The sequence below is a fragment of the Meriones unguiculatus genome, chromosome 16 (genome assembly GCF_030254825.1).
Source record: "Meriones unguiculatus strain TT.TT164.6M chromosome 16, Bangor_MerUng_6.1, whole genome shotgun sequence".
Classification (NCBI taxonomy): domain Eukaryota; kingdom Metazoa; phylum Chordata; class Mammalia; order Rodentia; family Muridae; genus Meriones; species Meriones unguiculatus.
The window spans coordinates 37,311,384-37,382,270 of NC_083363.1; the positions used below are offsets into that span (position 1 = coordinate 37,311,384).

The following is a 70,887-nucleotide window of genomic DNA, read 5'->3' on the forward strand; positions in this document are numbered from 1 at the left end:
GCTTTATCTGATGTTGGGGTTTTGGGTATTATATATGTTCATATTTTGTTTCCTTGTGGTTGGTTTGTTGTTAGTGTGGATGTTGCAGTTATAAATTGCTTGTTAACATCAACTGACACAGGGAGATAAATATGAGCCAATTATAATAATATATGTATAAAAATACCATGATGAAACTCATTATTTTGTGTGTTAACTTTTTTTAATGGATGAAGGGGCTGGAGAGATGGCCCAGTGGTTTAGAGCACCGGCTGCTCCCACAGAGGGCCTGGGTTTGGTTCCCAGCCCCCACATGGTGACCTACAAGCATTTGTAACTCCAGTTCCAGCAGATTCTGTGCCCTCTCCTGGCCTTTTGGGGGGGACCAGGCACATATATGGAACACATACATACATGTAGGCAAAACATTCATATACATAAAAGTTAAAACTTTTATGAAAAAAATTACCACACAAAACAGTTAAAACTTTTATTACGAACTTATTAATTTTGTTGGGCATAGTAACACACACGTGAAATCCTTGCCCTACAGAGGCAAAGACAGAGGAGGGTCATGAACTCCTGGACCACGTGGTGAGTCTCAGGCAAGCCAGGGTTGCATACTGAGATTTTGTCTTGTAATAAAAAAAGAAAAAAAAAAAAAGAAATGTATTGTTGATCATTTAAATGCATTATCTTTTTTTGACAAATAAATTTTGAAAAGAAATAACTTTTGAAAAGAAATGTGGTGAGTACACATATTTGTGAATAAAATAATATGATATACAGAATATGTCAAAATTAGCTAGCTGAGGTACTCAACAAGAAACAAGAGGGTAGCTGGAAAACAGGTGAGACAAGACTGGCAGAAAGCTGATAATTATTGGAGTCAAGGTGGGAGGATTTGGGATGCAAAATACTTTGCATAGTAAAAAAGCATTTTAAGGTTTATTTTTATTATTGCCAATTGTGCATGTGTGTGTGAGAGAGAGAGGGAGAAAGAGAGAAAGAGAATACCTGCTGAGTTCAAAAGAGATGTTTTTCCTGAGAGGATTTACCAAAGCCAAGGGCATCTGCAGAGAATGGCACATTAATACAGCCAAAGGGGAAAGAAATATTTGCATGCCCTGAGCCACCGATGGGCATGGGTGCTGGGAACTGAACCCAGGTCCTCTGGAGAAGCAGGCAGTTCTCTAACCACTGAGCCATCTCTCCAGCTGCAATAATGGTGTTTTACTTTCTAAAAAGCCGTTTCAGGGCTGAGAATGTAGCTCAGTAGCAGAGTGCTTGCTTAGTGTGTGCAAGGTCCTGAGGCATTCCCAGCATGGAAAAATAAATAAATAAGAACTTCAGTGTAGTTGTTTTTGTTTTTAGATTGTTTTAGTTTTATCTTATTGGTGTTTGACTGCATGTATGTCTATGTGAGGATGTCGGATCCCCTGGAGCAGGAGTTACAGACAGTTGTGAGCCACCATGTGGGTGCTGGGAATTGAACTCGGGTCCTCTTAACCATCTCTCCAGCCCCCAAGAACTTAAAAGATGTTTTACTCATTTGAAAGCCTATAGCTTCGGTTGGATGTGGCCACACACACCTGTAAACTCGGGACTTGAAAGGCAGAGGCAAGAAAATTACGGTAACTTCCAGGTTAGGCAGGCGTACTCAGTACGAGCCTTGTCCTACCCTCACCACCATCCCTGTGTTTATAAAACACAGGTTAATGTCCTATGGGCCAGCATAGCAGCTTATCTTTCGGAGTTTAAAAAAGAAAAAAAAAGTTCAAGATTTATATAACTTATTAGCTTTAATAGCAAACAGGATCTATCAAGATAATGATGATAATGTGAGCACAGTTAAAGGATGAGCAGGCTTTGTGTTTTTAAGATAAAATTAGATTCTGTGTTCATTGCGAGAGAACCATGACCCGGGAGGTTTGGCAGAACTGATGGTGGAAAGGGAAGCAGAAGTCACCCAGGATGCTGGGCAGGAGACAGGGCGAGTGTGTCTGGGGAGGCAAGACCACCTTCACCTAAGGTCCTGGATGGAGTCTAGAAGGGAGGAATCTGAAGCCAGAGGCAGGACTCCAGCCAGAGAAGTTGGCCTGCCAGCTGCTGTGTTGGCTCGAACTGGAACCAGGAGACACGGTCAATGTGGGTGAAGCGTTCAGGGAGAGAAGGAAGGAAGGACATTAAAACAGCATCATCCTGAGAGGACGGGATGGCCCAACAGTCTCTGGCACTTGGTCCTGAAGGTCCTAGCAAAAGGCTTTCGCAAAGCCTTGGTTGGGGGCAGTGAGATGGCCCAGCAGGTGAATGTGCGACCTGAATTTGATCCCCTGGACACACAAGGGGGAAAGAGAGAACCAATTCCCTCACGCTAACCTCTGACCTATGAACACACCACACGCATCCACAAACATACAAATAACTCATACGATAAATCAGTGTTTAAAAAGTCAATAACTTGGTTGGCCATGGAAGCAATTTCTTTCCAAGAGGCTGAGGCTGCGAGGCAGGTGGGGTGGGACCTCTGCTGGCCTGAAGAGAGGCCTTTCCACTGCACCAGGAACCCTGAGGTGCTGAGGGCTGAAGAAGCAAGTGGGAGACCAGGAAGCAGTGGCAGAGGCCGAGGCTTCTTTTTTAGGATGTGTGGGACTCTGAAGGAACGGATTGGTGGATGATTCAGGGTAGGGTCTGTAGGGATGACGAGAGGAAGTCTGTGGGCAGAAGGACCTAGAACAGAGAGAAGGACTGAAGAATCCCTAGGGAGAGAGGAAACCGAAGGAGCCGGTGCTTGCTTCTGTGAGGCTTGGAGCACTGAATGCCGCCAACAGCTCTCATCAACAGCCCTTCCCCCGGTGGGAGAGATAGGCCCTGCCCTCCTGACCACTTGAGACTCAATGGGTGGGGAGAGCGGCCAGGCCTGCCAAGATGCAAAGCCCACCTCTCAACTTCCGGCACGCCCCCTATCCCTTTCATGGTTTCAGGAGATTCCATGTGCATGACCACTCCGGTCACCACCACAGTGTTTCCGTCATTACACCCACCATGACCACCATCGCTGTGACCACCTCCGTCACCGTCCACCCCACCACAATAATTACTCTCACCAACACAGTTCCTGTCCTTAGTGGGGTCTCCTATTCTGAGGACATGCACACATCCAAATAAAGCAGCAGAGGTAGGACCGGTGCCTTTAGACTGTGCAGCTTGCCAGGAGCTGCCAGGCCTCGCGTTTCTGGCTTCCTTCTGGAGGACATGTCAAACCCTAGGTTTTCCTTTGCCTCATCTTTCCCATGGCCAGCTATACGGCCTTCCTTAATTCCTACCCCTACCCCACCCCAAATCCTCCATTCGATGTCTCTGAAATGGAAAAAAAAAAAATCCTTAGGGAAGGGAGTGTATGCAGAGGGATTAAGGGCTGGCTGGCGCCCAGTCCTCCTTGGTCCTCCGAGACTCGCTCAATGTAGGGACACGTTCCCCCATTCACCAAGAACCCCCTCTTTCCCCACCAACTATCTATCTCCTCGGTACAGCCTGGTTCCGATACACCCAGAGCCCTGCCCGTAAGCCCTCTCCCCAGGCCTGGAGAGACGGAGGCCTGGGGAGGCCTGGAAGAACAGCCTCAGAGAAAAGTTTCTGTGTTGAACAACTTGTTCTGAGCAGCAGTTGCCAGTTCCCCCTCCTCACTAATCCCCAGGATTAGAATAAGTGGGGCTGGGGAATACAGGAAGCTGCTTCTGGAATGGCTTTGGCATGTGCAGTGAGGGGAAGCAGACAGGTTGGTTGTGGGGGCCTGCTCAGCCCCTCACATGTCCACTGCTGGGCAGCCCCGGCCTGCTATCAACCTCTCTGAACTCTACCGCCTCCCATGGCAAGGGAGGACTTGCCCTCTGTCATGCGAGCTGAGAATGGCTCGTCCTTCATCGCTATTGAGTGCATGCACAGTGCCACCATCTGTGCCCAGGAGGTCCAGACCCCACTTCCATTCCTCCTTGGCAAGTAGGAGGCTTAAGTGACCTGGTTTGTTGCTTTTGAGACAGGGTCTTCTTGCAAAGCCCAGGCTATCTTTAAACTTACCATCCTCTTGCCTCTGCCTCCAAAGTGTCGAAATGGCAGGCACACACCATCACACCCAGATGTATCTCCCCTAGGCCATGCCTCTCTGCTGTCTTCTTGAAAACCATTTTCACCTGTCACTTTTCTTATCCAGGGCTCCCCACAGCTCCCCATTACCAGACTGGCATTCAAGGTCCTCCTCCCCCATTCCCAGGCCCTGCATGCCCCTCCATTCCCCCAGGAACCCCACACCCAAGCTCTGACTTGGACCTGACTGACCCACAGCTCCGACCTCCTGCTGCCTCCTGAATCCTTCCATGACTTCTGAGTTGGGACTAATTCATCCATCACTGCCCTCCGGGCAAACTTAATAAGCCATCAACAAACCAAATCTCAAGCAGCACGGAGGGGAGGCCTCTCAATAACAAGTTATAACCCACTTACAAGGCGGATTTGCTTTGGGAAAGAATCAGGTAATTGAATCTTTCCCTCCGGGCACCATCTGTCTCCATTGCTGGGGCCTCACCCACCGATGCCCACCTGTATCCGGCAGTCTGAAGCCAGTCAGTACTGGGGCAGTAATACAATTACTACATTATTTTATTGAAAGAAGCATGGGTGTTGGGGGGGAGGGACTTGGGGAAGGTTCTCAGAAGATGAGAAGAAATGAAGACCAGGGTCAGAAGAGAACAAGGCAGGAACACTGTCACCCCAAGATTTACCTGGGATGAGGTGCACACAGAGAATGAACTCTGGTCCTCAGTACTCCTGTTTCCTTTGAAGTCTCAGCCACACTCCCATCCCTGCGAGTTTCTGGATTGGCTGCTCTGTGGAAAGTTTCCCAGTCAGTGGAAGAAGCTTGGATGTTTTAGCTCCCACACAGCAGGACGAGGGGTTCCACCCCAGACTGGCGACAGCTTTCTGAGGGAAACCCCACCCTGTCCCTGACCTAGCTAACGCAGAGCAGGGCGGGGGAGAGGGGGCGAGTACCTCATCCTAGCCTAGCAGAACCTCTGCAACACAGGGAGTGTGGTAACAATCTCCATTCGTGATGGTTGGGGTCTACAGACAGCAGTTGCAACCCTCAAGAGGGCCATAGGGTCCTAGCCTGCGGTATGTCCCACCTTACATTAGCCCTCCATTACCCTGTAGACAAGGCTTGCCCTCAGGGGTCGTATCTGCAGTGAACCAGGACTGGGAATGATAGCCTGACAGCTAGGCAGTAACCAAGATCTACTTTTTGAGAGGTAACTGAGCCATGCTCCTTGCTTTGAGCCATGCTCACTGCGCTCACAGCTCCTGGAGAGGCCAGCAAACAGGTGGCCCCAGTCCCCAAAGCCAACCTTCCTCCAGGGTCCCATTACAGGGTAAGATGAGGCCCCAGACCCAATTCAAGATTACAAGTCAAGGCTGCCTAGCAGCAAGGATAGGCAGCACGATGGTTGCTGGGCATGTCTGGGAGCCGAGCCAGGACAATCGGCAGGATCTGAAGCCACAGGGTAGCTGACCACGGAGGGCACTGGGCAGGGAACAAAGACAGAATGACGAACTGTGCTGGTAAAGAAAGTGAAGGGTACAGACACTTAGTGAGCATGTAATATTGTCTTTTTAAGTGTTAGTTTTGTGCCCCTGGCTGGCCTGGAACTCACAGAGATCTGCCTGCCTCTACCTCCTGAACACTGGGATCAAAGGTGTGTACCACCATGGCCAGAATATTTTATTTTCCAGATAAGGTCTTTGTGTGTAGTACAGGCTGGTCTTAAGCTCTCAGCAATCCTCCTGCCTCAGCCTTGTGCATAACAGAATTGCAGGAATGTTCCACTACATCCCAGCTGTGTCTATCATCTTGATCCCGTATCGTGACAGACAGTTTGAGTGTCCATAGTCTCCACCCCAGACATGGAAGGAGGAGGCAGTGAGCCTTCCAGGCCTGGAGATGTTCAAACAGAGACCATCTGCTGACTTGGTTGGAATGTTGGGAGGATACAGATAAACAGCAAGAGGCTGCACTGCTCTTTTTGCTTTAGGGAAGAGTCCCACGGTCTTATTTAGGTCATTGTATGAGTTTGACTTAACAGAACCAGCTGTGTAAATCACGAGTCCTGAGTTCAACCTTCACCCTGCCTCTTGCTATGTAACCTGAGGACACAATCCTAAATTTTCCAAGCTTTAGATCCCTCTACTACAAAGTGAGAATAATAAAATAGCTTACAATCATTTAATGATTAATACATGCCAGAGGCTTCACAATTATTTGCATGAATTGGTTCACTTAATTCTAACAACAACCCTATGGAATGGTTATTATTATTTCCCTCATTTCACATATTAGAAACAAAACAAAACAAAAAACAGAGCCAGGAGATAGTGCTGCATGCTTTAATCCCAGAACTCAGAAGGCAGAGGCAGGCGGATCTCTGTTTTCTAGGCCAGCCTGGTCTATAGAGGGAGTTCCAGGCCAGCCAGGACTACTAGGTAAGACCTTGTCTAAAATAAGAAAGAAAGAAAAGAAAGGAAGGAAGGAAGGAAGGAAAGAAAAGAAAAGAAAAGAAATGAAAAGAAAAGAAAAGAAAAGAAAAGAAAAGAAAAGAAAAGAAAAGAAAAGAAAAGAAAAGAAAAGAAAGAAAATCATCTATGTTGGAATCTTCTGCACCAGTACAAGGCTCAGCAAATGTCTGAGTTCATTTCTACACTCAAGAAACACGTAGCCAGTGGCTATTGCTCCCCAGTATTCTCCCAGTGGACACATCAGAAGATGGGAAGATGGAAAAGAGACACTGCTTTCTGAAGATAGATGGTGGGAGGTACTATGGGGTGAACCAGAAATGGGACACAAAGGTTATGTAGACACCTACCATGTTAGACGGGAGGGTCAGAGAAGTCCCTGCTCAAGGGGGGCAGCTGGTTCGTCGGGGGCTCTCACCTGGAAAATCTGAGAAATAAGAAAGTTCAAGGAACAAGGTGGATCAAGAGACCAAGGAGTGGGGAGAAAAGTTCAGAGAGCAATGGGGATGGGGGTGGAGTTAGGATTTTATGGACAGCCATCATGATGTTGACTTTTCTTTCTTTCTCTTTTTTTTTTTTTTTTTTTTGAGGGAGATGAGAACCTCTCTCTGAGCAAAGCATGACATGATCTGGCTCATGGTTTAGCAAGATCTCTTGCTACAGTGGAGAATCTGAGCACGGGAGAATAGTTCCAAGCCACCATCAGAATTCAACTGAGACAGGATGCAGGCCTGACCAGGTGGTGACATCAGGCCCTCACAAGCAGTCAAATATGGATGCATTCTAAAGACAGAAGGAGTCGGATTCGCTCACCGTTTGCTCTGTGCTGAAGAAATGGAGAAATCCAGGTTAGCTAGGGATGTGGCTCTGAAGCAGAGCACCTGACTGAGAAGTACAAAACTGAGTTCTATGCCTGGCCTGGGGAGGGGAGGGAGGAGAGAGAAGAAGGGGAGGAGAAAGAAGCCACTGAGATGCGGAATGGAAGGGTTGGAAGGAAAAGTAGAGAATCATGTCCTACAGGCCAAAAGAAGAAAACACAGAAGACGTCTCTGGAAATAGGCATGAATGCTTTCAAAGAGTGAATGTCTTTCAACTAAAACATTGCATTTCAAGAATGTGTTCTGAGTAAATACATCTGACTGTGCACTCAGATTCATTGCCAAGCAGGGCCTTGTGGGAGGTTGGTTCTTGACTGTGCGGACATAGCATCAAAACCAGGCAACAACCTAATTATTTGGTAGCAGGTGGTCACCAGAATTTGAATACTCAATGACCCTTGGACAGATTGGTCTGCGTGTTCTTATTAAGTACAAGCAAGCAGGCTATCAGTTGTGATTGTCAACGAGGCCCCATTCCACTCAAGGCAATTCACCCAGAGAGTGCTTCAGATACAGGGAATTCCATCTTTACAAAGCCGGGAAGGGCCGGCTAGGCTTTCTTGTTAGGTTTTAGGAAGTCAGGAAGTGGCTGAAACCACAAGACACCTGAGCTTCCAGGATCAAAGTGGAGAAAGAGCTTAAATCCAGTACCTGCCAGAACCCACGCCTCTGCCCTCAGCGGATGAGCAACGCTGCTGCCGAAGCGTCTCTTCCGCCCACCAAACCTTGTGGCGGGCGTTTCTCTCTGGCACGCAGGGGCTTCTGAGGGCTGCAGTTCTCAGGCTTCTGGCTCCTTCTGTGCAGAAGACCAGGGGCTATGGGAGGGAGACATCGTGAGCTGCCAGCAGACAACACTGCACACGTTCCTAAGTATGGCTTTACAAAGATAACACGCTGAAGACGCGGCTGACAGAATAAACACTGGGGTGAGCCAGATGCGCTCCCTCCTCGTCCACACCCCCCCCCCATGCCTGGAACTTGTGACTGTCGAGTTACCAAGCAGAGGGGACTTCACAGACATGATTAAGTCTACTGATCATGAAACGTAGGGAAGTCTCAGGAGTCCTTCAAAGCAGAGAACAGCCCCTCTGGCTTCCCCTTTGCCACGTCGCCTGTCTTCTCCTGCAACATTGCTCCCCTGCTTTTCATAAGGTTTGGGAAGGGGTTCTCTAGCCCAAGGGCCCCCCGGCTCCAGGACAGAAGCTGCCGTTTTCCCGAAGTAACTAACACCAAGTTGTTGGTCCAAAGGGGAAATTGCATTGTTTCTCCAAAAAGTAGTCATCTTGCTCTCTTTGGCTCTGTCTCCCTCAGCACATCTGGAATGTGTTTTCTATAAGCTTCCCCGGAGGCCTGGGCCTGCTACAGAAATTGAAGAGACTGGAAATGAGTAAGACTCATGCCAAGGCACTTAATAGGATGCACCAACGGCACCTACTTTTCCACAGGAAGCCACATCAGTGGAGATTCCGCCATGATTGTGCAAGATCGTTCCAGGGAAAGCCCTCTTGGGTTCTGGCTGATGAAGGCAACTCAGACGTCCCCGGCTCCTCACGCTACCATGCACCCCGACTTTGCGCCAACCTTTGGAGCCTATCTTGCCTCTCTTTCCAAGTCCCGACCCTGAGTACCCAACCCAGGATGCCGACTCCTTCAAGCTGGGCCACCTTGGCTTCTCTGCGTTGGGTCTCATTTAATAAGGGGGATCCTCCCCACATGACCACCTCCCCTCTATGTTCCCGGGTTCCTGTGGTGGGAAAACAGTCAGGCCAAGTGCCCTTCCTGAGACGTACCAAAAAGTAGCTTGGAAGGCTCATAAAAAGTCTTCAATGCTCCCAGCATGGCAGCCGTCTAGTTTCCTGTCTCTGGATCGGGCACTCTGGCCTTTCTTGCTAGACCCAGTCAACCATGCTCTTCCTCACTCTGCTGGAGTCCAAGAACTGTACTTGCATCTCTGTGTGTGTGTGTGCCATAGATCTGAACTTGGTCCTCTTGCTTGCACAGCCAAGCACTTTGTCCGTTGAGCTAGCTCCCCAGTTCCCATTTTTATATTCTTACTCTTCCCTCACGAGAAGAGAAGGAAGCTGTCTCATCCCTACCAGCCATAGAAACAGCTATTGAGTCACCTCCCTTTCTCCTAAAAGACTGTGTGATCTGCCAGGCGGTGGTGGCTCACGCCTGTGATCCCAGCACTCAGGAGGCAGAGGCATGTAGATCTCTGAGTTTGAGACCAGCCTGGGCTACAAAGGCTACACAGAGAAACCCTGTCTCGAAAAACAAAACAAAGACTGTGTGAACTGAGGGTTTCAACTGGGAGGGTTTGCTTCTCCGCTGCTCCTGATGGTGTGATGAGGGGGGATGGCTGTCCAGCCATCTCAAGACTCTCCTCTCCTGGCCACCTGATCACATCCCATCACCCACGCAGGGGCCCACAGCTCCTCCTTCTCGGCATGAAATCTGTGTTGGAAAATCCCCCAACCTTTTCCCCACCCCAACAAGCTCTAGGCACAGAAATAGTACCCCAAGGGTGATGCTGGCATCAGCCAAGTTCCTAAGAAAGAACCTTCTCCAGGGGATTCCATAAAGGCTTTAGGAAATGGTGGGAAGGTGGGATGGATTTGGAGGAAAGAATAGGTCTGAGGAGCCTGGAGGCAGGCGAGCACTCAACTTTCAGAAGCACCAGTGTGGAGGAGTAGCTGAAGCAGGCAGGCACAGTTTGTCCTGCCTCGGCCTCAGAGCACTGAATTCTCCCATCCCCCACCCACTGTGTGGCATCCACCTCACCTGTGTCCTTCTCCAGACTGGGGAGAGGTCCTGCCCTGGCTCCTGTGTCTCTCCTTAGACACAGGTGCTCGAGAGCCCTGAGGTGAAAGACAGGCTCTTCAGGTCACAAGCGGCAGAATCTCAGTTTTCTCCCTCTGAGAGGTGTCTCTCTTCCTTGACACCCCAGCCTTCCTCCCGACCCTGGGTCCTCATCTCCCTGCTTACCTCTTTCTTCTCCATCTTGGGGAGGATCTTGTGTTTATTTCCCTGGGAACAATAGACTGAGAGCTCACATCCTGACCCGTGCCATGTCACCTCAGACCTCCTTCCTTGTCTGGGTGTCTCTTGTGGGAGAGTGGAGTTTTACTCAGAGGAAGTGCTGTGGTTTGGGTAAGTGTCCCCCATGGGCTGACAATGGGGGACTCACTGACAATGGAGGAAACTTTAAGGTAGGCCTGGCTTTGCATCCCAGCCCACATGACATAACCAGGCTTCCTCCCCTTCATATTTGTCTACTGAGCTCCCACAGGCCCAAAGCAACCCTTTCAAAGCTGAAAGCTTAGAAACTCTGAGCCAAAGTAATTTTTTGTTTTGTTTGCTTCTGGGGATAGTTGTTTTGTTTTGTTTTGTCTTGGGGTATTGGTTAGTTGTTGGAGATTTTTTTTTTCTTTAAGACAGTGTTTCTGTGTAGCCCTGGCTGTCCAGGAACTCACTCTGTAGACCAGGCTGGCCTCGGGAATTTACAGAGATCCACTTGTCTCTGTCTCATGAGCCATAGGATTAAAGGAGTGTGCCACCACATCTGGCTAACCCACCTGGTAAGAATGTAAACTGAAGAGATCAGTTTTGTTCGTACATTTAATGGACACATTCAGGAGCAGTCCTATTAAAGAGATGTCACTGTCATTGCAAATGATATAAAAGGCATCTAACATTGTTCTGGAGTGATTTGACAATGCAGCTAGATGAAATGATTGGAGAAGAGATGCACAAGTTTTGGAAGAAAGAATTATTACCACTAGATAATATTACTCTGTACTTGAATATTTCAAAAGAGTCAGCCAGGGCTGAAGAGACGGCTCAGTGGTTAAGGGCACATGGTGGCTCTCAGGCATTTGTAACTCCAGGTCCAGGGAATCCAGCGCTTTCCTCTGGCCTCTGCCAGCACCAGGCATACATGTGGAGCACAGGCAAAGATGCACACAGAACAGCCACGCACATAAAATACATTTTTTTTTCTTAAAAGACATCAGCAACCATTTTTTTTTCTTTTTCTATTTTTTATTTCCTTTAACATTCATTACTTTTATTTTTCTAATTTCCTTTGATAAAAATCTTCTTTTTCTTTTTACTTTTTTCTTTCTTTTTTTTGCGGGGGGAGGTGATTTTTGGTGTTTTGAGACTGGGTTTCCCTGTGTAGCCCTGTTGGAACTTGCTCTATAAACCAGCCTGGCCTCAAACGCAGAGATTTTGGTGCCTCTGCCTCCTGAGTGCTGGGATCAAAGGCCTGCCACACCACCACTGCCCAGCTCTTTTGTTTGTTTGTTTGTTGAGACAGGGTTTCAACAAACCTTGTAGCCTTGGCTGTCCTGGACTTGCTTTGTAGACCAGGCTGGTCTTGAACTCACAGAGATCTGCCTGCCTCTGCCTCCCCTAGTGCTGGGATTGCAGGAATGTGCCACCGTGTCTGGGTGGCTCTCTTCTTTTTTAAATAACATATTTCATTCTTTGAAAGTTTCATATATTGATCATGTCCAACCACTACCTCCTCTGACTCACTCCAGCACCCCCACCCCATTTCCCCCAACTTCGAGCTCTCTTTTCTGTTGTCATTAATAATCCTTTGAGCCCCATCTACGCTGCCCATCCACCAGCAGCCATGTCCTCAAGGGAGAGGGATGCTTCCTTTCTCAACATCGACCACAGCCAATAGTTGGGTGCGCTTTGGGGAGCCCTCCTCCTTGCTTTTGCTTTGAGACAAGGTCCCACTAATTTCCAGGCCGACCTTAAATGTATAATCCTCCTGCCTCACCCTGCCCAGTAGCAGTGATTACTGGCAGGTACTACAAAGTGGGTTAATCTTCATCAAAGAACTTAGCAGTGTTTGAGAAACAAAATGTTCTAAATGCAGAAGGTCACGAACAAAATGATGGGGGAGGGGGAATTCCCCTATGAAAACAACAACAACAACAAATCACATAAAACACATTTTAAAATGTGCAGGCGTAAGTGCAAAGAGCTATAAAACCCAAACGGGGAATACAACTACAGACCTGAATAAATGGAGGGAGACCTTGATCACTGATAAAGAATGGTGACGTGACCATGTCATCACTGTAAATGAGCTATCGGTTCAGTGGACTATGTACGGGCATAAAGGATCAGCTGCTGTGGGGGCCGCAGAGATAATGACAATTTTAACTGGGAAAAAAATATGTATATAAGAAAAGGCGGACAATTCCTGGAGGAGAACAAAGTATGCTAGCCAGGGAAGAGAGGCTCTGTAAGGCAGTCTGCACAGCAACAGTAATTAAAATGGCTGGAGACCAGAGTCCACGCAGAGATCAGCTGCGAAGAATAAAAGGAAATTTAGAGACCCAAATAAACAGGAGAATTCAATAAACTGAGTCACTTCACCAGATAATTTAGGTCGTAAATAAATAAACCTGGATTCCTTACCTCACCCCTAACATGGAAATAAATTCCAGCAGGATCAAAGAATTAAAGAAAACACTGAAAAAATAAAGCTATAAAAGCACCAGAAAAAAAAAAAAATGTGTCAGAGGATTCGGCTCAGTGTTTAAGAGCTCCAGCTGCTCTTACAGAGGATCTAGGTTCAGTTTTCAGCACCCACATGGAAGCTCTTGATTCCGTAACTCCAGTTCCAGATAATTCAACACTCTCTTTGGGCCTCCAGCGGCATTGCTTGCACATGGTGTACACACAGACAGGCAAGCGCGCGCACACACACACACACACACACACACACACATGCACGTGCACACACACATTTTTAAAAGAAACTGTGTGAGCCAGGTACAGGTGGCGCACATCTGTAAACCTAGCACTTGGGGAGACAGAGGCAGCCGATCTCTGTGAGTTTGAGGCCAGCCTGGTCTACAAAGGGAGTCCACAACAGCCTGAGAAACCCTGTCTCAGAAAAAGAAGAGGAGGAGGAGGAGGAGGAGGAGGAGGAGGAGGAGGAGGAGGAGGAGGAGGAGGAGGAGGAGGAGGAGGAGAAGGAGAAGGAGAAGGAGAAGGAGAAGGAGAAGGAGAAGGAGAAGGAGAAGGAGAAGGAGAAGGAGAAGGAGAAGGAGAAGGAGAAGGAGAAGGAGAAGGAGAAGAAGAAGAAGAAGAAGAAGAAGAAGAAGAAGAAGAAGAAGAAGAAGAAGAAGAAGAAGAAGAAGAAGAGAAAGAAATTGTGTAGATTTTATGATTATGATCCTGGGGTATCAAGTTTCCCAGTCACAGAATAAAGCAGAAGTCATAAAAGAAGTGATTAATAAATGTACCCACAAAGAAATTAGAAGGGAAAACTTTATAAATAAATTACAAGATAAAAATTAGAGATCAGAAAAAGACACCTGCAAGGTGCCTGACAGTGGACTGACTTTCATAAGTTAACAACATTCATTTTGGTTGGTTTGATTATGTGTGTGTACGTGTGTGGATGTGGATGAACATATATGTGTGAGTGTGCACACACGGGGAGGCTAGAAGTCAGCCTCAGGTGTTGCTCCCCCAGACGCTATCTACCGTGGTTTTGGAGACAGGGTCTTTAGTTGGGATGTGCCGCTGATTCAGGCAGGCTGGTTGGCCAGCCCCATCTCTCCAGTGATAGAACCACAGCAGCTCTTTCTGTGGTTTCTGGGAATCAAATGCACGTCCTCACGCTTATACAGGGAACAGTTTACTTGCCGAGCTAGCTCCCCACTCTCTGGCTCTCACTATGTAGCCCAGGCTGGCCTTAAACTAGCAATCTTCTTGCCTCAGCCTCCTGAATGCTGGGATTCCAGATGTACATGATGCCTGCAAATAAACAAACAAGCAAATGAATACACTCTTCAAACAACAAGGGGAAAGACCAGATATCCAGTAGGAAAATACGGGGGGGGGGGGGAACCATAAGCAGGTCTGTCTGTCTGTCTATCTGTCTTCTTCTCTCTCTCTTTCTCTCTCTGTTTCTCTCTCATACACACACATACACACACACACACACACACACACACACACACACAACTGGCTAATAAAAATATAGTATCCAGGGACTGGAGAGATGACTCTGTGCTCAAGAGCGCTTATTACTCTTACGGAGGACCTGGGTTCAGCTCCCAGCAACACATGGGGGCTCACAACCATCCTTAACTCCAGTTCCAGGACATCCATCCTCTTCTGACCTCCTGAGGTACGAGGCACACCCTTGGTACACAGACAAAAACACTCACGCACATAAAATAAAATACATAAATAGTTAAAAAATGATAGAGACATAATGTTCCATCTCAGTAATGATTTGAAACGCAACTGGAAGCCAAATCTAAGTTTCCAGTTATCAGCCCAGCAAAGATTAGGAAAAGTCAGTAACACCCAGTGGTGTGGAGGAGGTGGCCACATGGGCAGTATCCCATAACGCTACCAGAAAGAGCGTGAGCACGTTCTGACGAGCATCCCAGCATTGTTAGGAAACTTGGCCTGCCCATACTCTCCCACCTAGCGTTAGAACGTCTAGGGTTTTGTTTGAGTCTTTTCTTGTGAAGGCAACTACAGAAATGCCCTAAGGACATACATACAAAAATGCTTATCACACGTGAGAGAAAGGAGGGACGGAAGAAATCAAATATCTGTAATCCCAGGACTCCAGGGGCTGAGGCAGGGGTATCTCAAGGTCAGCCTCAAGATAACGAAAAAGATGGATACAGGGCTTCCAGAGCTACATATAGTAATTCTAAAGCTGGGGGGCTAATACAAGAGGATTGATTGATCAGGAGTTCAAGGTTGGCCTGGGCTATGTAGGGAATTCAAAGCCAGCCTGATGCTTATTCCATGACTGTGGAAAAAAAAAAAAAAAAAAAAAAGAGGCCAAGTGTGGCCTGCGCCTTTAATCCCAGCAGAGGTAGACAAATCTCTGAGTTCTAACCAAGGCTACACATTGAGATCCTGCTTCTAAGAAAAAAGCGGGGGGAGAAAGAAGGAAGGAAGGAAGGAAAGAAAGAAAGAAAGAAAGAAAGAAAGAAAGAAGGAAAGAGCGAGCCAGACAAAGAGGTCAGCAAAATGCCTCAGGGTTAAAAGGTGCTTGCCAAGGCTAATGGCCTGAACTCCAGTGAGAACAGGGCTCCTCTTCCTGCCCTGGATGGCACCACAGCATATATGGCCACCACCTTCACGCTTCCCCTCTCCCATCTTTTCCACCTCCTCCACTCCACAGGTGCCCCTTCAGGATGTGAGAGCAGAGATGTCTGGAAAGGTCTGAGGCATCCTCTGGGGTCATAGGTGAGGGAGCCTCCGGATGCAGGGGGTGGGTGGGAGCCAGGAATTATGACAGCTGGCAACTGGGCTTGTGGGCAAGTGGGCAGTGGCTGCTGTGGTAAGGAGGGAAGGGTTTGTGGGAAACATGGCTGGCAGAAATAGCCCAAATAGCGTGCACCCGCAGCCTCAGAGAGGGGCTTCTCGCCCTCAGCCGGCTCTACCAGGATCTGTCCGGCCACCTGTCTCCTCTGAAGGCCTTGAGTCACTTCCTGTGTTTTTCTTTTTCCCTAGGTATGCTCCTGACTCACAGCTCTCTTTCCTGTCCCTCCCTGTCTCAGGGGCAATGACAAGGCCCACCTAGGGGTCAAGAGAAATGTCAGGTACCTTGTCCCTCCTGTCCCTAAATCTGTAGCCACAGCTGTAAGGAATGTCAAGTCAAGAGTTACCTTAGCCAGCTCCCTGCATCAAAGCATCTCAGCGACCCTGACTTTCCCCTCAAGGGACAAGGGCTGCAGGGCCTGGCCTCAGCGCTAACTCCAGGTCCTTCCCTGCTCTCCAGTCCTGCATCCCAGGATGCTTAGCAAGGGTCACTGTGGGGCTTTATGGCACGTGTGTTTTGGGGAGATAATAAACCCATGCGTGCATGCTGGGCATACCCATCCCATCGAGCTGTGTCCTGAGCCCTTCTTGTATTTTTTTTTTTCAATGTAGCCACAAGGTAAAATGTTACTGTTGATCAAGAGCTCAGAAGCAGGAATCACACTTGGCTTTCCTTCTAACTCAGGTGGTGACTATGTTTTTTTTTCCCTATTGGCTGGGGTCCTACCTCACATCTTTCATGACTGGCCTGAAAGAATAAGATCTAAGGGGAAAGGAGTCCCAGCTTTAGGCCACAAAACAGAGAGCCTTTGTGTAAACAAAGGTTTTACCCAGTGGGGGTTTAAAACATTAGATTTTAATTCCTCGTCATAAACGCAAGTCTTAGAACATGTGATAGAAAATACTCATATTTAATGTTTCCTGTAATCACTCCTCTTACTTTTCAATGGTCCTTCAAAATTGGTAAGATGCTGGCTCTCTTTTTCTGTCAAGTCTGACCTTTTTGGTTTTTGTTATTTTGTGATGAGGTGTCACCAGGTTTGCCCAGTCAGACCTGGAACATGTGATCTCCAGTAGCTGGAATTACAGATCTGAGCCACCAGGTTGGGTTCCTTCCCACTGTGTGGATGGCAGTGAGGACAGCTCTCTAGAGAGGTTGAGGACCAGTCTGTCCAGAAACACACCCAGTGACGCACGCCTTTAATCCTGGCACTCAGGAGGCAGAGGCAGGTGCATCTCTGTGAGTTTGAGGCCAGCCTGTTTTATAGAGCCAGTTCCAGGATGGCTAGAGCTACATAGAGAAACCCTGTCTCAAGGAAGAAAGAAGGAAAGAAAGAAAGAAAGAAAGAAAGAAAGAAAGAAAGAAAGAAAGAAAGAAGGAAGGAAGGAAGGAAGGAAGGAAGGAGAGAGAGAGAGAGAAAGAAAGAAAGAAAGAAAGAAAGAAAGAAAGAAAGAAAGAAAGAAAGAAGGAAGGAAGGAAGGAAGGAAGGAAGGAGAGAGAGAGAGAGAGAGAAAGAAAGAAAGAAAGAAAGAAAGAAAGAAAGAAGGAAGGAAGGAAGGAGAGAGAGAGAGAGAGAAAGAAAGAAAGAAAGAAAGAAAGAAAGAAAGAAAGAAAGAAAGAAAGAGAAAGAGAGAAAGAAGAGAGGAGGAAGGGAGGGAAGGAGGGAGAAAAGAAAAAGAAACACACCCAGGAATCTTCCCCTTCGGGAGGCCTTCTCTGTCAGCCCCTGCTCTAGATCATCAATCTCTCCCCACAGCCATTTCCTCCTCTAAAGTCCACAAAGCCCATGACTCACCTGCCAGGCAAGGAGCCCTCATTGCCCCGGCTGGGAGTTACAGGAATGAGCGTGTGGCTGAACTTTGGCTGCTCAGACCTAGAAGCAGGTTCTGGAAACACTTCCACAGATCTAGACAGGGAGATGGGCTTTCTGCAGCCTCCAGGCACATCACCTCTGCACTCCATGTCTGGCGTTTTCAGCAACCGTCTTACAACCCTGAGGACAGAAAGAGACCGAACTAAATGCTGGAAGGCACAATTCCTCAGAGCGTCCCTTTCCCCTCCCTCCCCGACTGAGGATGCAACATAAACAGGTGCCTCAAGCACCTTACTGTCATTCATGGCTCTCCTCCACAATGGACTGTGTCCTCAGAATGCAAAGGCCAGAAAGATACCGTGTCTTACTGGAGGACACCAGCTGACAGTCAACCATCAGCCAGGTTGGAAAGAAAACACCCTGACATTTCCCTAGCTATCTGAGTGTGGATTTGATTCCATCAATTCTGTGACCCACACATGAAATTTGAAAGATGCTGACGAGACCATTTTTGCTGATAAGCAAATCTCTTACCACTTGGGATTGTCTTTAGTAACATTCAAGACCAGATAAAACGAGAGAGGGGATAGCGGCTGGAAAGATGGCTCAGCAGTTAAGAGAATGTATATAACTCTGGCAGAGGACCTGGGTTCAATTCCCACCAGCCATGTGGCAACCCAAAATCATCTGCAGCTCCAGTTTCAGGGGGATCTGACGCCCTCTTCAGGCCTGCACATATATTAGTACACATATATACATGAAGGTAAACACATAAAATAAAAATAAATCTTCCAGAGAGAGAGAAAGATTGGAAAGCAGTCAAAGCAATTAGGCCTTAAGGAGCCTCTGCTAATGTTTCTCAAAGGAAAGTTGGTCAGCTCTCATCTACTCCATTGTAGACACAAGTAGACTCCAAAACCAGTGCAAAGGCTAGCTTACCTTGAACATCACTATCTGTTAAGACACCACTGGGGATAAGACTTTTTCTTTATTTTACTTTAGTTTGTGTGTGTGTGTGTGTGTGTGTGTGTGTGTGTGTGTGTGTGTGTTGACATAGGTGTGGGAGTGTCTTCCGACACCAGAAGAAGGTATTGGATCCCCTGGAGCTGGAGTTGTAGCTATGAGCTCTCTGGTATGGGTCCTGGGAACTGAACTCCAATCTTCTGGAAGGGCACCCAGTGCTCTTGATATGCTGAGCCATAGCTCCAGGCCAGGTGTAAATGAGGTGGTGGTGGTTGTTGTGGTTGTTGAGACAGGGTCTCACTGTGTACCCCTGGCTGGCCTGGAACTCACTATGCAGGCCAAGCTGGCCTCGGGTTCACAGGTGTAACTCAGTGTTGATATCCAGGAATCCAGATAATGGATTTCAAAGCTAGGTCTATTGCAAACATATAGTCCAATGTCCAGATGGACTCTTGCATCCAGTTAAGTCGAACATTTACTTTCTTTCTTTTGTGGTGCCTTGTGCATGCTAAATGAGTATTCAAGTGGATAAAATTCTTTAGGGAAAAAAAAAAAATCTTCCTAAGAAAAAAGAAAAGAGAAGTCGGTGCAGTAACATCTGGTCAATTGCCCCCGGCACACACAATCACCACACTTCAGGGTTTCTTTTCTTAGGCAATAATAACTTCCTGTATTCTCTCACCCATCGGAGCTTCTATTACTTGCAGCCAAAAGGCCTGAAAACCAAATGTTACTGGAAACCAAATGAGTCGTCAGCACGTGGGGTCCATGGCCTGAGGAGAAAGGAGATGTGTTTTCCAAACCTGCTCCTTATATTTCAATAATGACCCAGAGGACAAGCCATCGAGGGCTGAGGGAAGCCAGAGGAATGGAGAGCGTGTGTAGGCAAGGAGACGGAGAAGAATCTGGGGAGCTGAGAGGAAGGTCCGAAGCTGTTCCGTGCAGTATTGTTTATCGTCATCCATGATGCCCCAAAGCCTAGACATGCCAGAGGCTCATTCATAGAAAACTGGTTAAATAAGTTAGAGTGTATCTGTAGGGTGGTCACAGGCCCCCAGAACAGGAGACACCAGAGTAGAGATTAGATGGTACAGTGAACCTCCCTCAAGAACCTTCCTGTCCACCTGGAGGGCCTCCACCTTGAGGGAGAGGTCTCTGCCAAGCTCCTTCTTTGGTTCTTACTTCTCCCTCATCTCTAGTACTCCCACTTCCCTTTGGAGGACAGGGACATGTCTCAGGGCCATGAAGGCTCAGCTTAGCAGTGGGTTGAACTGCCTGGGTCCCGGAAGGAAAGATCAACAGCTAAAGATACAGGAAGATACAGGATAAAGATAAAGATACAGGATGATGTAGAGAGGAAAGGCTAAGCAGCCAGGAAAGCCAGACTTCCAGCCAAGCAAGGAGCCTGGGATAGGCAGAGGAGAGGACACGGGAACAAACTCCATAAAGGAAGGAGACAGAGTAGGCGGAGGGACAGCGGGACAAGGGACTGAAGTCCACACAGCATGGGGAAGGACAGAGAGACAGCCCACAAGGCTGATTCCCAATGCAGTGGCTGCGCAGCCATGTGTCCAGAAACCTGAATGACTGTTTTTAAAAGCGAATATATGTACCCATAGGTTGGAAGCGGATTGGACACAGCTCCAGCGCCTGACAGGGACACAGTAGGTTGCCCACAGCAGGTGACCTCCAGGGAGGATAGAGGGAAGAAAAAGAGGAGCAGTGGAGAAGTTGGGGAAAGCAGGAGGAGGAGGAACTGGCTCCGTGAATGGTGTCCAAGGAGGAAAAGGTTGAATGCACGCTCTTCCCACACACCGAAGCACCAGAAGGCCCTTCTGGAAATCCCCAGTGTGTCTTATTATAGGTGTCCAAAGCAAGCCGCAAGAGCAGGCAGAGACTCAGCAGAACGAGGCACGGGTTAGCTTCTCTAAGCCAGGAGCCTGGGGGCAGCGGGGAGGAGAGGAGGCAGAGTGGGCAGAGATAAGCTGAGGAAGGCCTGGGAAGTGTTCGTTCTCACGGGGAAAAGGAAGCCCCTCTCTGGCTGGCACTGGCGATCTGCACAGAGAAGGCAGGCCAAGTGTGCAAGTGTGGGGAGACACCTCTGAATCCTTTCCTCCATCCCACCTCCAGCCCAAGTTCCCAACATATCAGCTCCCTTGGGAGGACCCAGTACCCGAAGCCTGAAGCCCCTGTTCTCGTGGTGCTTTTTTTTTGCTGCATGGCTAGTGTGCTTATCTCTCGGGGGTCTCAGTTTTCTCGTTGGTCAAACAAGGTTGATTGGCTGCCACCCGAAGGAGTGCCCACGCATAACAGAATGGTCTCCAGGAAGTATGGGGAGATGGTGGCCAGTGGTCAATGTCCAGGCCTTCCCTGGGCCCCAGGCTGCTTCCTGAATAACACTCAGCCTCTAAACTTAGACCTCAGTCATACCGCACGTCTGCTCTGAGGTCAGTGGCCTCCAAAGGTCAAGGTGGGAACAGTCAAAGAAGGCATCCCAGAGGAGGTGAGCTGAGGGCCGAGAATCAGGGAAGAAGAGAGCAAGCTTCCCTCCCACAAAGGAGGCACACACACACACACACACACACACACAAACACATGCCTGCCCGTACCCTGCCTGCCAGGTGAGCAGCCTGAGCCTCAATGACAAAGCTGCCATCTGCCACCAGGAACTGACAGTGCTGGCAGAGACAGGGGCAGAGACCTGGAGAGGGGAACAATGCACTTTGTGTTCACGAGCCACAGTGAGACCAGCTCCTGTCATTTTCCAAGAATCGGCGGAGGTGTGGGAGCAGTGTGAGTCTGGTTTTGCCTAGAAAACCTGACTTGACCCTGTGTGCCTGTGAGGAGTCCCTGCTCCTGCCCTCGCCCTCCACCTTCAGCAGCCTCTCCACAGCCACCCCACTTCCGCTCCCAGAACCTCCTTCAGCCACACCCACCCTCACCTGGGCCTCCTGCACTCACAAATGACCACACTGTCCCTGCTGCATACACACGTGACTACATCCGAATACACCCACACCCTCACCTACACCAGCTTCATATGTGTGCATGCCCTCACCTGTGTCTACTGCATACACACACCACACACCCTCGCTTTCACCTGCTGCATACACACAAACACTCGATTCTGCTGCATACACACATCCTGACCCATGTCACGGCATTTACTCTCATGGCCACACCTGAGCTTGCTGCATGTGCTCACAGAACACGCCTCACATGTGACTGCCACATGCACACACACCCTCACTTTGGCCCATCTCTCTCTCACTCACACACACACATACACCCCATTCGGGGGAGGGGTCATCCTGGGCCCAGGAGTTGATGGAAAGTCAGTTTTCCATGAACCAGACAATTCAAAAGTCATCAAGTGAGGGCCAAAAAAAAAAAAAAAAAAATAGACACACAAAGAAAGATATAACTGTGCCTGTGAGATGACTCTCCAAGTAAAAACACTTGCTGGCCAAGTCTGAGTCGTCAAACCCATCACAAAGACCAACTTGAAAAAATTTACCTCTAGCAGCACATGAGTGCCTTGACAGACATTTTGAAAAAGAGAAGAGACTAGGAGAGTCAGGAACAGAGGGAAACAGGAAAACAAGAGAAATGAAAATGATACAGAGCTGAGAGGGGGACCACAGACGCAGAACCACACCAGAGAGAGCAGAGGAAGCCACCTCGGAGCTCCAGCAGCTGTGGCACCCTGGGGTTCCAGAGGCTGGCAGGGATCTTTTCTCCCCTTAGTCTCACAGTACCCCACTGGGTCATTCACCTTCTCTGTGCCTGCTGCGGGAAAAGCTAAAGCCTTTCTGTCACAGCCCTCTTCCTGCACCCCCAGCCCCTTCCTGCCCACCACTTAGCACTTTGAGAGACAGGAAGGGCTTTCCATCTTTGAGCTCCCAAGCCCAGGCCTCAAAGCCTTGGGGCCAGGACCAGGGTTCCCAGCCCATGGTCAGCACAGCCATGTGGATGTCTCCCATCCTGGGTGTGAGCAGCCCTCGCTTGGTACTAAGCCCACCCAACCTGCCTGTGGTAGAGTCGGGATGCTCACTCGCAGGAGCCCTCAGAGCTCCATAATAGACCACCCCCTGTTGGGAGAAAACACGCTCTCCCGTTTTCTTGGCCCTCCACACCACCCAGGACTCTGGCCGAGCCCTACATTTGAGAAAAACAACTTCCACGACAAGCACGGCTTTCTCCGGCCTCCTTCAGATGCACCTAGGCAGGCCACTGGCGTCAACCAGAATGCCTGGGGAAGGGCTGGCTGCCTCCTCCTGTTTCCTGTACCTTTAGTGGCCAGTGTCCCCAGTCCCACCCGCAGTCTGGAGATAGCATCGTCACCAGGGGTCCCTGCCTTGTTCTCTCTGGTCTTCTCCAGGTGGCAGGCTGTTCCTATATGTGGGTACGTGGGTGAGTGTATAGATGGATAGGTGTGCCCACGCAGAGGCCAGGTGGCCTCTATCACTCTCCACCTAATTCTCTTGAGGCAGTCTCTCAATGAGCTCCGGCTCCTGCTCCTTAAGTAGGACGGGCAGCCAGCAAGACCCAAAGATCCTCCTGTTTCTCCAACATTCTCTCCCCCCTGCCCTCAACACCCGAGTGCTGGATCCCCATTCAGGCTTGAACAAGAAGCACCCTTCCCCATAGCTCCACTTCTCTCTTGACGAAGCTGTCATACTGCCTTTTCTTTGGCAAGGCAGGACTGCTCTGGGCTCCAGGGCCTAGTGTTTGGTCACAACCTCCCACCAGGCCAAATCAAGCTGCAGCCTGGGGACAGCTGGATCCTGTCCCCTCAGACCCTAGAGAGGAAAAAGGCTACAACCCCACACTCTGTCTTCTTGTCCCCAGCATTGCCACGGGTCATCGGAAGACCTTGTTAAGGGATGAGGGTGAAGCCAGAGCTCTAGAAGAAACAAAGGAAAAAGAAAAACCAAAGGAGACTACGAAGGAAGGAAGGAAAGGCAGAGAGAGCCAAGGGAAAATGGACAAAAAAGAAGGGGGGCCACTGTGGTCTATGTCCCCAAAGGACGTGCAGGAATTTGGCAGGAGGTTCAGCTTAGACAACAGAGAAAGCTTGATGACAGCTAGAGCCCTGGGACTGGTTCCCACAAGGAGAGGGGAGCATGCGGAGCGTGCTGGATGAGGCATGACAATCCATCTTCCCGTCACTCTCAGCCCCAGGCCTGAGTCAGGGTTCCACAGAGCTGTCTGCATCTCCCTCCATTCAGCCTTCCCCTGAGGGGGTCTAATCTCCAAGAGCACGCAGCTTCCCGGCTTTGCCCCTGTTCTTACCTCTGCCTGGAGTCCTCTTCCCAGACCCGCCTCCCCTCAGCCACCGGAATGGATGTCTGACCATCTCTCCCAAGGAAGGCACCTCTTGTGTGAATCTGAATGAATGAAGATCAGGGAACCCATGTATGCAAAAGACAGCGTGCTGTGGGCACACCTCTGGCCCAGCCCCTGGGACACCCTGAGTGAGAAAGCAAAGCTGAGTCTGGGCACCAGAGTGAGCACCCCCTGAACCCCATCATGCAATAAATATGTGTATCAGTCAAGGGTCTCTAAGCGGAATGCATATACTAGGAGGAAGGGGATCCATTAGATTGGCTTTCCAGGCTGGGAGTCCAACAAAGGTTGTCAGCCTGCTGGAGAGGCTGAGACCCTGGTGGCTACCCAGTCCATGGGGCTAGATGCCTCAGCAGTCCCAGTCTGAAGCTGAGTGCCTGGAGGGTTCCTAGGGAGCCACCAGTCCACTGGAAGACAGATGAAGCTGGACTCCAAAAGCAGAGAAAGGGGCCGCAGCGGCATCAACATCAGAGTGGATGCGTGCACCAGCAAGGAACAAAAGCAACTGTGCGTCTCCTTCAGCCCTCTTTAGAGTGGAGACACCGCTGTGTAATGGTAGGTTATAATCTGGGGGTGGGGGATGGGACTTGTTCTAATCAGCGATCTAGCTTCCAAATAATTGAGACAGAGAATTATAAGATTAATTAATAAGCTCTAAGCACCATAACTGGGCAGATATTCATTTATCCTAATCCTCTATGCTAGTCTTGCTATTTCCCATCCATGTGTCCCGAGTTACTCGCCAAACTGGCCCTGCCTGGGCTGTTTTGCTCCATCATGTCACTTCTAATCTCCACATCCTTTCTCTACCTCTTCTTCCTTCTTCCCTTTTTCTACCTCCTGGTCCCTATCTGGGACCCCAAGACCGGGAACAGAAGTTCTGCCTACAGTCCTCTCTTGCCCAGATATAGGCCGCCCAGCTTCTTTACTAACCAATTAGAGATATTTGGGGAACAAGGTTTACACAACATTGATCAACGTACTTGACAATGCCCTCATCTGGACTGCAACCAGATCTCAGGGTCTAGAAATCAGCATTGATGTGTGAGCACCAGACCAACACTACTGCCTGAAAGCACCGCCCACTCTAGGTGCATCCAGTTGATCCTTCCAGGAAGTGCCTTTGAATACCTACCCAGAGGGTGCCTTCCTGTAGTTGAACCTAGATCCAGTCAAGTTGAAAATGAAGACAAACCATCACTGCCCATCTGCTCTTCACAAATATTTTGGGCTAGGTTGGAGGAGGGTGGAGAGGAAGGGAAGGGGGATGGATGGGGATAAGGGAAAGAGGGGGGAAAGGAGGAAGTGGGAGAGAAGAAGAAGACAGAAGGAAGAAACGGGAGGGTGAGGAGGGAGGAGAGGAGGCAAATAAGAAGAAGCTGGGGGAGAAGAAGAGAAAGGGGAGGGGAAGGTGATGAGGACCGGTTGGCATTTCTCCATCTCTGCCCCAGTGCCAGGCTAGGAGGGCGTAGAATGGGTGTTTGTGACGTGCTAGGGAAGGAGGTTGAACTGGAATTCTAGACACCAGGAAGCCAGGCCTCCAGCAGAGCCTGGACATCAATGACAAGGACATCAATGGACATCAATGCCTGCAGCTCCAGTGAGGGTGCTGAAGTCGGGAAGGTGAACTGCATAAGAGGCCATGAGGCACCCTCTGGGGTATGTGGGTGGCTGGGCCTCCAGGACGTCTGCTAGCACTGCCAGTGGGATCCGAGGTGGGGCTCAGTCTTAGAGCACAGGTGGGATATGGGCCTTGGGAGGAGAGAAATAGAGGGGAAGGCAGAAGTCTCTACAAGGTCCCAGCCCGGTGTCAGAGGCCCAATCCTGACCAGAACTACAGCTTCAGGAAGGCGTGTGATCTCATGGGAGTGAAAGCTTTTCGTCCTCCTCAAACAAAAACCCGAGTCCACAGCCCAGCGGACAGAACTGCCACTTTCTTTCCAGGGCAACTGGGAGCTAAAAAGCGCTGGGGAGAGGCCTGCCATATGGGGTTCCCTGGGAGTGGCTACTGTAGGCGAAGAGGAGGGAGAGGTGTGGGAATGAGGATCCTCCTCAATCACTGGTCTGAGGCAAAGGGCGGGTGACCTGGTGGGTGGGATAAAGAGGTTGAGGAAAGAAGTCAAAAGCCAGACCTTCCGGGGCTGGGGCTGGAGCTAGAACAGAGGATGAGCAGGTGTGAAGCTAACTCAATGGGAGGCCCCTCCTCCAGCCGTTCATAAATGGGGAAGTGACAACGTGTTTTACAACCTCTCATACAGATGGAGGTCAAGTCCAAGGGTCGCACAAACAGGAACTCACTGAATCTCAGAAAAGAAACAAAAACAAAAACTATGACTTCAGTCCTATTGCCATCTGCAGTCACAGGTGGGAAGTCCAGAGAGCCTTTCAGACTTGCTCGACACCACAGGATTGCTCCACCTGATCCCCATTGCCACTGTGGCTTCAAAACCTGGCAGGGACCAGAGGGAGTCAGGATCAAGAGGCCTCAGTCATGAATGACCTGCCTCTTTAGAAAGCCTTGGCCTTTTCGCAGAGAGGTCAGAGGGCCTCTCCCAGAGAGGGCCCTGGGCTGAGCAGGAAGCTGCTAATACAGTTGTTCTCCCTTGTTGAAGTGGGGTTTGGCTCAGGTCCAAGGGGTGTGCCCATAATGACAAGGGCCTGAGCCAATGGTAGGGCCCCAGCCACCCCCACCCTGGCTTGCCAGGGAAAGAAACCCCCTCCTGTGTGTTTCTATTATCTGAGGAGAAAGTGAGGCGGGAAGAGAAGTTGGCTGGGGAAACAAACTGAAGTTGCTACTTCATTGAATAAACCAATCCAGTCCTGTGGTTCCCTCCCGCTGTCCCCTAGAGGGAAATCCAGGCCAGGCCTGAAGCTGGGAACAGTGAGGACAATCCAAAGGACCTCCCATGCTCCAGCTCTGCAGTGCACTTAGGTTTTGTTGTTGTTGTTATTGTTTGTTTTGTTTTGTTCTGTTCTGTTTTAAGACAGGGTTTCTCTGTGTAACAGAGCCCTGGTTATCCTGGAACTCTCTCTCTCTCTGTAGACAAGGCTGGCCTCAAACTCACAGAGATCCGCCTGCCTCTGTAGCTTGCACTCTTAATCCAGGTCCTGGATCCAGGCCGGGGAACAGCAGTTCACAAGAACGGTCCTAGGAAAAGCTGGCCTGTGACCTCCTCCACGAGAAGGGAGCACACGTTTCTCAGAACAACCTTAACCCCTCCTTCACCCACCACCACACTCATTCCCTCACATGGGCTCATATGCATCTCGGTACACACCCTCACGCTCATTTGTGCACACATTCTCACACCTACACACACACACACACACACACACACACACACACAGTGGCAGAGTGTGGACTCACTTCACATTCACACATTCATATATACAGACTCACAGACACAGCCATGCACACACAGAGACATGCTCGAGTGCCCTTATATGCACGTGGAGACACACTTAGGTACGTATCCCCATGTTGGCATGCACACATCCACCCAGTCACATAGCCTGAGCCTCCTCCGGCTCACCTACCCCTGTGTGTTAGAAGCATGGAAAGTAGAGAGTGGTGGCTGCTAAGGGGAAGGCAGAGCCTGGGAGCAGGCTGGGAGCCTGGGGCAGGTGTGGCGATGTGGACTGCCATGGCTATGAATGAAGAAGGCCCTGCCCCTGCCCCTTGGCCAGCCTGGTCAGGCCAACCTCCATGAATGCACCGTCTCAGGTGATTTAGGCAATGTTCCCAGGGCTGCCTGAACTCAAGCCCAGCCAACCAGCCTCCTCCGCCTTCCTGCCCTTCCTGCCCTTCCCCCTCAGGTGGAAGTGAAAAAAACCAGAGGTTCCCAAACCTCCACTGTCTGTCCCTCCACCACACCGGGCAAGGCTGACCCCCATAGCCAGGCTCCATCAACATACGAATGCAAATTAGAAATTCAAGGTCATCTCCAGCCATACAGTGTGTTGGAGGCCAGCCTGGACAATGTAAGGCCATGTTCAAAAAAATAAAATAAAATAAAATAAAATAAAATAAAATAAAATAAAATAAAATAACAAACGAGCATACATGTGTGGAGCAAGCCACACACACACACTCACACACACACACACACACACACACGTACTGTGTAGAAGTGGAAGGGTGCAAGGGAACCTCAGTAGCCCCTACTTAAGAAACTGTATCTTCCCTGGGCCTCTGAAACTCCTCCATCTACTTTCAATAGCCATAGGCATGAGGTCCCCCTCACCAGACAGCAGGACCACTCCACATGGCCATGGCCCCTGAATGTAGGTAGGAAAGGAGGTCGGCCATTCCCCTGAGTCTCCTCGAAGGGATTTGAAACACCTCCCCTCACTGTCCCCACCCGGTCCCCCATAGCAGTCAAAAGGCCACCATGCTGGCTTGCAAGATTCCTCCCTGTTCTGGGCCTGAGGCAGCTGAGGCTTTCTCCCAACCTGCTCTGCACCTGAGCCAGAAGGGTTTTTCCAAAACACAAATCGGATGCCGTCCAGTCCTTGGTTTCAAAACCCTTTGAAAGAGTTCCTAGAGCCTTCCGGGTATTTGCTGAGCGAGTGCTCGAAAAACGCAGGTCGGTACTGTGAGTGCTCTGCCCTCAGCACTGTCTTCACTGAATCCTCCTTCACAGTCTGCCCGGAACTCAGGGTAATCTGCCGGGACTCTTTTGCCCCTCACCTGGCCTACTGGGGAATCCCAAGAGCATCCAAGAACCCAGGATCAGGGAGAGCCCACTTAGAAAGGCCTCTATCGGCAAGACCCCCCCCTCCCCAGAGAGGCAAGAAGCCAAGTGTAAAGTGGGGGCTCTGTGGTCTCCCCCCTTACAGACACCAGCCAAACCGCCTCTGTCAGGACTCAGTCGCCAGTGCTCTCAGAGCCTGTGAGCAGAGCTCCGGTGCCTGGGGCACATAGGGCTGGCTGGGTGACGCCCACAGTGGGCAGGAAGTGCAGCAGAGCTGGCACAGGGCTGAGCTGGTGCCCTGTTTATACTTCCTCACCCTGCACACTGGCAGTTTTAAGCTGACCGTGCCTTAAAATGGAACCAAAGCCATCAGGCAGGAGAGGGCAATCAAGGATAGAGCTTAAAAAGTTCCTTCACGCCTCAGGGTAGCCAGAGGTGGTGACTTGTTCACCTGCTCACAGTGCCATCCACACTGACGAAGCCCAGGAGGCCCAGGAGAGCTTCCGGTGATCTCAACGCCAAAACTCACCTCCCGGAGTCACCACACTGGCCTAGGCGGGTTGGGTCGGATACAAACACTAATTAGGTTTTATAACCTACACCAAGGAAGGCTCCTGTCTGTCTTGCCACTGATGCTGTTATGGAGGGAAACTAAGCTAGCACATCAGTTTCCTCTCCCAGCAACCATCAGTGACTCCCCATTACCTACAGGTCGGGGCTGCATTTCCATGTTCATTGATGTTCATTCAACTCGAACCCACCTCCCAACTTTCTTTCCCTCACACACAGGTCTTCTGATCCCCGTAGAGTTCACGGGACACAATTTTTGCCTTCTTACTTCCGGGCCTTTGCTTGTATGCTTTCCTCCTCCCATTGTTTCCTATTGAGTTTACCACCATCCCTCAAAACCAGCTACGGTACGTCATCTTTTCTTTCCCTGGGAGAACTCCGTTAAAAACAAACACCACAACAGTTCCTGGCACTGTGACCACGAAAAGAAAGTTGCTGTGACCACACCCAAGCTCTGAACACTTTACGTTCACTGACTCATGTAATCCCCATTGCTACCCGACGGTTACAGGCCTGTTGGCATCTCACTCCAGGGATGGAAAAACCTAGGCCTCCGTGAAGTGAGAGCTGGACTGAGCTGGTCACCTAACCGTGGAAACCATGCGCATGTTCCCAAGGGCCACCAGAAACTAATTTGTTCATCTCTGTCATGCCCAGCCCAGGCCCTGGCTCCTAATAAGATCTCAGTCAACATGGTTGGTTGCAGTGTTCACAGTTGTGTCAGTGGTTCCTTATGAACGAGGGCCTGCAGCCAGCTCAGAGGGTCCCAGGAAAATGCGGCCGAATGACTCCACTTGCCTGCATGCCCGCAGGCATGCTCAGACCCCGGAGTGCCATTCTAGGGTTGGCAGAGCTGGGACAAGCTGCCCTTTGGCCAGCAGCACAGGACTACCTGGAAAGCCCTGCTGACCAGATTAGCAGTTTGGCAGTTACTCCGCCCATTGTCGTGATGTGGTGTCTGGAAGAACCCAAGACAGAGCAGGCAGAGAAAATGGTCAGAAATGGTAAACCTTGGGCAAAAGAGGGTACCAGGACCTAGGCTTCAGCAAATGAGGAAACTGAGGCCCATGAGTTGGAAAGACTTACCTGAAGCCAGAGAACATAGCAGAGGCTTAGAGAAATGGCAGCATACTTCTGGGCCATTTTCTGGGCCTGAGCCCAGCTGTTCCCCCAGAGACAGCCTGGCATTATCCCCCGCCCGCACAGCCAGTAACCTGGAGTTCTGAACTCTTGGGACCATGCGGCACTGGAGAAAGGGACCGGCAGACAGCTTCCCCCAGGCCACGTGGCAACCAACAGCAGGCCGGTTGAGGAGTGCTGAGAAGTTGGGAGAAGGCCAGCCACTAATTGTGGAAAATAAATCAGGGCCGTCTAAACCAGGCAGCTGAAGAAGGGCCGGCTGCACGTAGACATGCTTCCTTTGCGCTCTTGCTCACCAAGCTAAATTGTTCATTGAAAGACATAAGTTATATAAGTTGCACGGACACCAAAGAAGGAGCTGGAAAGAGCTACTGAAAATAAGCCACTTGCTGAGTGGTTTGGGGGCTGCAAAGGGTCTCAGGAAAGCAGGGAGCAGAGGAGGGCAGCTGGCCCCAGGAAGACATCCAGACAGAACCATCCGTCCTCAGTCGGGATGAGCTATCTTCTCCCCAGAAGATGAGGGTCCCTCTTAAGACAGAGCCATGTGACCCCTACTAGTCTGAGGAAGCTTTCTTCTCTTCTCAGGTTAGGGATCCCTGAGGCAGGGGCATGAACTCTCCATTAATCAGCCCCACCCAGCCCTGCCTGAGCAACTTGGATTGATAAACAGACACGTGGAGCCACTTGCCTCTAGGGAAAAGCGCCAGGCCGTGGCTTGGGTTGGCGCAGGAAGGGTTAAGAGCAGGCTTGAGAAGCACAGTGCTAAAGGGGCACCTTTCTTATTAGCCTGCCCTCCCTTTCCTACCAGCTGCCAGGGGTTGGTTTGGCCTCTGATGGGTTCCAGCTGACAGCTGGGCCTCCTCCATTCTCACCCTCAGGCAGTGGTGTCCTGTCATGACCCCACCCGGGTCCCCCCACCGCCCAAGCTGAGGAGGACTGGCATTGGGCATCGGCTGGAGCAAGATACAGGGAGGAGCTGGCTGTGCCGCCTTAGGGAGAAAAGCAGGACAGGGGAAGGCAGACGGGAATAGAGAATCCAACAGGCAGCAACTGACCCTGGCCACTTGGCCCTGCTGCCTGGAGGCCCAGGGCAGGGTGACAAGACCACTCTGCCTGGACAGGAGTCCCATGGCACCCCCCCACAAGCCCTTCCTTGACAGTAAGTCATTCCTAGCAGCCTGTACAAGCCCGTAATAGCCTATCACCTGCAAAAGTAAACTGCAGATTGATCAGACCCAGAGCTGGACACAAGACCACCCAGCCTGGCCTTTGGAGGAGACTGGCTCTGGGTCCAGAAAATTCTCTGCTTTGGTTTCCCAAACACGGCCTCCTTTCCCCTGGCCCCTCCCTGCCTGGCTCCCTGAAAGTCTGGTGTTCTCTCTGGGCCATCTTTGTCTCGCTCGAGGTCTCCTCCCGGCATCCACAGGCTCCCAAAACTCACCCTTGGCAGTATGGCTGGCCCGTTACGTGCCTTCCTTGTTTCTTCTTTCAGTGTGTATGTTGTATACGTGTGTGGAGGAGCACTGCCTCGCGCATGCGTGTGTGGAGATGAGAGGCCGATGGTGCTGTCTTCCCCCATTGCTCATGCGTGTTGGTGAGACAGGGTCTCTCACTGTGCCTAGAGCTCACTGTTTGGGCCGGACCAGCTGGTTAGCAAGCCGCTAGTGATTCACTTGTCTCTTCAACCCCCAACCCCAGAGCTAGAGTTAAAAGCGTGTGCTTGCTGTACCTCACCTCTTCTTGGACAGGAAGCTAGTGAATGCCTCTGCTTCCTTCCTTTCAACACTCAGCCCAGTCAGGAGGTGGTTGTGACAGTTAACAAAGATAAAACCATCCAGACCCTAAGAAGCAACCTGTACTGGTCCTATGCCCTGCGAAGTTCCATCAGCCACGCCTGAACGGGGCCAGGAGAGTTCCCACCAGGTGCTGTGTCCCGGGGCCAACGTCTCTGAGAACCAAACGCAGCACACCACTGATAGGCTGGAGTCCAGAGACGCCGCAGGGGCCGCACAGCGACGAGTGGGAAAGGGTGGTAAAGAGGCTGCTTTCTACGCCTCTCCCACGGTTCCAAGAGCATCCTGTCCATGCCTGGCATCTTAGGGATGCTTAAGGAGCAGCAAAGAGTGTTCCCAAAATCCATGTCCCCCAACCATGGGCCTTCCTGGATGGTGGGCAGAGGAGAAACAAAAGCTGTAACCCACAAGGGGCACGAGTGCTGGATTTAATCTCTTAAATTGCGCTTTATTCAGAGAGCCACGGATAGCTCTAAAGGTGACTGATTAACATCCTAAAACTACTCTATGACCGGGTACGGTGGCACAAACGCTTGGAAGAGGCAGGAGGATCTCTGTGAGTTCAAAGTCTGATCTACATGAAGAATTCCAGGGCAGCTATTTTCCCATAGAGAGACCTTGTCTCAAAACAAACCAAAACCAAAACTACCTTACCTCCAATCTCCAGTCAGCACATATAGGGGATATATATAGGGGTGTGTGTGTGCGTGTTTGTGAGTGTATGTGTGTGTGATGGAATGGAAATGGAAACACATTGGTTTAACATTTAATCTTGCCCCTCTTGTCAGGTGCTCTACCTTGTCTTGCCTCATTCTGTGGTGACAAGCAGCTCAAACTTGGGCACGCAGGCTCCTCCCAGCCTTAATTCACAAGTAACTCAGGTTTTAACCAATCAGGTGTACTCACAGCTCACGAGGGGGAGTGGAGGGGGAAGGTTTAACCTGAAAGCAGAGTGGGAGTTATGAATATGTGTGCGAAAGGGGGCATGATGTGTGCGTGTGTGTGTGTGTGTGTGTGTGTGTCTGTGGTGGGCTGTGTCTTGATTTTATTGACATTTATTGGTTTACTGGGGTGGGGATAAGGACCAGCATCTGTCTGCTAGTTCGGGCCCCCAAGAAGGCAGTGAGAGCATGTCTCTTCAGTGGCACCAGAGTCTGGCCCTGCAGCCGGTAATCTCGTGGTCACCAACAGTGTAACTGGTGGCCCAGCTCCGTTGGGCGGCTTTGGAAGTTGTACCTCAGAAGCTCAGCCCTCCGTCTGCCTGAGCATCTCTGCACTATTTTCCATGCCACCTCCCCGCCACCGCTGCCATTGCCGCCAGTCCAGCTATGTGACATTCTGTTCTCAGCCACATGATGTTGCGAGACACATTTTAACCCTGGCGCTTTCTCCTGCTCGGGAGACATCGTGTCCCTCTCACCCTTATATCTCCCCCCAAAAAAAATAGGCCAGAGAAAACCCAGTGATAAAGAGCAGTTGGCTTAGAATTGTCTCTGCTTTCTGCAGCTCGGCCTCCCAGGTTCCTCACAGCACCACTTAGCTCACTCACGCCTCCCCTCAGATGAGTTCTCACCCAGGAGGCCCCTGGACCCTAGTTGTCTGAATCCACTCTAAAATGAAAATAAACCGTCATTTCGTCCATCAGCTCCAGTCAGCTCGTAGTGATAGCCTGAACCCACAAAGGAGAGTTGAGAGCCTCCTTCTAAACCTGTGGTCCTCAACCTTCCTGATGCTGCGACCCTTTAACACAGCTCCTCACATCGGGGTGACCCTCCACCACAGAATTATTGTCGTTGCTACTTCATAGCCGTAACTTCGCTATTTTTGTGAATCAATGTTAATATCAGAGACGCAGGCTATCGGATGGGCAACGCCTGTGAAAGAGTTGTTGGACACCCACTCCCAAGGGGTCCTGTCCCACTGGCCGCAAACCACTGTTGTAGACTGAGGAGAGACCTCTGCAATCGGCTAGCGGTGTCTGCCACGGGAACGGAAGTGTAGTTACTATCTAGGGCTAATATGAATGGAGGTGTTTCCTGCTCAAGGCAGGCTGGGACTCCCAAGACAGCCACCCACGACCACTGCCACTGTCTGACTCCACCCATCAGTTTCCTGCACCCACTGCATTCTAATGAGGCCAATCTCCCAGCTTCTCTGACTCGCTCCAATTGACAGCCCCCCAACCCAGCACCCCAGAATCCAGACTCACTCTCTCGATCCCTAGGGTCCTGACCTTGGGCATCTCCCTGAGGAAGAACTGGCTCCCACACGGACTTAGGTTCATGTGGTGGGGACTTTCTTCCCTCATTCCTTAAGCCCCTATCTTTTCCAGGAAGAACTCGCCTCTTGGGCCCTCTGAAAGCCCTCCCTCCTGTGACCACACAAGTCATTCACCAGTCAGTGCAAGGCAGTGGGGAAGAGTCTGCTAAGCCTCTGGATCAGTGTAAGAACCCGGGGAATGCTTGGGTGTGACCTCACCAACGCTGGTTTTCCCTTTTCCCATCCTCATCGCCTGCCCCTTCCTGTACTTGGACACCTTTGCTGATACTCACAGCAGGCTCCTAAATCTCCAGGAAGAATGGGGCATCCCGCATCCCTCTGAGTCAGGCCCCAAGCCCCAGTCTAGCCTGCTGCTGCAAATAGCTAATGAATGAGGCAGATAACTGTGTGTTCAAGGAGAACGCTGGTTCCTTGTGAGGGAAAGAAGCTATTCTCTGAGCACCACAGAGGTTAGGGTGGGTGGTAATTCATTTTCCAGAGGGGGAAAAAAAAACACCCTGAGCCCACCTCATGACACCCTACTCTGGGCTCTCCATCACCAGCCACACTGTTTCTGCTAAAAAGAAACAGATGCTGTGGTTAATTGGGGTGTCGTGGTGGGCTCCAGCCCTCATTAAGCCTGAGGGTTGACAGTGAGTGATTTACAGGGTCATAAATATCACTTGAGGCGGGCAGGTGCCCAGTGCCCACCACCCAGGATGGAGGGACGAGTAGCTTAGTACACAGGGCTTGAGCTGCTAGGCCTCAAGCTCCACAGCTCTCTCTGATCTTTGGGCATCAAGCCTGAGGCAGCCTGGGAATGCAGAGCCTGGGGCTATTTCTGGGGGATCCAGATGCTCACAGTTGGAGAAAGCAAACCTTAACCCTTAACCCCGAGGAAGAGAGAGGTGCAGGAAGAGAGAGGGTAAGGCAGAGGACCCCATGGGAGGACAACAGGAGCTGCTGAGGAAGGGGTTTACCTCCTCCCACCAGAACAGCAAAGCCAGGCCCAGCCAGCCAGACCCAGAACACCCACAGTGAGCCCCCAAGGGAAGGCACAGCATCTCTCTCCCCACGGGGGCCTCATGCCAGAGGCAATAATCCCCAAAATGCCTGAATGCAAGCCCAGCCCCACTAATTACTGGCTGGGTGACCCCAAGAAGAGGCCTTGGCTTCTCTGTGCCTCAGTTTCTCCCTCCACAGAGTGAGGCAACCGCTCCTCTTTCTTTTCTGCAACAGGATGTCCAATAGCCCCGACGGGTCTGAAACCTGCCATTGGTAACCTCGAATCACTGATCCTACTGCATTCACCGCCCAAGTATTACAAACTCGAAGCCCCATGGCTCGTTTATATAGTACTGGGGACGGAATCCAGAGCTTGGAGCATGCTAGGCCAACACTGTACCAAATGGCCCATATCCCCACCCACCAGCATTTCCCCTTGAGACCTAAATTGGCCAATGGCCTCAGCATGGTGTCTGCAACATAGTGGTATGCCCGGTTTAGGTTATTATTTTTTAAAGCCAGGGTCCCTGTGTCGGTGAAACGAGGAGATCTCCACTACTTCCTGCCTCTGGCACCTGCGGCTTCTTTGAAGCGTCCTGACACATCTTCCATGTCCAACCTCAGAATCGCCTTCCTCGCTTCATCAGGGTCCTCCAGCCATGGGAGGAGCATCCGCTTCAAGCAGCAGTGGGAGCGAATGGGCCAGCTGTGTCCCAAGGATGGCCGTTCTTATTGGCACCTTCTGTGTGCCAGGCCAGATACTGGTCAGTTTGTGTGTGTGTGGCTGGTTGGCTGGCTGGCTGGCTGGCTGGCTGGCTGGCTGGTTGATTGGTTGATTGGTTGGTTTGAGAAGGTCTCATTATATATCCCAGGCTGACCTGAAATTCAAGAGCCTTCTCACACTGCCTCCTCTCTACGGGAATTACAAGTTGCAGCAGCATACACAGGCTGATGCCAGTCTTTAGCTGTGATTGCCCAGTTTTGTCTTCAAGGAGAACAGGATGACCCACTGCACAAATGAGAAGCTGTGTCCGAAGTCACCCAGAGAGCAGGCGGAGAAGCCAGAACCAGAACTTGAAATTCTCTACCTCCAGAATTGAGATCTATCTCACGCAGTGGGATCCTTGGCAACTGATGTTAACATCCCTGAGGGATCCTTTTTAACATTCAGAGCCCAAGATCCTCCCCTCTGCTCTTTTCTCTGCATGATAACCTCGAGAATCTGAAAGATGGGCTAGCTCCGGTCCCCAGACTTCCCACACCCATCCCAGACAGTACCAGAAGGAAAGTGGAAATAAACTCTTCAGACTGTACTGGTACTGTACTTAACACTGTCTCTGTGTCCGCCTCTGTCCCTCTGTCTCTCCTGGAACCTGAGACCTCAACAGACAGAGTTAGGCAGAGGACAGAAGGAAAATATCTCTAGCATGTGGGGGGGAGGGGAGGTTACCGATTCATGGGAGTGACAGGGCCCGTGAGAGCCCCCTCTGTATCCACTGGTATTACAAATGCCATGACATCCTGAGTGGTGTCCAGAGCTCCCATAAACTGGGGGCACAAGACCAAGACATAAGGGGTACTAGGACTCGCCCCTCTACCCATAGCACAAGAGGGCCCTCTGTCCACTGTACTATCCTCCCCCGTGGATATGATGGGAGAGCTGCCCAGGCTCCCGGGCCTTCAGGACCATCAGCTGCTGGTCCTCCGCAAGGCGCGGAGAGGGATCAGCACACATCGCATCACGCTTGGCATGGCCCCCATTGGTGGGCAGCATGCCACCCTGTCACGGAGCCTTCTCCCTGAAGAACAGTCGGCATCAGGGGAGGGGCTGCTGCCAGGGAGAAGAGCGCCTGGCAAGACGGGCAGCCAGCCCCTGAGCAGCCCACCCTACTGAGACCCTGCCTGCTCTTGGTGTAGCCAGAGCTAGGCTGATGAACAGGAAGGAGAGGAGGACACGGGAGCTTGGAGATGGGTCCAGCCTCAGGAGGTAGGGATCTCAGTTTCCAGACAGAGACCCGTGGCAGAGGGAGAAGCGCTCTGCTCAGCAGACTCGGGTTGACCTGTAGCCCGGCTGCTGCTGCTCCCGGTGGTGCAGCCAGTGTTGGGGAAGAGCTGATGGGGAGGACGCGTTCAGCTCTAGACCAGCCCGGACCCTCCCCAGAGGGTCATATGCTGTGACGAAAGGTGGGACAGAAAACCCACCACTAACCTGCTTGCCAAACCCCAGAGCAGACAGAGCTTGCTCCCCCAAAATCTGCCCTTCCCTCCATATCTCCAGCCTCTTCACCACCCCATCAACATGAGCCCCCATCTAAGTTCAAACCCTTCCAGACTCTGCTCTACTCATCCCCGGAGCCTTCCTGGAGTACCCAGAAGCCCCCATGCCTCTACTCCAGCATCCTAAAATTAAACTAGGGGTGGACAGAAGGGTCCTGATTGTATTCCGAGTATTCCTGAATCCTTATGCCAGTCCTAGGGCAGGGCCTTGGCCATGCAAATACAGCATATGATCTACACATGTAGGGAACTCCGGAATGGACCAAAGGATGCCATCACAGCTGCCACTTAAATGTTTAACTTTTCCTGACTCTGTGTGTGCGTCTGTGTGTGTGTGTGGTGTATGTGTATACGAGTATGTATGTGTCTCTGTGCGTATGCGTGTGAGTATATATGTGTGTGTGAGTGTATATGTGTATGAGTGTGTGAGAGTGTATATGTGTATGACTGTGTGTGTACATGTGTGAGTGTATGTGTGTGTACGTATTTGTATGTATGTGTTTTTGCCTGTCTGTATGTCTGTGTAAGTGTGTGTATTTTGTGTATGTCTATATGTTTGAGTGTGTGTGAGCATGTCTGTGTGTATGTGAGTGTGTATGTGTGTGTGTCTGTGTGAGTGTGTCCAGCTAGGCGGGAGGTCAGCTTCAACATCAGGTCCAACTCCAGGTAAACCAAGTAAGTTCCTAGTGAGTCTCCCAGAACCCCATGGTGTTCTCCTTCCCAGCACATTACAGTGTGTAGTGTTTTTTATTTGTGCAATTACTTGATGTCTGTCTTCCCTGGGCACCTGGCACACTCCTGAATGAATAAAGGACTCTGGTGGCAGATCAGCATTCTGCCATGTCTCTGGTACAGAATCTGCAGGTGCTCTGTGCTCAGACCTGGCCGGATAGGACCGAGAAAGAAGCCAGTCTGGCCAGAACTGCAGATCAATCCCAGAGAAATTTCATCACAGTTAACCAGGAAGGTCTTCCTGGAGGAGGGGACGGCCTCCAGCCTCAAACAGTGCTTTCTGTTCATTGTCTACCTCTGGCTAGAACTCCCGAGGGCAGAGGTTACATCTGGGTCTCAGGACTGTCCCCAGCACACCCCGCCAGAGACTGCCAGCTGTGACTCACAACTCCTCCTGAGCTCTTCCTCTTTGGCCAGAAACCCGGGAGCAGAGCCCCACATCATTAACCACAGTAATGTAAGCTGCACCAACCACACTTGCGTGCAGAGTTCCTCCACACTTGGCCGGGGCAATGACCTTACATGGCGGGTCAGCAGCAAGCAAGGACAGTCCTGCCAGGAGGGAGGTGGAGGCATAGCCCAGCTGGGCTTCCTCAGACCCAGCACCTGGACTCTCTCTCAACTGGTCGCACTCTCCCCACTTTCCTACCAAGCAGCCTAGCAGGGACTTGAGGAGGAAGGACTGAGAGGGGAGAGGAGGAGAGGGGGAAGGGAGGGGAGGGGAGGGGGAGAGGGAGGGGGAGGGGGCACCACCATGGTGAGTTGGAGGGAGACAGCGGAAGTGAGCCAGGCTGCCTCATATCTGCCCTTCCTCACCACTAGGTCTGGACGTTCATCTGGGGAAAAGCGTCGTCTGAGGGTATGGCTACAGTGGCCGGCTTCTGGCGCCAGCAGAAATCCCCACACCTGTCAGTGCCCTGTTCAGACGTGTCGCTGACCGTGGCACTGAGGAAGTGCTGAGAAGACACCTGTGCCTAAGGCCACACCCCTGCCTGCCCTATGCTTCTAGACCCATCCCTCCTAGGGCTCAAGCCATTCCAGTTCCTCCTGTCCAACCCAGGGAGAGTCCAGCACATTCACCCCTACAATGGGCATCAATGAAAGAAGATGACAGGAACTCGGTTCCCAGACCAGCTGTGCGCCATGAGAAAAATTACCCAGCCTCTCTGGAGTTCAAGTGGCTCAGCTGTAAAAGGGCCAGTTTATTAGGCACCTGTCAGTCTGTCATGAGAGGAGGGCAGATGCACCTGTCTTTACATGGCTGCCATTCACAACTCTGGCAGTAAGCATTAAGTATCAGGAAAACCAGAGCCTTAGAAAAGGTTGTTAAAAGCAGAAAGAAGGGAAGGACTCATCTGGCTTCTGCCCATTACAAACTAAAGGATGCCAGGGCTTTGTGACAAAAACTGTTTCCTAGCATCCACTCTTTTCTAGTTTTCTAGCCAGATGCCCGTAGAATCAAAACGATCCAGCTTCCCTTGCAGCTAGGTTTGGCTGGATGACTGAATTCTGATCAATAGGCTATAAGAAATATATGCAACTTCTAGGAAGTTCCTATAAAGGGAAGGGACATGTCCTACTTCAGGATTTCTTTGTCCTTCATGCTGGCTGGAGCTCCAGAAGCCATCTGGGAAATGTGATGACCTTAGAAATGGAAAGTCAGCAGAGCAAGAAGAGAGAAGGCTGGGACCCTTACCATATTACCCCAGGAATGCTTTCCTCCAGAGTTCAAGCACATGGGTGAAAATGTACATCTTTTTAAAATATATACATCTTATATGAACCAAACATTAAATGGTACAGTCTCTGCCCCTGGGGGACCACCAGATAGCGCTGGCCTGTAGATCTGGGACCCTCACCCTGAAGCAGCAGAACCTTTCACACCTGGCTGCTGTGAAGACTCCAGTAAGCGACTCCTTTTCTGCTGGTGCTGCCTCATGACACCAGCAGGGGTCGAGGAGAAGAGAGTGGTCTGAGAACCGCATGAAGAGGAAACTAGGACTCCCTACCTGGAACAGCATCCCTAGCCCCAAAGGACAACACCTTAAATCTACATCAAAGTCCTCAGGGTGCGGGGGAGGGGCAGGGAGTGGGAAGACCTGCTGGGATGGCAGAAGCCAAAGGGAAACTGCAGAACCTCTGCTTAGGAACTCTGAAAGGGCAGTGACAGTGCTTATATGCCCCATTTGCTCACAGGAGCTGGCAGAGGCCAGGCAGGACAGCAGAGGCACCGTGGAGGGCAAACACAAGCCCAGGAAGGAAAGGAGCCGAGCTCCTGTTGCCTGAGGAAGAGAAGGCTCGGGCAACACGTTGAAGCCACGTTGGGCAGGTCAGTGAGAGAGACAGAATCACTCCTCCACAAATTCCTCACATTAAATTCACATTAAATCACAGTGAGCAAGGCCAATGGGACAGTGGGGAGGTCACAGCTCTGGTAGAAAGGAGAAATGGTCTTTCACTAATGTCAACGTCATCAGGATTATGGTTCTGCAGAAGAATTCTGACTGCTCAGGAAAGGGGTACCTGGTGTCAAGAAAGATGTGGACAAGCCAGGAGGTGAAGGTGCAGCGTCAACGGTCTGGGCCTGAGGGCACTTTGGCACAGATTTGAAACCAGCAGGCTTCTGGCTGTGAGGTCACACCTGTGGGTTGTCTTGATGTGGAGTTTAGAAGCCACTTTGGACATATCACCTAACTTCCTTTTGCCTTTCTCCTGTTAAAAACACATTGTGCATGCACACACACACACACACACACACACACACACACACACACAGGGGCGGGCAGAACTGAGCTCAATGGGCATGTAGGAAGACTTACCTACTCATGCCAACTTTGAGCCTGGCATCCAGGACAAACTCTACAAATATTCTCTAATGGGTCTGCAATTTTTTTTCCTGCCTGGGCAGAGTTTTGAAGGAGAGTGCCTCCAGCTTCAAGGGTAGAATCCCGGTCGTTCTACAGCCCTGTGTGTTTCTGATTACGATTCTGTGATCTGAGGACTGGAGATGTCCTGGCTGACCAACTCTGACCCAGGGAACCCTGGCTCACACCTAGACACAACACCGTTTATGCCCTCAGCCTTGTAAAGGGGGCAGTGGCTTGTCTGGCATGTGCCCCCAGCCGTGTGGGCAGCCTCAGGGAGACAGATGGCCCTGCTAGCATCTCTGTGCCCTCACCTGGAAGCAGGCAGCGGCGTGAGCCTCTCCGGCTGACTTCTGCCTCACACCTCCAGTCCCCTGACAATGTCACATGTTGTGGGAGTTGGCAGGGCTACAGGGACCATGGATGCCAACACAAACACCATTCCTGTGGAGGGAGAAGAGCCTGTGGGGGTTATTTTTAACCTGTTGATCAGAAGCACAGCCCTTGGCCCTGGGAGGTCTGGGGCTGGGGGCCTCTGAAGAAAGTAAGCTAGCCGTCAGGCACAACTCAAGGACTTCCAAGGGCATAGGGCAGCAGAGACCCCCAAGACAACCTAACAATGGTAGGGGAGAAGAGAGGAAGGCAGGGCTTGCTAACGTGTCTAATCTTGCCCACTGCTTTCAACTGGGGCAGAGACTGGATAGGATGAACATTCACCTAGAGAGAGCTCTCTCCAGTTCCTATATACCTAGGGAAACTGAGGCCTGGGAGAGGCTCTCTCACTTCTGTCTACCTACACGCATGGAATCTGACATTTCAGCAAACAAACGCCCAAAGCAACCTCTTAGGGTCAGTCCTTGCCCCAGAACCTAGTGAAGCCACCCTTGCTTTGCCTTGCCCTCTCCCCGTTTGTCCTATGTCCATAAGCTAGACCTCCAATATCCTCAAGATGTGGTCCTGTGCCTAACAGAGCAAGGAATTTCCTAGGTGCCCAAGCAGCGCCCCCTAGAGGCCAATGGCAGAGCAACGGCCAGCTCCAACATGGCTGGAGGCCCAGCGACGTGCGGGCCAGGACGTGCCTGCGTGGGGGAGAACAAGACCCGGTTTCTGCCAAGGGCCTGGTGCTGACTGATGCTGAGCCTGTGATCGCCAGAGGGGGTGGTGAGTAGACAATGGACCCCATGACCCAGCCTCCTGGCCTTGGCCCCTTGAGCTGGGCAGAGAGCCGCCTCCACTGGCCCCTCACGTAGTCCACGTCCTGCTGCTGAGTGGCCCTTATCATCCAGTACGTGTCAGGGACCCATATCCAGGCTGTGGGGAGGTAACCAGGGGCCCAGGAGGAGTTGGACCAATGGGAAATACAGATTCCTGTCCTCCCCAAGGTCCTGGTCCCCCTTGCTGGTTTCCTTCCTATTCCCAGGAAGCCTTAGCCCATTTGGCCAGGTCCCAACTCCTGCTCACTCTTCTCCCTTTAGACCGAGGAGGTTGAATGGGGGAGAAGACAAGGAGGCCCACGTTCCCCCCGTGAATACTCCAGGCCACCAGTTCACAAATGTCCTTCATTCTTCATAACAAGGCTATATCTCAAGTCCCTTTTATTACACGGAGAAACCAAAGCACAGAGAGAGTGAAAAATCTCAAACACATCGCTCCTAATAAGAGCTCCTACTTCGTGGTTGCAGTGGCTTGCAGGTCTGGAAGAACTGGCTAGAAACGAGATACTAGGTGCTCTGGAGAAGTATAGAGCCTCTCTGACCTGGTGTCAGAGGATGTATGTCAGTGAGGATGTATGCTGTGCGTGTGTGTGTGTGTGTGTGTGTGTGTGTGTGTGTGTGTGTGTGTGTGTGTGTGTATACATGCTTCTTGAAAAGCAGGTCCCCTTTCCTAGCAGAGCCCACCACATCCTCCTACTGATTGACTAGATTGCCCTCTGCCTGGCCCACAGAAGTCCATTCTCTGGCCTCCACCCCTAACTCCAAACCCACAAAATAGACTCAGCTTCAAGGCACTGGTGTACCCTCTCCCCAAACCCTCTCTGGGCAGCCCCTGAGGCACACTCAGCTCATGCTCTACCCTGTCGCCTTCCAGAAGCCTTGAGTTCTCTTGCTGGCTTCTGTCCAGGGAAAGGAAGCCCCTGAAGAGGGGCCAGACAGGATAGGAATAGGGAGTCTGCCCACAGGGGACAAGGCAGTGCAGACCTGCAGCCTAGGCTGGGCTGCTCCCGGGAGCCGTGTGACTTCCCTTGTCCAGGGGAAATCACTTTCCCCCCTCTACATTCCAGGCTTGTGAGGAGACGCACCACATCTGTGACACACCTCCCCGGAGACTGAACTCGGCCTACAGATTAGAGCCACAGTGTGTGGGGGTGGGCAGGAGGACATGGGAGCCAGACATGGACGTCAGAGAAGGAAGGAGCCCTGGGGATTCCCCAGCATGCTGTGGGTCTGGCTGAGAGGGCACACGAGGCAAGGAAGAGAGGCTGAGGGGCAGAGTCACAAGTCTTGCCAAGTCCGCTGCCTTCCCTGCAGCTGCCCTACCCACTGGAGCGGACAAGTAGGCCAAGCAAAGATCCAGTGGCAGGGTCTATCCCCAAGATTCTAGTGGAAATGGTCCGAGAGATGGGGTGAAACAGGTCCTCTCAGTCGGTCCCGGGATGGTGGGTAGGGACCGATGGCCCTCTGGGAGTCCAATCCGACCCAGGAGACATTCCTTTCTAAACAAGGAGAGAAAAGAGGTCTGTCTTCAGGGAACGTCCACCCTGCCAGGAAGCGGTGTCTAACTCAGCCTTGTTGAAAAATCACAGTGCTCCTGTACTCAGGAAGCGCCCAGCTCCTGAGTCTGTGTCTGAGGCGGTGCTTGGGCATTGGTGCCCTGGCACCTTCCTGGATTCTATTAGATCCTCTGGCCTCCTGCTAAGACAGGCCTGCGCTCAGTGAGCTCCTGTCGGATGAGAGAAAACAGTTCCAGCTTCAGGCAGCCACAAAAGTAATGCAGGACTCTTAGTTCCTACAATCAGACTCAGCCTCTGTCTCCAACAATCTGGGGATATTTGTACCCATGAGTACCCAGACACAGGCACACACATGTGCAAGGTGTGGACCTTATTCTAGCCTCTCAGAGCCTGTTCTACACCCTATCTGTGTCGCAGGAGGGAAGAAAAATCTTTAAAGGGTGGACAAAAGATCCATGGTTGGATCCTGGGAAGGGGGTCTTTCCTATGAATGTTTCTGGGAGTCTGGGAGATAGAAAAGGGGTGGGGAGAGGCAAGAAGGCCACTCCAGCTTGTCCAGGGGTGGTTGGGCTCACTGCCCCCAAACAGCTGGACTGCATCTAGCCTCCAGACATCCTCATCCTGATCCATGATTCACCCCCAGCCTCACATGGCCACTGAGAGGTAGAACATGAGTGTTCAGTTGGTCCATATAAGCCCTCGTACACAGCTCCAAGACACATGGGCAAGGGCACCAGGATCATGAGTTATCGGGAGCCACGCTCTTCCTCCACCGGGCCCACCTGTCACTTCTGCTACAGCCACGGACGGGTGGTCCGGTTCATCCTGAGTCACCGTGACTCAGTGTCTCTGCCTGGAAGCTAATACCTCAGCTTCAGTCTCTCTCTGCAGGTTCAGTGAGCCAGCGTGGAGTCAGAGGGCACAAGACGGAACTGTCCAAGCCCCTACCAATTCCTTTTGAGGGATGGAAACCTCCAGAAAAGAAGAAGAAATGGTTGGGCAGGGAAAATGCCCAGGAAAGAGGAAGTAAGGGTGCATGGCATTTCTTTGTCTCCTTGGAGACAGGGGTATGACTGTGTGTCTCCCTCAGAGTGGGGCTCCCTGAAGATAGAGCTCTGACTTTGTCTCCTTCAGGCTGGAGCTCTCTAAAGATGGGCATGTATCTCCCTTAAGCAGGAACTTCTTTGGGATGGGGCCACGTCTTCCCGCTCCCACTGTGAAGTCCGTTAAGATAGACTCTATATCTCTCCATCAGTCCCAGTCAGAATTGGATCTCCTTTTGCATCTGAAACCCATCAGTCCTCTCTCATCTACAACATCATTTCTGGTTGTCAGGCATGCTGTGGAAGGAGGACCTTCTTTCCACATGCCTCCCTCCTGAGGAAGGACAGTCCCCCCACCCCGTCAGTGAGTACCCACCTCTATCTAGTTCCTCACCCCTCTTCGTGGTCCCTCTCACAACACAACCGCAGACACTCATGCTAAATCGCCATGGCAGACAAGACAGAGAAGATCCACAGGGTATGTACCCAGAAGGTCCAACTGAGAGAACAGCCATTATCTCTGGCCCTGTGCCCTCAGCTGGAGGGAGGGGTCTTTAGGGCAGAGCCATTTGAGCAGGAGGACAGTGAGCCAAGCCTGAACACCTTTGTCTGAGACCTGGAAAAGTCAGGAGAGGCAGGACTTAATGTCCGTGAGTCCGAATCCGCATGGGAAGCGGCTCTGTCAATACTTCCTCCTTGTCCTCAGCTCCAGCTCCTCGGGCACGAGGAGGGAGACCCCAGCAGTGAGCCGCTGAGAGAGAATGATCTACCTCAGAGTAAAACAGGCTTGAGCAAGCCTGGGAATCCATCTCCACCCCGGCCTTCTCCCCCAGTTTCTCTCTGGCTTCTCAACTCCTAGTCCCCTTTCAAGGAGTGGATGCTTTTCCAGGATGTTCTTGAGACAGGGTTTCTCTGTGTCACCCTGGCTGTCCTGGAACTCACTCTGTAGACCAGCTAGTCTCAAACTCACAGAGATCCACCTGCCTCTGCATCCCAAGTGCTGGAATGAAAGGCGTGGCACCTCCACCACCTGGCAGGAAGGCCTTTGTTTTGCATGCACATAGATCTGTGTAAGAGAGTCAAGTCCCCCGAAACTAGAGTTACAGACAGTTGTGAGCTGCCAGGTAGGTGCTGGGAACTGAACCCATGTTCTCTGAAAGAGCAGCCAGTGCTCTTAACTGCTGACCCATCTCTCCAGTCCCAAAAGGACTTATTTTTAATGGCTGGCTTGTGGGTTTTGCTCAAACCAGGGCTCAACCACTGATCTTCACTGCTAACACTAGAAGAAAAGGCTTCCTGGTCCTCCGTGTCTCACTGACAGCCCCAGCTCCTGGACAGCAGGTATGTCTCCAGCTACCACTGAGAACTGGCAGTCCTTCAATACTCTGAGCCAGCCCCACTTTTCAGACAGGGAGAGTAAGACCCATGGCTTCTGCAGAATCTGGACAAAATCTTGCCCTGCAGTGACCCAGCCAGGCGTGTGGTTGACACCCACACTGCCTGAGTCAGGGTGGCCCTTCTCCTGGCCAGACTGTGAGCTCCCTGAAATCAAGGGTCAGGGCTGGTCTCCAGCCTTCCCAGAAGAGCTTGCTAGGGAGTGGATTGAATGGAAGCCAGAAAAGCACAGGGCTTGGGGTGGGGTTCTGCAGGCCTTGAACCTGAGTAGCATAGCTCTAAAACTGTACCTCTGGGCTCCGTCTTGACCCCCCTCCACACACACACACAATCACTTCTGGCAGCTCCAGACTCCCAGTGCCTGGTCAGGAGGGATCCAGGGTGGGTCAGACAGATGTGCTACATCCGGGCCGAGTCAGAAAGTTCCCAGCCTCAATCAGGAGCCTCCTCCTCCAGGTAGTAGAGAACCCGGCAGGGTTGACCCCCCACCCGTGGGCCTCAGACTCTTGGCTGCTCTCTCTGGCCAGGTTCTCCTCACACCCAGGCCCCTCCTCTCTCACCCCCACCCTACAATCATTCCTTTTTCAATACAGCCCTCACTCCAGCCAGATGTCCTAGCCCAGGCTCATCCCCAAGAAACGCACGCCTTTCCCTACAAATCTCACCTCTGCCCCTCTGCCTACACGCAGGAGCTGTCTGGGCCATTCTCTCTGGCCTCTCCTTAAAGCTCTGGCCCCCTCAGGAGGGCTGGGAGGGTCTCTGCCGAAGCTGCAGGAATCGCAATAAGCCAGCCTTCCAGGAACTCTGCATGCCTATCTTCCGGGAAATCCCCGAAACTGCTCCATCTGGGCCTGCTGTAACCTTGTACCATCCCTCAAGACAGCAACCACTTAGGTGTGCTTTCCGTTTCCCATCATGTGGGTGAGCCTCTCTTATCAGATTCCAAGACTTGACAAGCAGAAAAAAAGTGAAAGAGTCATCAAGTCCAATCATCAAGTTCACACTCTGGGATCTAGAGGGAGGTTCACACAGAACCTGAGGCTCCAGTCGCTGCTAGCCCTAGTTCACATGCCTTTGGGTTGGGGAGGCTTTTTCTTCCCCCTTAACTTTTAATGGTGTTTAAAACATACAGAACACGAAGTTTCCCACTTTTAACCATTTTTGAGTGCACGGCTCGGTGACAAAAAGCACATCCCCTCTTGCACAACCTTAGCCACCATCTCTCTCCAGACTCTTGTCTTGCCAAACCGAAACTCTTCCCATTAAATCTACCTTTGAGGCTTGCAGCAGCCGCCAGGCACTTTCTGCGTCTGTGCATTTGACAACTCCGGGTACCTCCTTCAGTCAGAATTGTAAAAATCATCCTTTTGTGGATGGCCAATTTCACTTCTCTTAACGTCCTCGAGGTTCATCTGGGTTTTAGCACGTGTCAAAATTTAGCCTGTCTCTTTTTTAAGGCTGAATAAGACTCCATTGGTAACCAGCGATAAGTAGCCCTCACGCCTGTAAAAAAAAAAAAAAAAGCCATCTCCTGGCACTCCCTGGCAAGAAACCCCAGCTCAACCCAGTGGGCCACACACAGAGCAGACACGGGGCTGCAGAGAAGGTGCAGGGCTAAGAGCTCACTCAGCAAAGGACCTAGATTCAGTTTCTATCAATCACTGAGTGGCTTGGAAATCCAGCTCCAGGGACTCCAATGTCCACTTCTCCTGGTGTCTGGAGGCACCAGCACATGTGTGTGCAAATACATACAAAGTCAGGCACGCACGCTGATAAGTAAACACATCTTTTAAAAAAAAGAAAAGAGGGGAGGGCATTAAAGTAAGAGGAAGACTCAATGAGAAGGGTTCCAGAGAGAGAGAGATGAACGTGAGAAGAAGGAGGTAGAAATGACTAAAATTCATTATCTAAATAAAATTTTAAAACTGTCAATTTTTTTTAAGACAAAAGAAAGCCTGGCAGTGGTGGTGAACACCTTTAATTCCAGCACTTGGGAGACAGATGCAGGAGGATCCCTGTGAATTGGAAGCCAGCCTGGTCTACAGACTGAGTTCCAGAACAGCCGGGACTACACAGAGAAACCCTGCCTGGGGACGCTGGGGCAGGGGAGGAAATGTTAGGGCCCCAAATAAAGATGCTGAATCAGAATCCGGGAGCAGTCTGTGTTTTAATAAATTTTCCAAGTAATTCTGACTCACTGCACTAAATAAATGATAAATCATACAGATTCATGGGTTAGAAGAGCTAAGCATTACAAACATGTTAATTCTTTCAAATGTCCACTGGTAGGTAGGTAGATGAATGAATAACAAAATGTAATACATTCAAAAGCATTCCATTGCCAGGATCCACCCATTTCCTTGCTCCATCTGAGTCGCTTTTTCTTATAATCCAAGGCCTTGGCAAGTCTAGCGAGCACTCTAACACTGAGCTACTTGTCCAGCCCCGGGGAGTTTTTTTTTTTATTATTATTAAGTGTTGTTTTAGAAGATAAAAGTAATATATTCCCAGAATAAAAAGGCTTGGTAGGAAAAAGCACTTGCCATCAAAGCTGACCACCTGAGTTTCATCCCTGGGAACCGCATGGTGGAAGCAGAGAACCCCTCCAACAGGCTGTCCTTGATATGCTGTGGCTCACGTGCCCCACTCCCAGCACGAGCACACACACACACACACACACACACACACACACACCTCTATACATATCCGCCAAATGAAATAAAATAAAAATGTTTTAACTGTATTATTATTGTTGTTATTATGTCAGTTACATATATGGGTATTTTGTCTGCTTGTATGTCTGTATCACGTACATGGCTGCTGCCTGTGGAGGCCAGAAGAGGACATCAGATTTCCCTGGAAATATGGCAGATTGTGAGCTGTCATATGGGTGCTGGGAATCAAACCCAGGTCCTTTGGAAGAGTAGCCACTGCCCTTGACTTGAGAGCCATCTCTCCAGGCCCATTAAAAAAAAAAAAGAAAGAAAGAAAGAAGAAAAACAGAAGTCTTAAGAGAAAATGGGCTACCCCAGGTGTTGGCACACGCATTTAATCCCAGCACTCAGAAGGCATAGGCATGCAAAGCTCTGTGTGTTCCAGGTCAGCCAGAGCCAGTGAGACTCAAAGCACAAACAAGCGAGCGAGCAAAGCTCCGCCTGTCTCTCCTCACCTCCTTGCTCTGCTCGTCGAAAGCCATTTCTAGGGAATCTTAGACATTTGAAGGCAAAATAGCTGAGAGGTTTAGATCTATGTTTTGATCCATGTTTCCCACCAGTCCTTCTCGAACATACCTCACACACAAAGCATATTATACCACGAGATGTTAGGTCCCAGCCCCAGGGTGCCCCAACTTTGTATTAAATAGATTCTCCTGTCCTCCCCCCGAAGGAGCACTGCCTGCCTTGTGTCTTTCATAACATACCTCACACACAAAGCATATTATACCACGAGATGTTAGGTCCCAGCCCCAGGGTGCCCCAACTTTGTATTAAATAGATTCTCCTGTCCTCCCCCCGAAGGAGCACTGCCTGCCTTGTGTCTTTCATGACCGCAGTTTCTCTGTGTAGCCTTAGCTGTCTTGGACTCACTTTGTAGACCAGGCTGGCCTCTAACTCACAGAGATCTGCCTGCCTCTGCCTCCCCAGTGCTAGGATTATAGGAGTGAGCCACCACTGCCCGGCCTTGTTAACCATTTGTAACTCCTCTTTCACAGCTCAGCCCAGTTTTCTGTTCCTTCTCTTTGTTGGCTTAGAAGAACTCACTTGGATACACTGAAAACGTTTTTGTTTTTCTACTTGGTTACTCTTTAGATTTTAGGCCCTTGGGCTGCGGGTGCAGCTCAGCACACAGAGTGTTTGCCTAGGAGGCGAGCGGCTCTGGGTTCAGTCCTAGAACTTCATAAGCAGGGTGTGGTGATGCACACACCTCTAGCGCCCAGTGTTCAAGAGAACCAAAGGCTCAAGGTCACATTCCACACTGACTTTCAAGTTCGTCCAGGCTAGACACCCTATCTCAAGACAGGCTGGGTGGCTAGCTGAGTTGTTTTTTTGTTTGTTTGTTTGTTTTTGTTTTTCTTGTGTGTGTATGTGTGTTTAACTCCCTCCCTTTGTGACGCTCCTGTTTTTTGTCACATGTCCAAAGAATCCTTTTCTTGGCTAATATTTTCTTCTAGTAATTCTCTGATTTTCTTTCTGCTTTTATATCTTTGCTCCATCTGGGGTTTATTTCAGAAGTGGGGAACCCGCTCTAGTGTTTTTTCATAAACAGCTAGCCAGTTAGCTGAGTTGATTAAATCATTCATCCTTTCTCCTCTGATCCAAAATGTCATTCTATCGTATATTAAATTTGAAGCTGTATGTGGGTGTATGCCTGGACTGGCTCCGTCCCTTTGATCTGTCTGCCTGTTCTCGTGTTGGTTTCCAGCTCTTTCATTATTTAAGCTTTAGACAACATCCTCATTCACTAGCCGCTTGTAACCCACTCCTTCAGTCCCAAGTTCTCTTTGCATGTTTATTTCTCCAGATGAGCTTTAATATAATTTGTCAAATTCAAAAGATCTTGTTTTTCGCGTCTTCGAACAGATGTGATTTTTCTGGTTTCTCAGCCCACAGACAAATTGAAACAAGCTGAGAAGGACGGGGTGGACTAGGGGACTCTGCTTGAGGCCCCCAAAGTGAAGGCTGCAGAGCTGGCAGCTAACAGGGTGACAGGGTTGATGAAGCAAGCAGCTGCTTGTTTTTCAAAGTAGACAGAAGAACAGTGGAAATAAAAACCAGCACCTGCGAGGCTGAGGCGGGAAGATCACCAGCTGGAAGCCAGCCTGGGCTACACAGATAGCTGGAAGCCAGCCTGGGCTACACAGACAGCTGGAGGCCAGCCTAGGCTACACAGACAGCTGGAAGCCAGCCTGGGCTACATAGACAGCTGGAGGCCAGCCTGGGCTACACAGACAGCTGGAGGCCGGCCTGGGACCTTGTCTCCAAACAATAGAAACAACCCCCACCCCCAAGGAAAAAAAGGATGAAGACATGAAATGGGTCTTTGGTGTGTAGCTTTGACTTTCACTGTTAGCACCAGGAAACATGACCACAGCCAGGAGTCACAAAGACTCACATGTCCCGAAGCCTCTGATTAGGAAAGTCGGGAAGTGTGTAGTAATAGCCACTTAGCTTTGCTACCCAAAAATCTCTTTTTAAGGTTTCAGATATTAATGTCTGGAAAACTAGTATGGAATGGTTCATTCTTGGAGGATGACATAAACGCAACAAATAACCAGTCTCTATAGCTCCTCTGAAAACCCACCTCCAAATTCCAAGGTGTTGCCAGCACTGACATTTTGAATTCACTTCTGTCTGTGGAAAAAAAAAAAAAAGAGTTGAGGGAAAATGTTCCCAGCCCTTGAGCCAATCAAAATAGTGAAGAAAAAAAAGTCAGAGGGAGATTCACCTATCACTGATGGTCCCTGAAACAGAGGCTCCAAGAGGTCAAACAACTTACCCAGAGTCAAGTATAAGATAAAGAGCCCCTTCACCGCCTCACCCCCACTTGCCATGATCCCCGTCCTTCTCGCCCCTACTACCACCTTCAAGAGGGCCAAAGGCAGCCAGTATTATTCAAACATCCCTCTGCACGCCCCGCCCCAACGTGCCTAGCCAAGTGCCCACCGTGAGGCAAGCCCCCAACAAAAGTGGCATTAGAAGGAGGGGGGAAGCCAGATGCCAACCGGGGCGGGTAGGGAAGGGACAATCTCTAGATCGTTTACCTGTCAGCCTCTGAGATCAAGGATCAAGGAAGGGGGGAGGGTGCCCCTGGGGCTCGGAGTACTCCGTGTTCATCCTAACACACCCTTGCCAGCAGTGTGGGCAGAGCCCAGCCGGATCCTGGACACCTAAGGGAGCAGGAGCTGTGCAGGTGACATACAGAGTGAAGTGATTGTGGAAGGCGCTCCCTTGGGAGGTCCTATTCAAGGAAAGCGAGGTCAAAGCCTTCCCCAGGCCCTTACAGGGGCCTTCACGGGGCCTGTCTTAGGAGCAGGTAACCAAAAGTGGGAGGTGAGGGCCTCCAAGACCAGCGCTCCTGGAGGAACGCTGGTAATTATGGCCAGGGATGGTCGGTTTCAGTCTTTTTTTCGGCTCTCAGCCCGGAACCCGGTGTACTATAGGGCAGTGACCCCCACGGACGAGGAGGGCGAGCCAATAGACACATCCCAGCACCCCACCCCCAAGAAAAGCCTACTACGCGCCAGGAACAGTGCTGTTGGGGTGGGAGATTTAAGGGGCCCGAGTGGAGGTGGCGCTGGCTGGGAAAAAAAAAAAAAAGAGTACGCGTGCGGAGAGACCCTGGGAGAGGAGCATCACCAGCCCCGGAGCCACGCACGGACAAACCGCGCGCTCCAGAGCCTGGCGCGCGCGCGCGCGCTCCGGGGCGCGGCGCCGCGCACGCGCGCACTCCTCCACTCCCCCGCCCGCGCGGCCCCGGGCTCCCGCGCGCGCGCACTCGCGGCCTCCCTTGTGCGGCTCCTCCATTCGCTACGTGCAGAATGGGCCGTCGGCAGCAGCTGCAGCGCGGGGTGGGAGGGGGAGGAGGGGAGGGGGAGGCGGTGCTCGGCCTTGGGGGAGGGGCCGCGCCGCGCCGGCGGGGAAGGGGCTGGGAAGAGGGGCCAGGCCCCCCTTGAGCCGGGAGACCAGGGGGACAGTCCGGGTGGGCTTCACGCTCGGCCCGGGTCCCCCTCCCCCTCCAACTCCTTTCTGCCCTGCCATTTCGGCCATCCTCCTGCTCCGTTCCCGGGTTTCCTGGAAGGGAGCGGATCCAGAGGTTGGTCCTTTTATTTCCCCACCCTCCGTTTGTTCCCCCTCCCAGAACCCAGACCCCCCAGACTCAGGAAAGAACGGCCCCTGCTGTCCTCTCTGGATTTCTGTCCCAACCACATGGTCAAGCTTTTGTGTGAGTCGACCCAGCTGGAACCTCTTCCCCACTCGGCCTACCATGAGGCAGTTTCTGGAAGGTGCTGTGGCCACGCTCCCTGCTACCCACCTGGAGGCAGGACGGACCCCAGGACACAGGTCCCGGCATTTCAGCGTGGGAAAGGCCGGTGTCGCCCTCCCCCTAAAAGCAGAGCCGCCGGAACGTCTAGTGGGGCCTGCCCGTTGCCCTCGAGTGCCCGGCCGGCTGAGTGGGCAAGAATTCGGCGGTGTTATAACTAAGTGCCATTGTAGCAGGTGTTTCTAAAGGGGGAGAGACCACCAGGGGCTGAATCCTACAACCCAAGGGCTGTCCTGCCAGGATTCCAGATGTGGCCCAGATGTCCACAGCAGTCCCTCCCACAGGGTGGGACACCGGCTATTCTATGCAGCCACTCCCAACCCTTCTCCCGAGGTCAGGGAAGAAAAGCTGGCCACCTCCGGACGGGAAGGCCCTGCACCCCCCTCTTCCTGTCCAAAGCCACCTGGGTTCACCCTGGGTTCTAAGTTCCAACCCTCTACTGACAGGTTAGGTCTAGATCACCAAACAGGAAGGCAAACTTCCCAAGGTTCCCCACACGCACACACACCCAGAGAGAGAGAGAGAGAAAGAGAGACTGGACTCAATAACCCTACACAAGGAAGGATTCCCTGCCCACCTCCCTGGTGGCCTCAGTCCTTCGGTGGCGCCCTCTGCTGGCCAGTGCAAAGCACAGAAAAGAACAAAGTCCTGCAGATATGCTTAGGGAAGATCCGGGGAAGGGGACAAGGGACAGAGAAACAAGTGAAAACTTTGAGGTCCCCTATCAACGGCCCAAGCATCCATAAGGAAGCGCCCCTAGAACTGAGGAAGTTGTGACCAGCTTTACATGGGCCTGCAACAAGCTGGCAAATAAGCTTTGACATCCCAGAAGTGGCACTTCCTGCCCTGAATAGCTCACTTGCCCTCTGCCCCTGGAAACCCTGTGCCTGCCGGAGGACCTTCCCTGTCACCTCCTTCCAGGGCCACATGCTAGAAGGAGCAGCTGCAGCACCCTGAACCTAGGAGCACCTAGACAGCGCACCCAAAGACAGAAGCCTGAGGCTGCCCGTAGCCACCTCACCCCCATTTCACACACACAAGAGATCCAGGCCTCGCTACGTACGAGCAGGACTCAGGGTAGAATTAGGCCCTGAGTCACAGCCTGGCATGAGCTTGCCTGACCAAGACAGGCCAGCTTGTCCAGAGGTGAGATCTGGGTCACGACCCATCGTCCTACCTCCAAGGCCAGGTGTACTTCCCCTCACGTCCCACACGTGGGGTCAGGGCGGGGCCCGGGGTGGACTGGGCTGGACTAGTGCTGAGGCCAGTGAGGGGTGGGGCAGGAGGACAAGGTGAGAGAGAGAGAGAAGGGACATTTGGAGTCAGCTGTCCCTGAGTGCTGGGTGAGGGAGGCCAAGGACTGGTGGCTTCTGGGTAATGCTCTGACCATTGCTCCTCCGATCTTCAGCATCAGCCCAGGTCTTACCTCCAAAGCAGCCCCCTGCTCCTGACCGTCACACATGCCAGACTTCCACTCTGCAGCCTGGCAAAGCCAGGGGGGCCAAGCTGTCTGCACCACGTGACACTGTGGTGCCCTCCCTGCCTCACCTAACTCATCCACCTAAGTGGCCAAGCCCCCTTCCAGACCTAGCCACCCGGGGAAGACTCGCAGGGGCGGGGTTGAAGCCTGGGAGGGACAGAGAGCTAGGCGCCGTAATTGGAGGTAATTAGTTAATCTACTCTGAAAGCGGCGGGGGAGGGGAGGAGGCTTTGGGGAAAGGGGACTCTATACTGGCAATCCGGCGAGTCTCCCTTTGGACCGTCACTGACCTCTGTGCATGCACCCGCTTAAGTGACCTCTCCCTTCAGCCCCAGGTCAGACCCGGGCCCAGAGCAGACCGGGGCAGCTTTTGTATGCACAAAGCAGGTGGCCTGGGGGCGGCGGGAACCACCTCGGAGGGTCAGCCAGAAGAGGAGCAAAGGAAGAAGCTAGGGAGATGCAGGGACTCCGGGATGGGAACTGGGCCCCTCTCCTGTCACCTCTACCCGAGCTCTCCCATCCCAAAGGCTAACTTCGCGAGTCCCACGGCAAGGAGACCTTCCCGTAACGGGGAAAGGGGCGCCGGAGGACAGGAGCCCCAACCGGGCCCCAGGGGGCGTGTCCTCGGCCCCAACGCGACGCTGGCAGGCAGCGTGGCGGGGACTCTGGCCGACAGCCTCCCGCGCCCGTCCGGAGCAGCTGACCCGCTGGCGGGCGGCCAAGTTGCGGCGGGGCCCAGGAGGCAGCAACGTGCGGCGCGGCATGTCGCGGGCGCGGAGACAGGGAGCTGTGGGGGCGGACCGGCGCGCCGCCTTCCCCTCCCGGCCCGGGCCCATTCATAAAACCCAAAGGCATTGCCCGGGCCTGGCAGGCTTGGACTCCTAATTGCAAACTCATTAAGGAGTTTGCATCTCATTTGCATGGAAATCATTTCCTGGGCCCTCAACAGAGAACTGTCCTCTCTAGCCATGAAGCATCCTGTGCCCAGTTAGACCCATCTACAGACTGGGACAGAATGGGGACCTGTCTCTTGGCCATCCTACCCATTGGGAGTCCGGGAGGAAGGGGGGAAGGGGGCGGTTGGCAGAGCACCCACCAGCAAGGAACCCTGCCTGCGCCCCAGGTGAGCTGGCTCTGCCCCAGTGGGTCCAAGGGAGGGAGGTGCCCGCCAAGTCATTTGCCCCCCGGCCTGGCCGTGCCCAGGGAAGGGAGGAGGCGGTAGGCATTGGTCCGAAGCAGCTGCTTGTACCTGGCAAGAGCAGGGCTGGTGGGTGAGGTTGTTCGTGCCCAGCCTCACGTACCTCCCTGCTACAGGCTATGCCCACACCCCCACACCCCCTACCCCACAGAACAAGCGCTTACTGACTCCAGACACAGACACCCAGTCACAGCGCACAAAGGCACCCACAACTGGGCCTGCCGTCACGGCCACCATGCCGGCAGTCTCTCTCCACGGCAGACAGATCCCTCGAGAGCCATTTGTTCAGGGTTGGGGGAAAGGAGTCTTGTCCTGAGGAAGTGGGCCCAAAGTGGGGTGAGGGGCCCCCCTACGAACTGTAGGTGACACCTCCCCATCCCTTCTTTCCTGCAACTCCTTTTGGAAGTCCCCAAGGGCTGGCTCTGCTGAAGGACCTCCCTGGGCAGTAGGGACTCAGAGATAGAAACCTAAAATCTAGGTACTCCTGAGAGCTGTCAGAGCTGGTCTCTGTCCCGGGTGCTCACGCATGTAGTTGAGAGGGTGCTTCCAGTGTGTTCCCTGTGGGGAGGGGGAGGGGTCTAAGCCCTGGAAGTGAAATGGAACTGTCTCAAGTACACAAAATCCAATTTAGTCTAGGACACAGTGCCCTGTTCCGTATCACCCGCAACAGGAGAAAGGCAACCACACATCCAGCGCTGGGAAAGTAAAATAAGAACCAGCTCTTGTACAAGTCATCCTGGTCCCACCCCACACCTCGCCCCCCTCAACACTCCCCACCCAAGACAGAGCTCGGTTCACACTGCCCACCTGTGGCGCCTGAGGCTTCTCCCTCCCGTTGCTGGGGGGGGGGGTAAGGCAGTCACCCTGAGAGGGACTGAACTGCCCCTAGCTCCCGCTTCTGCAGCATTCAGGTTTTCAGCAGAGAATATAAGTGCCGTCCAGGCATACTGGAAGAAAGTACTAGAACTCCTGTGCATTTTCTGATTTTGCATCTCATCTCTTTTTTCATTTAGCATGAATATATTTCACCAAGGGAAAAAAAAGGCAATATGAAGCAATGTAAAAAGGCTTAAGCTGCTGGGTGTGGTGGTGCACACCTTATGATCCCAGCACTTGGAAGGCTGAGTCCAGCTTGGTCTACAGAGCAAGCTCAGGATAGCCAGGGCTACACAGAGAGACCCTGTCTCAAAAAACAAACAAGATTTAAGTTGCAAGTGTGCATGCAACATTTTTTTTTAACTCCTAGGATACAAGATCAAAAACATCTTGAGAGGTCACTGCTCTAAACTTCAGGTGCGTGGCTTGCCTGGTCCATCTTAGTGTATGTCCTGGAAAGGTGTCAGGGACAGAGCGGAGAGGAAAGTGATGGACCTGTAGAAGTGACAGGTGAAGGAACTGAAATGACCCTGGGGTGGTGCCATTACTCAGAGGAGGACACAGGCGGGGAGAGTCTCCCAGGAGCCCCAGGTCTATAGGCTGCCTGTGCACAACACCTGAGCACCCCCAGGCCCACTCCAGGAAGCACAACCCCCCTTTCCACCCACTGAGCTCATTATGGATGCCCCAGGAGGGTAGCCAAAGAAAAGGATGTCACCTACCATATCACTCCCAACCTTACAGGAAGCCTGCCTCAGCTTGATGTTCTAGGAAATTTCCAGAAATCCACCAGTTGTGGGGGGCGGGGAGAATCTGCCCCCAGAGAGGACTCAGTCCTCCTTTAAGTGGCTGACAGGTACGAGCCTCGGTTTTCTTACTGGTAATGTGGGACTGATCACAAAATGCCCATTGTACAGGGTTCCTGTGGATACTGACTGGCCTTCTGTGTTTACAGGACCTGGCGCTCAGGGGTGGTGGGGAGGGTGGGGATGGGGCACAGGGGTAGGAAGGTGAGGAGGTGTCATCCCCTAAGAGTCTTGGTGAAGGAGCCGCAGAAAGAGCCTGTATATATCCTGGGACTGAGGAGAGGAGATTGCAAACTGTTCAGCATCAGAATCTGAAGTGAAACTGAGCCTCTTAGCCAGGTCATCCGGGTCCTGGGAAGGTGTGTCACTGCCGACGCCTTCCAGCTGCCTGCCCAGCCCAACTTGCTGTGTGCTACTGCTCTAAACCCACAACCTCCCTGACTTTCCAACCAGGAGCCCCTTGCTGCGCAACCTTACTTCAAGTATGAGCTGAGGCTGACACCTAGTGGCCATTTCTATAACTGCAGGGCCATCGGGCAAGTCAGGTCAACCTGGAGCCTCCGCTGAGCCACCTTGGGATAGGGGGATGTGGAAGTCTCTGCATTACTGCCCCTGCTGTTAAAGCCCTCCTAGCAGACAGGAAGCAGAAAGACCCAGCCTTCCCCCATGCTTACTCCCCACTCTCGCTGGTCTGCGCAAGGCCCAGAGAGGTAAGTGACACGCCAGGAGTCAACACACAGGTGAAATGAGCAGGGAAGCCACTCAACGGACGGGGCATCAGACAAGAACTCTCCAGGGGACAGAGGAGCTCCAGCTTGTGGGGTGAGCTGCATCAGGGGCCTGCCGTTCGCTCAAGCTCAGGCTCTTCGACTGTGCCCCGGGGCAATTCTCAAGTTGGCTGACTCCAGCCATTCCCTGAGCAGGGTTTCCGGCCAGCCAGGCTTGCCCAGTCCTGACTAGTAGGGAAAGGAAAACCAGCAGGGGCAGTGGTGCAGGGTTATCTTTCGGAATCTTGCTTAATGACTCCTGGTGCAACTATCCTCAGAGCATTGCCCGCTGGACGAGGAGCACTCAGCAGCAACCTGTCCCTAGGCTTATCCAGAGAAACCCTTTGACCCACAGGCTAAGCAGCCTCCTCTCCTCCAAGGGCCTCAGGAGGACACCAGCCAGCCCTTTCTAGAGATGCCATGGCTGGCTTGAGCCTCCTTAGTTTCTGACCCCAGGCCTGGCCTCTGGGATAGGGGAGGGGAGGCCACGAGGAGCTTAACCCCAACAGGATGAAGGCGCCATAATTAGGGTCAGGTGGTTGGCTCAGCCTGCGGAAATCTCCGGCTTAGTAGGAATGGGGGGCTCAACCTGAGGGAGGGGGTCAGAGCAGAAGTGAAGGGGCAGAGGAGGCCAGGCATGCAGAGATACAAGGGCTTAGGCCCCAGTCATCCCCTGAAAGGGCCCATTAGGGACACCTGCACATGAGCCCCTCCCCAGGGTCAACCCCCCTGGGAGAAGGGAGCGATGAAGACTGTCCAGCCCCCACCCCAGAGGTCCTGATGCTCCCTCACACAAAGGTGCACCAGCGCCTTTGGCTGGAGGAGAGCCATGTGGGAAAGGCCGGGCCCCTGCAATCCTGGGGCAGCCCAGGCTGGGCCCCATCTGTAATCCCAGCAAGGCATCACTTTCCACTGTGGGAATGTAACACCCAGGGGATGAAACGGGGCAGGGCAGGAACCTTGATGGGGGTGCTCCCAGCTCCCCCAAAGACTCTAAGCCGGAGCTGGGGGTACAACCTGGGCTAAGGTCTCAAGCTGGCTTGGCCAAGTGTCCCCCAGAACAGCCCCTGTGGGAATCATCACCCAGTAGAGGAAGCAAGCAGGTCCAGTGTGAGAAGGGCCTAAGGCCATATGCGGGAGAACCCCATCCGATGGCAGAATGAGGAACTGAGTAGATCAGGGAAAGCAGCCCTCTCCCCCTCTTCTCTGGGTGGACAGGCTCTCGGCAACCTGCACCACACTGCTGCACGTGCGTGCACGCACACCCACCCACCCACCCACACACACACACACACACACACACAGGCACGTGCACACTCCAGGGCATGAGTTCCTGCACGTTCCCGGAGCTACGAGTCCCAGCCCCTTTTCACTCCCCTCTGATAAGTTACAAGTTTTCAGCAGGGCAGACCTGTCACCTTGAGGCTGTGCCAAGCCAGATGCCAGGGCCCAGCGCTCAAGGTTTTCTGGGCCACAGGGGATGTCTTGCTCCCTAGGTTACCCTGCTCAGTCTCAGAAATGGGGTGTCTCAGAGACCACCCCCCCCCCACACACACACACACACCCCACAGGGCAGGCCCTGCAGAGGAACGTCACTGGCTTTGTGGAGCAGCAGCCACTGCCAGTATCCCAGGGACACTGGGAACACAGAATGATGAAGGGACACAGAAGCTCTGGAAGGACCAGCAGGGATGGGACAGAGAGTGGGTGGATGAGAAAAGGCGGGGACGGGGAGGGGGGAGGGGCCTGTGCCAGCTTGTGGTTTGGGTTAGAGAAGTACGGGGGAGATCTAGCCAAAGGTTGTTGGGGTTCCCCAAAGGGGAAGAGGCACGAAGACTTAAGTAAGCAGGACCGTGCGAGTTCAGATCTCTGCACTGCTCCTTCAGAGCTCGGTGAGTTGGTGAGTAGGGTTGGGGTCTGGTGCTCAAGTGGAAAAGATAAGGAGGCCCTGGGTGGAAAGTGTTCCTGCCTAGCAAGCCCAAGCTAACCACAGTGGGGACTCGAGGAAGGTCTACACTTCTGAAAGGCCACAGCGACCCTGGAGCCAGAGACCCTGTCCTAGTCACTCTCAGCCTTGCCCGGGGTAGCAGGGTAAAGACCCTCTACCACCATGCTGGCAGCTCCCCAAAGGCTTCCGGAGGGTCTTGCTGACCTCTCAAGGCCAAGTCCGTAGTGTTCAGAAGAGGGGATGAGGGTAAGGTCCCAGAGAGAAAGGACTTGCTCCAGGTCACTCGGAAATAAAGGCAGAGGTGGGTCCACGGAGCCCACACCAGCTGCTGGCGTCTGTGAGGCCTTCTGCCCTGTTCAGAAAGGCAGGGCCGAGGTAGAGCTCTCTTAAGCCAGAGAGGACAAAGGCCTAGAAGTCACAGCTCCAGACATGACAGGGGAGAGCTCGGGCCCCATTCCCACCCAGGGCCCCCACTAAGTCCTTGCCGAAGCCTGGAGAACACCCATGCTCGGTGCAGAAGCCTCCTTCCTGGGAAAGCTCACTCTGCCCAGCAATGCAGTCCTGTTACTTGACCCAGCTAAGCCCCGGCCTAAGGACACGAGTCTTCCCACACTAAAGAACCACTTGGAGATTTTTGCAGCTAGATACAGAGTCTTCATCAGGTTGGAGACCCCAGTCCTGACATGAACGTGTGACAGCCAGCTCTGCCCTTGCTCGGCAAGGGACTCCCCCCACCCCCGGCAAAGATCCAGGGCACTGAGCACCGTCATGCCATCCTGGCCTGTCCCTCCCCTGGGCCTGGGTCCATGTCAAGAGTAAGTTCCTGGCGCAGGCTGTGCCTTGTCCCTGACACCTGGCATTTAGCAAAAGGGCAGAGACAGTGAGAAGGGCCTCTCTGCACCATCCACTCCTGAGGAGCCCGCAGGAAGGAGAGGAGTCAGGTTTCAAAGGGCCCCGAACACGACAGAATGACAGCAGACGCTCGCAGGGTCAAAATGGATCCGGGGCAATGTCTAGACTAGACAACTAAGGAGGCTGTGTGAAATGACGAGAGGACAGAGATCCCTTCCCAGAAGAGAAGAAGGGGGACAGACAGGCCGACGAAGGAGACAGAACTCCGAAGCTAATAAAACAGGGAGCGGTGCCAAACAGCGATGGTGGCTCACATGCGTGATCCCAGCACTTAACTGAGGCAGTAGAATTGGCATGAGTCGGAGGCCAGCCTGGACTACATAGCAAATTCTGGGCCAGCCTGGGCTAGAGAGCGTACCCATTTGGGGGTACAGGCAAGCAACTCGAAGCCACAAGGATGAGTGTTAGATATGTAACAGTGACATTTACCAGAGCATAAAAACAAAAACGATAGTAGATGTTTGGGAAACAGCCAGACTCACCGCAGGAGCCACACGGACAGAAAGGTTCCCGCCATTCTGAGGGAGCAGGAAAGGCGGAGGAAGGGATGGAAATGAATAAATGCACCAGGGCTGTGGAGGTGAAGCGGTTAAGAGCAGAATCTGTTCTTGCAGAGGCCCAAAGCTCAGTTCCCAGCACCCCTGACAGCTCTGGAGGATTTGACACCCAGGCACACACCTGCACACACACACACACACACACACACACACACAAATAAATCTAAAAATCAGCAGAGCCTGCAGTCTAGAACTGAGGAGCCAGGCAGTTCTGCAGGTCTGCTGGCCAGTCCAGCAAGTTCCGGGTTCAATGAGAGACTCTGTCTCAAAAAGAGGAAAAGGAAAAAAGGGGAGATGGTCTGGAGAGATGGTTCGGTGCTTAGGAGCACTAAGAGCTCCGGCTGCTCTTGCAGAGGACCCGGGTTCCATTCCCAGCACCCACAGGCAGCCCACAACTGTCTGTAACTCCAGTTCTAGTGCATCTGCAGACACAGCACACAGTGCACAAATACACAAGAAGGCAAAACAGCATACACAGAAAATTAAAAAATAATTTTTTTTTTTTTTTTAAATAAGGTGAGCTGGGCATGGTGGCGCACACCTGTAATCCCAGCACTCAGGAAGCAGAGTCAGGCATTTTTGTGAGTTCCAGGCCAGCTCCGTCTACAAATCAAATCCAGGACGGCCAGGGTGACACAGAGAAATGCTGTCTCGAAGAAGGAGAAGAAGAGGAAGAAGAGGAAGAAGAAGAAGAGGAAGAGGAAGAGGAAGAGGAAGAGGAAGAGGAAGAGGAAGAAGAAGAAGAAGAAGAAGAAGAAGAAGAAGAAGAAGAAGAAGAAGAAGAAGAAGAAACAACAGCAGAGAATAATTGAGAAAGACAACCCCATCCAGGAATGCATGCCTCTCCTCCAAGTGTGTGTGTGTGTGTGTGTGTGTGTGTGTCCATATAAACAAAACTAGAAACAAAGGAGGTGCCATCACCTGGCTCAACATCGCACCCGAGACCCACAAGGGGGGCAACAGTCCCCCAGGTCCTCAGCACAGGTTCTCACAGAACCAGGAGCTACAGTCACAAGGAGCATCCCCCAAGCCGCCCACAGAGGTCACCTGGAAAAGAAAGGACCCTCTACCGGAGAGCAAAGGAAGCAAGGCCATCGCTTGTCTCCTGTAGTTAAGGTGGGCTGGGAAGGGAGAGCCAGATTACAGGGAGCTCTGGTCTGAGGACAGACCGTCCCAGCAAGGAAATGTCTAAACCTCCTGCTTCTCAAAAGGCCCTTGAAGCCAGGGACATAGGCTCGGAGACCTGAGCCTGCCGCTGCCGCTGTGAGGTGAGGAGCGGCACAGGGCTGGAACAGGCCTGCAGGAGGTGTGGCCCTTGTTCCCAGCCCCACCCTGCACGTGGCCCTGGCTTCTCAAACAGCAGCACCTGCCTGAAACCGGAAATGCCCCCAGCCACACTCCTTCAGAGGAGGCCGCTGCCCAGCCTCCCCCACCAGCTCCTGGCTCCCCACAGCCCTCGCCTCTACCTCCATGTCTAACCAGGACTCCGAGCACCAGCCGAGTCGAGGACCAGATGAAGCGCCATTTGTTTACTGAGAGCCCATAAAAGTCCCCTGGACGGGGAAAGGTCCTGCCAAGGTCACACAGGCAGGAAGCAGCCCAGAGCTCGATGCTGCACAGGTGTAGGGCACCAGGCCAACAGCTACCCCTCCTCCACAAAGCCCACAGGCTGGTGCACAGAGTCCTCATTTACTGTCCAGGGTGGTATCCCCGAGACCATCACCCCCCCCCCCACACACACACACACACACTTCAGCCTCCACACTTCTCTCCTGCTGCATGAGAAACACAGGGGGGCGCTGTGTGGGACAGATGTAGTCAGAAAGGGAGGGCAGGGACAGAGGGTGGCAGGGGCCTTTACCTTTTTTTTTTTTTTAACTTTATTTACACTTGTATTTATTTTGTCTGTATGTGGGGATGTGGGTGCTTGGAGAGGGCCATTTTCCAGTATCCATTCTCTCCTTCCACCCTATAGGTCCTGGGGCTTGAGCTCAACTCATTAAGCTGAACAGCACTTGAACCACTGAGCCGTCTGTCAAGACCCTTTTGTCTTGGTCCCAGGGACACAGTGGGGTCCAGGGACATCAGGAAGAAATCTATGAGGGACCGCCGAGAGACTCAAAAGTCAGGAGTCTTAGCCTTGCCTGGCCTTTCCTTCCACAATATCAGTAAGAGTGTCGGTGTTCCTGTGTTGCCTGCTCCCTTAGTTCTCCATCCGGGGGCCCAGTGACAGCAGGTTCCCCCATTCAGCAGCTAGTGTCCCCAAAGCAGAGAGGGCACACAGCTTCCCCAAAGTCACTCTGTGTGGGACGAGCAGAGATGTCAAGACGCTTCTGGAAGACTGCAGTGGGCGCTCAAATCATAGGTCTTAGCTCAGCAGCCTCACGTGATACTTTTGATTCCCAGAGTCGGACTGGTGAGGCCGTGGAGGGGCCCCGCCCCGGGGCGGCCACCTCATCTGCCCAGGGGGGCTCAGCTGTGGCAGCTGCTGAGGTCGTTTTAACCGGACGACTTCGAGACAGTGTCTCCTGGGACCTGACACCCAGGCAGCCTGTCCTCTCCTGGGGTGGCGGGGAGGAATGCCCCGGGAGGAGGATGTTAGGACCCCTGGAGCTGAAATTGCAGACAGTTGTTGAGCCTTCTGGCGTGGACTCCGGGGAACCAAACTCGGGTCTTTTGGAAGAGCATCGAGTTTTCTTCTCCGCTGAGCCATCTCGCTGGCGCCGCTTTTCCTCTTAGCTTCAATCGTTCACAGAAGGTTGTGGAGCCCAGTAGCAGAGCGCTGGGGAGGGCCCCCTCCTCCCAGTGCCACAGTGGCCTGGGGTGCCACTCTCCTCCGTCCGCGTCAGCTGGTGGGATGGCCGTGTGGTCCATTATAAAGGGACACTGGCCCCGCGGTGGCTGCCTCCTCTTCCAGGCCCTGCAACCCTCAGCAAAATGTTGACCTCTCTGGATCCAAGTTTTCTAAAACAGAGCTGTTCCATGGTTCAAAGAAAGTCCGGTACGGCAAGCGTGCAGCCAGCCTTGCGCCTGCGCACTGCGCCAGCGACGCAGCCTGCCGCGATTCCTGCCGCTCTCTGGGTCAGCCCAGAGCCGCATGCGGGAGAGCAGCTGCGGGAGGAGCGTGGTTTTCTTCCGACCGTCTCGGAGTTTTTACACACCGTGTGACACACAGGGGTCGCTCTGCGTCTTGTGCCAGATCCCCGGAAACAGATCCTGCACTGAGCATGCTTGGCTTTGTGGTTTTGGGGGGTGCTGCGGGGCAGCAGAGCGGGAAGAAAGGGCGTTGTGGAGAATGGTTCTGGCTGGCCCCGTGAGAACATTGCGGGGTAAGTTATGTCTCGGGGCTGTCCCCCACTCCAAACAAAGGAGCAGGGACTTCAGGGTCCTGCAGCCCCGCCTGGGAGGGCTGCACTTCCAAGACTGTCCACTATGCGGCAGTAGCTGAGTGTCTGAAGGGCATTCAACTAGGAAGGCACCGGACTGTGGAGGCTGGATAGAAACCGACAGGAGGCGGGGGAGGACTTATAAATGGCAGCTCTACCTCGGGATGCAGAAGCTCCCTGTGGCGCCCCGCGTGCTCCTGAAAGAGGATGGGGACTGCCAAGCAAAGAAGAGCCCCTGTAAGTTGGGCTGCAGAATGCTCGCTGGTCAGAAGCAAGAGGCTCTGCGAGCAGCCAGCCTCCGGCAGGACCTCACAAGAGCTAGGGCAACGGAGCTTGCCTTGGGAGCCCTGCTGTGGTCTGACATAGGATCTGCTCTTCTAACTCCGCCACAGTCCTAAGTAGCACCAGGTCAGAGAGGAGGAAACTGAGGCCTGAGTGGGGAGCTGCTTTGCTTAAGAGCAAAGATGATGGAGGATTAGTCCTCAGAAAACCTAATGTAAAACCACAGTGAGGGGGGCTGGGCATGAGCGCAGCTCTGACTCCCAGAGTCTGGGAGGCAAAAGCAGGTGTGTGGTGCACACCTTTAATCTCAGCACTTGAGAGGCAGAGGCAGGCAGATCTCTGTGAGTCCTAGGCCAGTCTGGTCTACATCGTGAGTTCCAGGGCAGCCAGGGCTACACAGAGAAACCCTGTCTAGAAGGAGGAGGAGAGGACAGAAGAAGGAAAAGAAGAGAAGAGGAGAGAAGAAAACAAGAAAAAAAAAAAGGAGCTAGACATAAAAAGTGTGTACCTTCTGTTTCCCGTTAAATGGAATGGTTGGAAGAGGAAACCCGCAGAGTGGGGAGGGGGACTAGCAACGCCAGAGGAGAGGGGATGGAGGCTGACTGGTTAGTGAGCCTTGAAAGGAAGCGGCGGAGACATTTCCACACCTGCCCTGGGTTGTGTGCTTTGAAAACAGTTAAACAGTATGTTCTGTGTAGATTTTTACAAGTGTTTTTTAAAACTGTGTGCTTGGGGGGGGGGGTTGCCTCCCTGTGTGTATGGGCACCATGTTGCATGCCTAATGCCGGAAGAGGCCAGAAGATGAGGCTGTGAGCCTCCACTTTGGGTCCCCTGCAAAAGCGTCCAGTGCCCTTACCCCCTGAGCCATCTCTCCAGCCCCTACATAAAAGAGAGAGACAGTCTTTTGGTTTGGTTTGGTTTGGTTTGGTTTGGTTTAGTTTGGTTTGTTTGAGACAGGGTTTCTCTGTGTAGCCTTGGCTGTCCTGTAATCCCATGTAGACCAGGCTGGCCTCGAATATCAGAGATCTGCCTGGCTCTGGCTCTCTGAGTACTGGGATCACAGGCATGTGCCACCACACCCAGCTAAGGACAGAATCTTTATTCAAAGACTAGAGTATTTAAAGTTAGTCATGACCCTTTACTCTGAGGGCCGAGGCTGCCCACGTACTCAGCCATCATCTGAGGGAAGCAGAGTACACCAAAGCAAGTCTGCCGATGCCACACCATCAAGAAGACAGAGAGCTCAGGTTGTTTTTACACATTCTTCTTTTTATTGCCCTGGCATGCTGGAGAAACAAAAGCATTGGCCTTGCTGACAGACAGTTCCGCCATTGCTGTGTGACGCCAGCAAATCACTGTGCATTTCTGGGCCTCAGTTTTCTTGCCAGTCAGATGAAGTTGCCAAGAGACAACCTACTGTGTCAGAGAAAGCCATGCAAAAAGTCCCTGGCCCCTCAAGAAAGGCTTTGGGGGGGGAGGGCTTCCTTCCTCCCTCTTCTGTCCTCACAATGGATTTCGTCTTTGCAAGCCTTCACACGAGGCTATGAGCCCAAGCTGCACACAAGATGCTTCTCTGAGGACCCGCCCATGGCAGAGTTCAGAGGAAACCATCTAACTGGTGGAGGCTACGGTGCCCAGGGAATTCACAAGACCTCCAGACCCAGGCAGGGGATACTCAGGGTGAGCGGCACCCCCTTTCTTTAGCACACCAGCTTCAGTGCCGGTTTGTTTTTTTTTTTTTTTTTTTTTTTTTTTTTGTATGTCTCTGGGTGTGGTGTACATGGGTAATGCATGTTCGCTTGTGTGCCCAAGGCCAATGTGAGAAGTCTTCCTCAATTGCTTTCCCCTCATTCACTGAGGCAGGGTCTGACAACCAAACTCAAAGCTTAAAAATATGGCTAGCTTAGCTAGCCAGTTGGCTTCTGGGACCACCCCCCCACCCCCCACCCCGGCTCTGCCTTCCAGGGCTGGAACTATGGGCGTGGCTTCCGCACCCACTCGGCATTGCTGTGATCCAGTCTTCACGACTGGGGGCAAGTTCTTTAGGCACCCGAGCCACCGAGCCATCTCCCAGCATTCTCCCCAGCCCGTGAACACCGTTTTCTTTTCTACACATGTTGTGTGCACACAAACATCCTGGCACACACATCCAACCCCACTGTATGAGCAGCAGCTGAGCTAAAAGGTGGGCCAGTTACCCTAGAGGAAATTAAACAGAGCGAGGGACCAAGCAGCGCCAACCGGAGTTAGAGTGGGCAGACAGCCTCTCAGAAGTGACACTGAAAGAGAGCCGGAGGGTCCCGCGTAGAAAAGAGCAGTGTAAAGGCCAAGAAGCCAGGAGATATCAGGAAGCCATGTGGATGGAGCGTAGGGGCAGGAGCAATGGGGAAAGAGACTGGGCTGGGCCTGCAGGCCACGGGAAGGACTCGGGCGTGCAATGTGGGCTTTATCCCAGGTAGTGGGAGAAAACAGCGAGGCCCAGCAGATGACGTATGATACGATGATACAGCCATCAGGTCACCCAGGCGACCAAGCCAAGGATCTGCCAGGGGTGTTGACAAAGACCACAGGACGGGTTTTCATCACTTGACCTACGGATCAAGAGCTGGGCTGGCTGCTGCAATGTGAAATACACACCATCGAGTCACTGCTGACAGCTGCTTTTCTTTATTTTGTATTGGGATACGCATGCCACGGCACCCATGTAGAGGCCAGAGGGAATCAGTTCTCTCCTCCTACCGGGTGAGTCCTGGGGACCGAACCCCAATCATCAGCCTTGGTACCTTTACCCACTGAGCCCTGCTATTTGGGCGCCGAGCATCCTGCTATAGCTCAGGCTGGCCTCAAAGTTGCCACACAGCCAAGGGTGACCCTGAACTTGGAATCGTTCTGCCTCCTGGGTGCCGGGATTCCAGGTGTGCACCACCACATCTGGTTTAACAGAGTTTGGAAGGCAGAGACTCGTGCATGGTAAGTAAGCACTCCGCTGACAGCGCCAATGCTCAGCCCCTATCGACGGATGCGATGACAGGAGCTGGGGCACTGCTGTAGCTGGGCTTTGCCACTTTGTGGGCTCTTCTTTTTCCTGCCCTTTACCTTCCCTTTCACCCCCATCACTAGGTAGGAGAATGAAGGATGGGGAGACACAGCGATCCCTGAACCTAATTTCTTTCTTCTTTGAGCACAACTACTAACAAACCACAACCACCACCCCAACCTGAATGACCACCAACCACCAACCCCACTTCCCAGGGCTCTAGCATTTATATGCCCTCTGAAAACTTCCCAGAATTCCAGATGTCACACAACCACAGAAACTGTCTGCAGCTGAAAAACCACGCCTCTGCTACAGCACGAGGCAAATCAAAGTCAGCTGCTGCAGACAGTCCAAAGCAGACCCACATCCCCACACCTGGGGTTAAAAAAAAAAAAACCAACATATTCTTATAACATTTCTGTGGCTCTTTTTAAAATCAAAACTCCAGAATTGCCACTACAGATTGCTCCTTTTCGGGGAAGTCTTATTTGTATAGGAGCCAGCAAAAACCAGGCCTGATTAAGAGCTTTACCAGGTGAAACAGTGGGGAGGGAAGGCATGGGAAGTCAGCAAGGACCATGTCTTGTGAGCGAAGGTCAGCGCAGAACATGTGGGCTGATGGGAAATGGGGGCGATGGAGATACTGAAAGTAGATATCAATAAGGCACTGTTTTAAGGGACTCTGACCAGAGGCCTTGAATGTCTGAATTACCTCTAGGAGCCGTAGGGAGCCAAGGAAGGTCCTAAGTACACTAAGCCTGTCTGTGCTTTAGAAAAAAGGAGTCAGGGGCTAATGAGCAGGTAAAGGGTAAAAAGCACATGCCTCTACACCTGCCGATCTGGGTTCAAACCCAGGGGCTAACACTGAAAGGAGAGAACTGCAAATTGCTCTATGAGCATCACACTCATACCTACACACACACACACAAATGTAATTATTTTTATTTAGAAAGAAGACTCAGTTGCAAGAGTCAAGACGAGGCTGTAACGGCACAGAATCTGGGGCAAAGAAGTGTCTTGCTTAGGATTACTGCTAGTATCACTATTGCTGTGGTAAAACACCAGGACCAAACGCAAATTGGAGAGGAAGGGGTGTATTTGTCTCACACTTCCACACCATAGTCCATCATTAAAGGAAGTCAGGACAGGAATCAAGCAGGGCAGGAACCTGGAGGCAGGAGCAGATGCAGAGGCCATAGAGGGGTGCTGCTTATTGTCTTGCTCCCCATGGCTTGCTCAGCCTGCTTTCTTATAGACCCCAGGACCACCAGCCCAGGGGTGGCACCACCCACAATAGGCTGGGGCCTCCCATATCAGTCACTAAGGTGCCCAGGACCGAGCACCGCCATTTCCTGTGATGAGACTCATTCATGCCGGTCACGCTGCCTTGACCACCTGGCTGACAGACAGGTGGTAAGGAAGGAAGATACACGCACACACCCTAAGGGAGGGGTGACATGAACTGATTGGCCTACTCTTTAATTACCTCCCCCTGAGGGGGAAGCAGCATTACCAGGCCACAGAAGAAGACACTGCAGCCACTCCTGATGAGACCTAATTGACTAGAATCAGAAGGAAGGAAAAGAAGTCCTCCCCTATCAGTGGACTTGGGGAGGGGCATACATGCAGAGGGTGGAGGAAGGGAGGGATTGGGACGGAAGGATCAGGAACCACAGGGGGATACAAAGTAAATAAAGTGTGATTAATAAAGAATTTAAAAATATGTTTAAAAAAAGTACATTACTTTGACAATATCCCTATAAAATAGGTACTCCAGTGTTCCAAGGAGGGAAACTGAGGCATGACAGGCTTGTCCACTTTGGTCTGGTGTCAGGACCCATGGTTTTCCTCAGCGATACACCCACACCCCAGTGCCTTCTCCCCGCCAGATGTTTGTTACCTGCCAGAATCGAGAGCTGTGTGGGGAGATGTGGCACCTGAGTCCAGCTTCCGCTCCCATCACCCCCAGAGGCCTGTGCCAGCTGCCAAAGTAGGCTTTGGCTAGGATATCGGCTGGGATGGGGCTAGCCTGGGGAACCCTCCCCGACTCTGCACAAGCGGCAGCCGCAGTCCTGATGGCCAGATTACCTGAGATTGCTCTGTCGTGGCTCTCGCTTTGCAACTCTACTGGGAAAACGAGGGAAGGCGTGGGGACACACAGCCACTCCGGGCGGTCAGGAAGCCAAGGTCGCACTTGGGTTCCAGGACCCGTCTGCTGTGAGCAC

At 52.2% G+C, this 70,887-nt stretch overlaps 2 long non-coding RNA genes across 2 annotated transcripts; one reads left to right on the forward strand and one right to left on the reverse strand.

The window, feature by feature from the left end:
- Window positions 1–13,701: 13,701 nt before the first annotated feature.
- On the reverse strand, window positions 13,702–52,676 carry LOC132648231 (uncharacterized). Its single transcript, XR_009586601.1, has 4 exons — window positions 52,134–52,676; window positions 51,674–51,723; window positions 17,540–17,737; window positions 13,702–14,207 (listed from the first exon to the last, which is right to left on the reverse strand). It is a non-coding gene; the product is annotated as an uncharacterized LOC132648231 (long non-coding RNA).
- On the forward strand, window positions 42,234–48,500 carry LOC132648230 (uncharacterized). Its single transcript, XR_009586600.1, has 4 exons — window positions 42,234–42,364; window positions 44,826–44,960; window positions 46,228–46,318; window positions 48,316–48,500. It is a non-coding gene; the product is annotated as an uncharacterized LOC132648230 (long non-coding RNA).
- Window positions 52,677–70,887: the final 18,211 nt, after the last annotated feature.